Source organism: Eucyclogobius newberryi, unplaced genomic scaffold (genome assembly GCF_026437365.1).
Source record: "Eucyclogobius newberryi isolate DKJ021-1_F unplaced genomic scaffold, fEucNew1.0.hap1 SCAF_7, whole genome shotgun sequence".
Taxonomy (NCBI): Eukaryota; Metazoa; Chordata; class Actinopteri; order Gobiiformes; family Gobiidae; genus Eucyclogobius; species Eucyclogobius newberryi.
In genome coordinates, this window is record NW_027316389.1 from 27,053,836 (window position 1) to 27,125,924 (window position 72,089).

Below are 72,089 nucleotides of genomic sequence, written 5' to 3' on the forward strand. Positions count from 1 at the left end.
AATAAAAAAGAAATTTCATACTGTTTTTCTACTGTGTAGAATTTGGACTAATCTAATCTTCATTTCATATTCACACATGTCAAGAGCTTTCTTTATCATATTATCATTTTTCTTTCCATTCTTTCTTTTCAAACTTGCAGTAAAGCATTAGAGATTTTCCCATGGCTAATTTTAATGCAATCTATTTTTTGAGTAAAAAGAGGTTCATGGAAAGTGCCACATTTGACTGATATGCAATTATGTCCAGTAATTGTGATTGGAGGTCTTACAGCGGCCATATCATCAGCAGAATAAAAGAGTATATATATTGTTCCAAGTGCTTGCTGAAGGTAAAACCAAACAGGGCAAGCTAACACCATGGCACTATGTGTGGGTTTAAATATATGCAGTATTTTCTATTTATGTGCTGATGTCTGATTGTTGAAATGTTTAATGTTGTTACATCACAAACTAATGTAAAATCATTACGGAGCCATACCATTCTCTATATCAGACCTGTACTCCAGTCTATTCTATACCCAAACAAAAGGGCAAAATGACAAGACATGAGACCAACAGCTTTGATCATGTTTTATATGCCCTGTAATTGGGCTAAATTGGATTAAAATAGTTCAGATGACTCCACAGTACCTCAAGTAATGCCATCTTGTACCATGCTGTGTGCTGCTATTATTAGTCGGAATTGAGTGTAAAAGCACAAAGGTATTTTTGAGCCGCGCAGCTTTCTTTCCCGCCGCTGTCCCCCTCCCACATATTTCATTCTGCCTGTGCCAGCAAATCCCTGGTCCCTTCTCTAACACCTCTCCACCGAGCTGCGAAGGTGAAATGATAAGAAAGCGCAAAAGCATACTTACAGAGCTACCTCCAGAAAAGCAATTAAAAACAAGTAACCCGGGCGCCAATCTGTGCTTCTGAATCTAAAAGTGAAAAGGGACTTTGCAACGTTGAACAAAAAGGTGGAGAGCAGTTTTAATCACTGCATATATCAGAATGCAGAACACACTTGTTTGGCTGCATAGTTCCTGTGGTAAATATGTGTTATGGTCATCAATCAAGTTGCTGTTTTGTTAAAAAGTTGAAAATGACAGGAATTGGAGTGATAAAATGGATTACATCTATCTATGTCATCATCAATAAGTGACATCCCATTTTACGTAGAGCTGTGCTTCGCAAACTTTAACATTATTTAAACTGCAGAGGAATCCACGTTCCACCAGTTGTATTCGTACCACAGTTTGGGAACTTAGAGCGAGTCATTTGAAGATAGCGACTGTGGTAACTAGGGATGTCAAGATTATTGTGCTAATCGTTAATGGTGATTATTCAGGTCACAACTCAAATCAACTAAAAAACAATAATCGTGACAATGTTGGAAGCAAAATTAAGTATTTTTAGTTCAATCTATCATCCATAAAATAGACACAAATGTAATATATATATATATATATATATATATATATATATATATGTATATATATATATATATATATATATATATATTTTTTTTTTATTATTATTATTATTATTTTTTTCTATCTGGCTGTTTTTGTCACATTTAATCTATTTTGTCTTTCAGAAAGTTACATTTTGTAAAACCGGTCACAAACTCGAGGAAATGAAAGAAAATTAAATATTTCACTGTTGTTCCCAGTCCTAGTCTCAATAATCGTTAATAATCGTTAAATTGTGATGATTTTCTCACAATAATCGTAACACTAAAAGTTGATATCGTGACATGCCAAAACCAACTGACTTTAAATTCACTGACAGAGGCTGATAAATGTAAATCATCAGATAAAGCTAATAATTTCACAACAAAAATGTGACGCAATGATTTCGACTCGCCGTGACCGTTGTTGTTTCGCGCTTCTACATTGTGTTTACGGTAGACGTGTGTGCGCTCCCTGGTGCTGGTCGGACATTACGGTAGCTGTGCGTTTGTGTGAAAGCTCGTAACGCTGCGATGTGCCTCCAGTCTGTCCCTTCTGCTCTCTGACTGCAACATCAACAAACTCTGGACTAAACCTCTGCGTAAGTTTCTCCAAATTATAAATGTTGTGTTGTTTTTACCTGTCTTTGTTTTTGTTTGTTTTTTCATGCTGCGTTTGGCGCGCGTTAGGGATTATTTTTGTGGAGAGTTGGTCAAAACGTGAACTCTCCGCGAAGACATGTCACCGCACGCGCTTTGAAGAGTCAAAACCTCAGGCGTACTTTGCACGTCTCTTTTCACATCAAAATGACGCGCTAAAGTAAAATCACTCTGAACGTATTTATTTATTTGTTATTCAAGAGAACTTAATTTCTCCCTTTTGTTGTTGTTTTTTTGCTCATCGAACAGTTATTTTTTTACGCATAGTCATTTCATATGTGATGTAAACGTGTTAAACTTACTGTGAATTTATTTGACTAAAGAAAAGCCAGTCACATTTTTAGAAATAGCATCTTTCATAAATGTATATTAAAAAGCTCTTATTTTTGTAATCGTTGCGTATCATGTTTTATCCGCAGCAACAAAAGCTTTTAATTATGTTGTAGACTGTGCACTCCAGTCTAAAATATCCCCCTTCCAGTTATTATTAGTCATAATTAGAAGTACAATAGAGCTGCTGATGAGCATTTGAAATGAATTATGAAATAAGATGTCGCCCATTCTCCATTACAGACTGGAGCTGATAAAAGACTGTAATCAAATATGCTAATGTGAAGTGTATAAATAAATTCCAGTCATTTTTGGGGAGACGGCACTTGTTTCAGAGTTAATAACTTGAGTTTTTGCTGTGTCTTGCCCGAGCTCTCGCTGCCTCACAGAAGGTTTTCAGGTGATTGATATGCACATTTCCAATAAAAAACATGTCAAATTACTGCATTCCTGTTTTGTTACTCGGCCATAAACAACAATAACTAGCTGTTGGCATTTACCCTGGATGTGTTCTCCATTGCCTAGCAGCAGTAACCGTGTCTTTTCCCTCTTATTGCCCGTGATCATGAATTGTGGAGGATGTATTTGGCCAAAGAAACATGGAATTAAACACCCATGTAGATTTCCTATGTGTTTTTGAATACAATGGTTGTGTAGTGGGTAGAGATGAAGGCTTGTCAATTCTTGAAATTGTTGTGTTTTTCGAGAACGGCAAGGCTGAAAGGAGACGAGATGAGATTGTGGAGATGCCAGCTACAAAGGGAAAAGGGAAATGATTTTGAATGTTCAGTGTTCCCCATTAAAAGAGGAGACTATGGTGGTGATTGGTGATACAAATTATATTTATGCTTGTGGTATTTCCATAAACATACAGAAGTAACTATATTTATTCTGTAATGATATTTTTGATCAGGAGAGGTAATAAGTGACATTTATATTCCACAAGTTGTATTGAATAAAAGGGTTAAAATATGGATCACATGCATAGTTTCTGTATAATTCTGTGGGAAAACCCCTAATATTAAAAGAAAGGCAGCAGAGAAAAAGATGAAGATGAAACTGAGCAGGATGGCTGAACAATCCAGGTCATTTTTGTGTCCTTTTGATACATTTTTTTCATAAGGAACCTGTTCAGAATACACAATTTTCAAATCGACATTTGAGAAAGTCTGATCTATAAACGGCTGTAGATATTTTTGAGTGGCTGTACGTGCAGTTGAACCAAATTAGTTTTGCTCCAGACAGTTCAGATGGCTTGTATTTAGAGTTGGGTAATATTTAAAACATGTAGATTGTGTATTTTTTAAATGCAAAAGAGCTCAAATATATGTCTTGTCAATATTTCCCACCCTTAGTATTTTGTAAAAGCAGCTCTTAGGGCAGGGTTTGATGGCAGTCGGAATCTAATTTGAAAGCATTTCATTGTCATGAGAACCAGGAAATGCGCTGTGTGCTTGCTAGTTGTTGATAGCAGTGGTGTGATGACAACACTCTGCTCTGGCAGAGCAAGTGGAGAAAAGCACTTAGAAACTTGTTGCAGGGAATAGTTAGGATGCTAGGAATGCGTTTACAAAGTGAGGAGTAATAACTTTGGACCGTTGTAAACTATTAAAAATGAACTATAGTTATGTTTTTCACGTTTTAAAGACCGTACAAATCTGGTACAGCACCTTTTTAACTACAGCATTGACCATTTTACAGACCTCGAGACCTAAAAACACTTTATCTTCCCTAAGATTTTGCAGTGATTGGCAAATTGCAGCCATTCAAACTCACTGTGACAAACCAAAATCTTGAAGTCAGAATCCAATCAAGCGCGGCCCTTTTTGAATGAGTGCGATAGATATATTGTCGCTGTCAGAACTGTTAGCAAACTCTACCTTTTCAGTTCACAAATGATCGTAGCAAATGGGTCAGATCTGGCCCGCGATGACCTTTTCGATCTTTTCTTTTATTATTATGATTGCTTGCGTCTGTGCGATATTGTCACCCTGCTCCCTTCAAAAACCTCTCTCAGCCTTGGCTTTCTCCTCTTAAAACTGGCAGAACAACATGTGTTTCTTGCGCGTGGACCAGCCGTTTAAGTGTGATTTTCTACTCAAATGCCAGACAAGATGTTGAGTTTAGGAGGTCTCTCAATCGCACTCCAATGGGACTTCACATTGACACATGTAGGCAGTCATGCAACTTGCAGCTCTAGGCGGTCCCACTGGTCCCCCGCACAGCTCTAGGCATGCTGGCTAACCAAAACAGATGGTGACCTCCTTTTTTATGCTTTTTAACCCGTCTCTGATTAATTAGCCGTTCGGAATCAGTACGTAGATGACGCAACATGGTTAAGGGGTATTTATAGTCGTGTGAATTTGCTGACCATTTGCGTTTCCGCTGGAGGAGGAGAGAAATCCTGTGGAGAGTGTATCCACCTACCACTGTGAAATATAGGGGTTAACACATCATGCATTAGACATGAAACAGACAGAAACGGGATGAGAGTCAAGTAAACAACTATACTAAAACATAAAGACAAATCCGTACTATAAAAGGTAAACCAGAACTATCCATAAACTTAATCAGAACTAGAGACAAGAAACTCTGTGTTATCTCGATCAAATCCACAGTAAATGTAAACCATATCAGGATTCATGAGGCTGTAGTACAATTTGAGAAGCAACATCTTGCAACAGACATAATCTTTGTCACATTATGCTGTTGTTTTGTTAGAAATGTTTTTTCTCCTTTTGTTGAAGATGCAAAGTGGGATTATAGGCTTGTGAATCATTTCAGATATTACATTGTAGCTTGTATCAAAATTATGCTGGATTTAGCCTTGCAATAGCAGCGAATTCAGTGTGTATTATTGTCTGTTCTGTCTCTTGAACCACTGAACTAGACTGTTTTTGTTAATTCTTCTTCTAAGGATGGCTTTCTTCCCGTCATATGGAGTTTTAATTTCCTTTTACATTGTGTAAGAGAGGTCAACATGCTGTAATGACTTTAGAACAGTCCGTCTGTGGTTCTGTAGAATAGATTTGGAAATGCTCGTTCCACCATATGTTGTATTTAGACTTTTGTGTTTATTGCGGTCATTTACAACATCCAGGTCTACGATGGCAAAAGTTTGTGTGCGTTCATGTGTATTTTTGTTAAGTAATTTTCCACTGATTCTCAGAGCAGCCCCCATGACATAAATGTTTAATGACCATCTTTGTTTTATGGTAACGTTGCATAACATCTCGTGTTATTGTGTGTTTGATTTGCTTAATGTATCCTCTTTCCACCCCTTCATAAATAACATTGTGAGTTAACAAATCAGCCTCTCCCATGCTCCATGCTTAGGCTTGTCCTTAAATATCATTAAATCTGTGCAAATGTAATGGGAATGTAATGTAATCATTTATACAATTTCACATAAAACTTGTTTGTCTTTTCTGTTTTACAGTTTAACTTTGAGCTGAGGAGAAATAAAGGATTATATCACTCAGCATCTTTGGGATTCTATCAAGAAGGAAATCAACTTCACATCTTCAGAACTCTGTAAGATATTTTTATTTCATGCTATCTTATAAAATGTCAGCAAATTTGAAATGTCAGGAGAATTGTCAGTTAGGTTATTAGGGCCACCACTAACAATTATTTTAGTAGTTGACTAGACTTGTCAGTGGTTATGTTTTTGTCACTTTGCCAAACAATTATTTCAAACTGAAGATACAAAAAATCAATAAAAATAACATAAAATCTTTTGCCTGGTAAAATAATGATTTAATAACGGTGCAATCTTAATGGCAATCCAACAGAAATGTCCTTAAACATGTCATAATAGTTGAGATGTAAGTATCCGACAAATGTGAAATTACTTCAAAATTACCCACAAAAGTGCAGAAATATCACTTTAGACACTATTTTTCAGCATTTGTTGAAATAATATACTGAATAATCCAATTTTGCTCATCTTCAAAACAACATGTACAATGTTATGCTATTTGAGATTTTAGTAGTAGTTGAAATGGCAACAATTTTCTGATGAATCGTTGCAGCTCTATCTGGCACAGAGAGTGTCACAATCACATGTAACATTTGCAGTTCTCAGGTTAGTTGACCTCCGGGTAACCTTTCAGCAGAGGGACTCGTTTAAAAAAAAAGAAGAAAAAGCCCCACCAGAGAGACAGAGATAGAGGCATTATCTCCCAGTAGGTACACCTATTCCCTCTGATCCCAACGGCTCTAAAATCTCATCTGTCCTTTTCTATTTTCACATCATTTTTTAGAATCGCCTTTGACTCGACCTTAGAAGAGTTACTATTGTTCATTCCACTAACCACTTTATAATCTGAACGATGGAAAGTAATAATTACTTTAAATTAAATAATCAATATTTTAATTCATGAGGCTGGGATGCTATAGTTTTTACAAAAATATACTAATCTGACATGTTGATGTAATTTGTGATTTTGAAACAATTGTGATACGACCAGTTAATGTGCTTATGAGTGCAAAGCTTACAGCACCATTATTATGAATAATGATGCTGATCTTCCCACTTGGACGACTCTATTCGAGGTACCTTGTAATTACATATTGCAATATACACTTAATAGAAGTGGGAAGTAAAGACAAATTAAAAATGTTGCAATTGATGTTAGAGACATGTATAATTAGATGATCAAATATACGTAAATATTCACTTTTGTCAGTATTGCACACCACTAAAACCTTTTCACTCTGGCCTACTCATTTAATATAATGAGACGTTTATAACCATAGGAAGCATAGCACCATATTTGTCCTTGTTGGAACATTGACCCTTTAGTGACTTCCTATTGTGATGGAGTCGATAAGGAGTGAGGGAGCTGCTTCTTTCTGCTGGTTCTCTATGGAGTAAATTGGTAAATCCAATCAAAAGTGTTTCTACGGTTGTAAGGGAATTTAATAGGGGTCCTAAACGCCCCACTGTACTACCTCCCAAAAACATCTAACCCCGGATCAACTTAAGCGGATATAAACATTGACTTGATCTTGTGACAAACCATGGGATTTTCAGTGATGGCAACTTCGATGTTTGGGTGACATCCATAGCAAAACTAACCCGGGGGGATGCGCATATTACGCATGAAGGACCTGTTTACAGCAAGAGACAAACAGCCAGCGGCTAGGAGCTGAGAGAAGAGACTGAGTGAGCAGAGAGGAGAGACTGAGTGAGCTGAGAGAAGAGACTGAGTGAGCTGAGAGAAGAGACTGAGTGAGCAGAGAGGAGAGACTGAGTGAGCAGAGAGGAGAGACTGAGTGAGCAGAGAGGAGAGACTGAGTGAGCAGAGAGGAGAGACTGAGTGAGCAGAGAGGAGAGACTGAGTGAGCAGAGAGGAGAGACTGAGTGAGCAGAGAGGAGAGACTGAGTGAGCAGAGAGGAGAGACTGAGTGAGCAGAGAGGAGAGACTGAGTGAGCAGAGAGGAGAGACTGAGTGAGCAGAGAGGAGAGACTGAGTGAGCAGAGAGGAGAGACTGAGTGAGCTGAGAGGAGAGACTGAGTGAGCTGAGAGAAGAGACTGAGTGAGCAGAGAGGAGAGACTGAGTGAGCTGAGAGGAGAGACTGAGTGAGCTGAGAGAAGAGACTGAGTGAGCAGAGAGGAGAGACTGAGTGAGCAGAGAGAAGAGACTGAGTGAGCAGAGAGAAGAGACGGAGTGAGCAGAGAGGAGAGACTGAGTGAGCTGAGAGAAGAGACTGAGTGAGCTGAGAGAAGAGACTGAGTGAGCAGAGAGGAGAGACTGAGTGAGCAGAGAGGAGAGACTGAGTGAGCAGAGAGGAGAGACTGAGTGAGCAGAGAGGAGAGACTGAGTGAGCAGAGAGGAGAGACTGAGTGAGCTGAGAGGAGAGACTGAGTGAGCAGAGAGGAGAGACTGAGTGAGCAGAGAGGAGAGACTGAGTGAGCAGAGAGGAGAGACTGAGTGAGCAGAGAGGAGAGACTGAGTGAGCAGAGAGGAGAGACTGAGTGAGCAGAGAGGAGAGACTGAGTGAGCAGAGAGAAGAGACTGAGTGAGCAGAGAGGAGAGACTGAGTGAGCAGAGAGGAGAGACTGAGTGAGCAGAGAGGAGAGACTGAGTGAGCTGAGAGAAGAGACTGAGTGAGCAGAGAGGAGAGACTGAGTGAGCAGAGAGGAGAGACTGAGTGAGCAGAGAGGAGAGACTGAGTGAGCTGAGAGAAGAGACTGAGTGAGCTGAGAGAAGAGACTGAGTGAGCAGAGAGGAGAGACTGAGTGAGCAGAGATGAGAGACTGAGTGAGCAGAGAGGAGAGACTGAGTGAGCTGAGAGAAGAGACTGAGTGAGCAGAGAAGAGAGACGGAGTGAGCAGAGGGAGGAGAGTTGTGTCAGTTCAATGGCTTCAAGCACAAATCAATGAAAGAGTCACAATCTGACAAGAACACTGCTACGTTAAACAATAAATATATATTGAAATATAGGTAGTTCAGGTTAATTTAGGCGGAGTACAACATTTGGTTATTCTTTTTTCAGCCAGTCAAAGCGCGTCTCAAGTGTGAAAGAACAGGGAAAGTAATTAACACAAAGCACAAACCTGTCACAAGGAGCCACTTATGTTCCACTTACTCCAAATTCATTGGTCCATGCTTTATTCGTTGCCAGTGCTGGTTGATGGCCTAAAATATACAGTCTGAAATAACTATGAAACATAATACATTCGCACTTAACTCAAAATGGACAAGCGCATTTCTGATCAAATTCCAAGACCTTTAACCCTGCGGACTGTGGACTGCGTGGTGACGTTTAGGTCGGCCTGAGGTCGGCCACTTTCACCCCACACACCCGCACCAGAATGCGGGAGAAGTCGCTTCGAGATTACCTATTTTTAGTGGTCTTGGAGCGTCTGTTTTCTGGCTGCCGTGTTCACACTGGGACAATTGCTCCGTTCTCAGAGCAAGAGCTGCTTTACGTCGACCCAACTAGTGGCAGTGTGAAAACGACCTGAGAAGATACAACAGACACAGCAACCGATCCGTTATGGCCACACATTTTTAAACTAAGCAAAAAGGGTTCGACTCCGGGGCTGGACCGGGCCTTTCTGTGTGGGCTTTGCATGTTTCTCCCCGTCTCTGGGTGGGTTTCCTTCTGGGCACTCCGGTTTCCCCCATCATCCCAGAACATGCACAATATGTAAAATCCTCCAGTGAAGGTGATCCTGACCAAGCCGAGCTCAGCTCCTGACAGGTGGCCCCAGCGGCATTGAAGGATGGGTCAAATGCCCAGAATGAATTTCATTCAATTCAGTGAATTTCCTCAACACTAACCTTAATCAGATGCTTACAAGGTGTGCCCATTAAAGCAGGGCACTTTAAATTAGGGTTGTGTTCAAAATCTCGATACGGCGATATATTACCACGGACTCTACTGTATGAGTCACAGTATCGATATTTTTTTTATTTAGCAACATTTGTGGCCCGTAGGATTTAAACGAGGTGGAATAGTACTTTTGATCTGCTGTTTGTGCTGCTCTCTTCTGGGCCGAGGTGAGAAGGAGCTGTGGACCTGGTCAGAAGCTGATCTGTGCAGAAGATGCTGCTGCATCATGTTCAGACCAGGCCAATTGTTTGGCAAGAAACATGCAACATACTAGTAATGTGTTCCATATATTTCTATTTGGATCAGTTGTTTGGATGTATGAAGATATTAGAGCAGAATGGATTCATAAATAAGTGCTTTGTGGATGAACATGAAATTTCATACATTTTCTTATCTAGAGTAAAAAAATGACCCATTTGCTACATTTTTAAGACCCTTTTTTCAGAAATGTATCGGGATACGTATTGTAATGAGGGAATTGTATCGGAATATACAAGTATCGGGATACGTATCGTATCGCGAGGGTCTTGGCAATACCCAGCCCTACTTTAAATACAGTATAATGTATTCAAATAAACCCAGCTTCATTTTGTGCAAAATGATGGACATCTATGGCTTCTTAATGCACACACTCCCACTCATACACCGTTAACACTGCTGCAGACTGGAGGAACTTTGTGTTGTAATGAGAGAACTTTGAGTAGCAGACGTCGTGTTTGACCTCTTTTCCAAAGCTTCTGCAGCTGTTTGACAAAGGTTTTCTTTGTAAAGCCTTTTTGAGTCTGCTGCTCTGTGACTTGACACACATGCTGTTACCAGACTCTTACTCTATCAGTTAGGATTTTAACTAGAAGAACTCGAAACACAACTTTAAAACCAAGTCTCTGACGTTATCTGTATCATGATGTTTTTCAAATGAATTTGCCTATGTTAAAATCAACAACCTCACAAACATATTTTTTGTCATAAATCTCTTGAAGGGGTTTAAACGATTTGGGTTATTTATGCCTATATACTAATTTATAATCAAATTATTATAAAAAATGTATACAGATTCTCACAAGCATTGACATAAATCACACAAAGACAGGTCGTGATCTTTATCAGAACTAGTATAGGACCACATACAAATATTAAGAGAATTACTAAAAATATAGCCTATTGTCTAAAAAGGGAATTTTGAAATGATCATTCTGGTATCGAAATCATTTTGTTAGTATGGTAATAAAGTTTGAAATGTTAGTTTGCAACATCTCAATGCATCACGGCTAGCAGTGACAAGATATTTATTTAGATTTCCTGTAATGTAGTCCATGTCAGCAGAAACCAGCGCCCTCTCAGTGGTTTTCAGCTGCATGAAAAACGCACGTGTTAAAGAGACAACATTTTCTAACCATATTTTTTAACCATTTTGCCAGTCAAAGTTGTATTTAAAGTGATTAATACATCTTTGCGGAAGATATTATATATTTAGATATTACAATATTTGCAATATTAAGAGTTCCTAAAAAGAACTAAAACAGAGGCTAAAGAGGCCAGGAGACGACAAAGGTTTTGCTGATTAGAGGTCTGCCCGTGGAGCTGGACGTCAGCCATCCCGTGTCCTGGAGGGATTGATCTGCCTCTGGCGAAGGTTGAGTCTCATTTGTTTCTGTGTAAACTCAGCTGAGCCCTCATGGCATTTGTGGCGCTCACTGGAAACCTGATTAGCAAGTTGCGTGGGTGAACTTACGGTCTTCTAAGAGGCAACATCATATGTCCAAGTCTGGAAAAGTATGGGAAAAAGGGCCGAGACATTGCTCTTTTGTAGAAACGATCTCGTAGCAAGACGTGTGCTGGAGAATTCTTCCCCTTATTAAACCAACAGATACAATCCTTTTATTCACCACTTTTCTATCAACTACGTGTTCTGTCTTTGAGCTTCAGACTGCAGTGAAGTCTATGTCCTGCATGTGAACTTTGTAACCGTCAAGCCTTGATTAAGGGCTGTGTTTTTAGGTTGAAAGGGCGTATCCCTGTGTCAGAGGCCTAAACAGCATGTAAACACACAGGCTTAGTCAGAGATTGAGGGAATTATGAAAGTCTGATGTTATTAAAAATGCCATATGCTGTGATTCACAGGAGGCTTGAATTAGATAAACAACCTCTATTTAGGCCACACTGCAGGATCTGCTCCGGGTGCTGTGGGCTATTGTGAAGAGGGAGTAAGTCCTAAAAAAAAAAACACTGGAAAATACCTTCAATCTTCTAATGACCTGCTGAGACAGGCTAAGATTTCAAATTCAACTGCGTATGGATTTTCTGTGTGTATATTATTTGCTGTCTGTCTGTTTGATACTGTAAACGGAGCAATAGAGTCTGAATAGTAACAAGAGCAGTATGTGCTTTTGGCCGCTGTGTGAAGAGGTTTTTGTGGGAAGTGCCTTGCTTACTGATGAGGCACATCGATTTGAGCGCTTCTGTCATTGTATCAGCAATGTCTGACACCAACATGACAGTTTTAAGGGACAGGAAGGCAGGCTTTGCCTTAATGCTGTTATTTCTTCTAGCTTTAGCCCACTGAACCTTTATTTAAATTATGGTGTGTGTACAGTGAGGTGTTCATGTGGGTGCATTTATTACCTCTGTTCTTTCTGGAATAATCATCAATAGAAGACGCACTCTCTCAAATATGTTCACAAGGTGTACTATATGTTACCTCACAGGTATAAATGACACGTTGTTGTGTATTTAAGGGTTTCTTTTTGACCTTTACCGTGTAATTAATTCCACTTGAAAAGATCCCTGGTGACGCAGATCGAGCTCAAATCGGTTGTCAGAGCAGGGCTGCCTAGCAACCAGGTGTCTCAGAGGAGGAGGTCTAAGGAGGCACCAAGTTACAGCCATCAAATACCAATACATAGTTTAAGACTATTTTGGGCAATATTAAAGGTGCCATATCATGCTTTTTTTCACGTTTCGTAGTCTATCCTAAGTGTATATTTCATAATAATAAGGGTTGTGCAACACCCATAACATAATAGTTAAGAAATATCACAGCAGAAATAGCAATGTAAGAAGGTTAAAAGCTCTGAAAAGTCGATTTTGCATGTTATGGGACCTTTAAAACATGACATTTCTTGGGGTTTTATATTATTTCTGCCATTTTGTTGTTTCATAATATTCAAAATATTTTAGTGGGACAAATGTGCATTTGAACTACACATTTTTATGGCTTAATAGAATTATACTTGCCATTCTTGGTTACAGGGGATTTTCATTTTAATACATGTTCTATCTGTGTAGGTTTCCTTAGTAACATCCACACTCCACTTTTAGAAAATGAAACTGATAATAAACACAGTCCATTTTTTTGTTTTTATCACCAGAATCACACAAGAAAAATGCATTTTTCACCAGGAACTAGAATTGGGCTTTGTGTTAGCAACAACCCGGTAACGTATCTGTGATCTGACTATTTATAAACTGCCATCACAAGCTTACAAGCTCACCGTTAATGTTAATAATGTTTTACGGTACATTATTCATTCTCTATACATGGTTGTGATAAGTTACTATTGTTGCCAGCTCCATTGACTTCTCCAAACACCCACATTCATACAATGTGGGTGAAGTGTCTTGCCTAAGGACACTATGGTAGTTTGCTCTAGAGCCACAGCCGTCCCACTGTGGTGGTCCCCCATCCAAGTAATAACCAGGCCTAGCCTTCAGAGGTCAGAGATCAGGCATTGACGAGCAGGTTGCACCTATGAGGTAACTAGGTCAACTAATAAAAAAATGTGTTCAACTGATTAATGGACTAAGCTATCAAAGACAGAAACCTTTAAATCGTGTCAGGGAATGGAATTAACATTAAAAAAATATTTTTGATCTTTGATCTCATTAACTTTATTTCACACTCTGTCATGTTCAGCCTCAGTTTTTCCAGAGTCATTACTTCATTTTTCTTCATTACGCCTCATAAAGTCAACACAATCTAATTTTGTATTGATGCAGGTCGGAGACAGCCTGCATCTTTGACATATTACAAACCACAGTGGCACAAAGTGAGCTGAAAGGATGAATGGCTTACTTTTCCTTGCGGCAGGAAACAAACTGAAACGACACTTACACCCCCTCTGTGACATCATAGTTATTACTGATCATCACACATCATTACCACAAATTATACAGCCGCCTACTGTATGTCACACCTCACTTGAACTTCTGATACACAACCAGTATGTTCACTCATTTTAGTATTTACATATTCAGAAATGGCAGGAAAAGCAGATACTGAATGATTTTACTTTACAGTGTTTGATCGAGCTGAACAAGAATTGTTTTGATACCAAATGTATGATTTTTATTATTACAATTTATGATATTAATTCTGTGTGATAAATTATTGCTGTGGCCTTAATTTGTAGTTTTATGTATTAAAATAAATCCTAACAGCTCTTTCAGCATAAGCATTATGGCCATACATTTGTACAAAAAAAATATATTTATGACAACCTATGATTGTCTGTGTTCCTGTGGGATGGGCCTGCTGATGGGAGGGGCATTGTTCTCGCTAATCACATTTGGCCTTCTCGCCTCTGTTTTAGACGCTGATGTTTTAGCTCTACGGAGAAGACCAGTCACTGCAGCTGTGTTGTCACCAATTGTCCGTCCAGCTTGAACTCATGTCTCTTTAGATTCTTCAGAGCACCCTCGCCACGTAAAGCTGGTCTCCCAAGTGGAAAAAAAACTACAAACAGTCCCCCCTTAGCCCCTAGTACTTTGTTTTCTTTCTAGATCTGAACAAAATCGGTGTTTATAAGTGCATCTATAGTTTTGTGCAATTCGTCAAATTAGAATGGATTTGTGATTAAATAATTTCAAGTCAGTCAAACAATCAATGATCAGTTTGGAGGATTTTATTCTGCAGCCAATCCTGTGGCAATAAAAGCGTGTGGTTTGGAGGACTAAATACTGTATTTTCCAGACTATACGTGGCACCTTTTTTCATAGTTTTGGCCAGGGTGCGACTTATACTTATATTTATGCTTATACTTATACTCCGGAGCGACTTATATGTGATATTATTTGTTATTTTCACACTTGCAACCGCATTTCATTTACCGATTTATATATGTTTTTTATTCTTCTCTATTATGCATTTTTTGGCTGGTGCGACTTATACTCCGGTGCGACTTATAGTGCGGAAAATACGGTAAGTAGTATTTTTGATGTGTTAAACGGTGCAGGTATTGGAAAGCATTTGTGTTATTTATTTTAAAATGCAAATCCAATTATAACAATCCATATTTTATTTGATTAAAACATTGAACCAAATCAATTTTGTCTCAATACAAGGACAACAATTATAATTATTTAACCATATCGCTCAGCCCTTTTACCATTTCCTTATGTTGCATACAGTATAATAATAAATCTGATCTATTGTGTAGCCCTAGTGCCTCTTCGCTAGTTCTTTCATTGACATTGCACATTGTCTTCCTCAGCCTCCCTGTGCCCGGCTTGAGCCCTAAGTAACAGATGGTAGAATCAACCACCTGTCGTTCAAACACTTTCAAATTGCCCAGTGGCTCAATGGCTTTTTAAGATGCCCACAAGCCACCACTGTTGACCGCGCTTGTTATCTTTGCTGATGTGTGCTGTGAGTATACAGTATAAGCTGTTTTCATTCGTGACAACCTATTTTTAGTGAAAACGAAGGGCGCCTGGGCTAAAGTGAAACGCCAGTAGGGTGTCAGCAGACAGACTCAGCTGGATCCCGATACTGTGGATTCCGTCATTATCCATCGTGCCCACAGGGGAGTACTGAAGCAAAAGAACTAACCGGCCATTGTAGACTCAGATGTTGTTCTAAGGCTTAAAGCTGCGCCAAAGAGTCAACAGATAACCAGACAAAAATATTCTAGAAAGAAACGCGCACATATGGCACATATTTATTAAACATTTTTCAATGTTACTTTCCTAAACGTAGACAATACAGACTTAATAATTGTCATTTAACATAAGAAAAAGTAACATTCCATTTTAAACCAAATGCTTTTACAGGGACAGGATTGGCTTGGTTAAAAAGTCCAAAGCTATTATAAATTACATTTTAATTACTGGTAATCGTACAGCCCTACTGACAAAGCAGTACAAAATTCACTGACTTTCAAAAAAAAATAAAGTCACCACCTGATTTCACTAAGCAAGTATAGGAGCTTCCTAACAAAACAAACGCATAGGCAAAACCAGAAAGAAGCAAATTGTTTTCTTGAACCTTAGAATTCAGGAGGGGGGGCAGAACATTAAAGTTATGGCATACAAAGTCCCAAATAAAAGTCTAATTTTGTCCAGTTCCTATTCAATGTGTCCATTTTCAGATTGTGTCCATGTGTGACACGGTAGTGGAAAACAACCATGTGGAAAGACAAATCCCGTGGTCATGTAAAATATGTCAGTGTATTTGAGAAGGGTCAAATCATTGGCATCAAGCAGAGAAAACATGTAAGAAGAAGCAGAAACTGATCTACTACAGATCTCAACCCCAGTGAGAGTGTTTGGAGAAGGCTTGAAGAAGTGACTTACTCGGACTCGACGTCAGTATGAAATGGGTTCAAATCAACAACTTCTGATTAGGAAGCAGACACGCTTCACTTCCTGCTCCACGGTTGTCCAAATAATCAATGGCTTCGGATATAAAGCCCATGCCATACTACTATAAACTATAAAGTCGCATATGTCACATCCAAAAGACAACAAATATTGCATTAAATGGATAAAGATCTATTTCAAATGCAATACTTCACCCTGTTTGTGCTGACACACTTCAATGGTTAGATGCTCTCGAATTTGCCGTAGTCACTGCTGAGATTGCGCATCCTTTTGAATGTAATTGCCAGCCTCAAGAGACTTTAAGTAACAGTAAAGCACATGTTATATAACCGAGTTGCTGAATTCCCCGCTGCTGGCTGTCTTGTGATGTAATAAGTGCGCATTAGACGGGGGGGGGGGGGGGGACTCCAAAGCCACGGCCATTACAACTCTGCTGTCCTCAGACCCTTCACCAGTTTTAATCTCGTACTTGGCACTGTAATCTATGAACGGAGACCGGGTTCCCTTCTTGCCTTAACTTTTTGGTGCTACAGTTTTAAAGGGGTGTATCTGCTTGTCTCCATAGAGATGCTATTGCTTTGCCTGGAATGTTCCCCAGTATGATATTAATAAACATAACTATTTATTTAATTACGGGTGTTTTTAGGGCTAAACAATACTGTGTGTTTTTTTTTTTTTTTTTTTTTTTTTTTTTACTGTGACTCAGGCTTTTAGATAGAGGGCCGTCTTCCCGTATTTTGGACGGGGTATTTATGACATGTGGACGGGCATTTTCGAGTGCAAGGACGGGGGCATTTTTATTAATACATTATGGAAAAGGGAATATTATCATTAAATCGGGCCGGGAAGCGTTTGACAATAGTCCGCCATGGTCCGCGCCATGACAGTTTACTGTTTACAAGTGAAAATTTGCATGCTGCGCGCTGATTGGTCGACAAAGTTTGTGTGCTTGGATCTGATTGGCTGCCGAGAGTATGGAAAGTCAATATGATACGAGAGGCGTGTGGGCTCCCCTCTAGATTGCCGTGTAGGCGCCTCCGCGTTAAAAGCGCCGCTTTATTATGTAAAAGCATCGGAAAAAAGGTCGTGATACACATACATTTTTTAAGCCCCTGGACAAAATTATTTGGACGGGGTGTTTTCAAATCCTATCTAAAAGCCTGCTGTGACTTGTATTGTCGAACCACAGATTAGACCTGTAACTGGGCCTTGTGTCCTCTGTTTAATGCTGTACTGTGCAACATACGTATATGTTATATAAAATATACGCAGAGCACCTTTTAAGAGATCCTTATTTGCTCTATTTTGAACAATGGTTTATTTCTTTGATCAGCGGTTGACAATCTCATTTTCTTGCTATGACTGAAAGACATTTTTAATTTAGCACGAGCACCGTAGCGTGAATCGTTACCTTTCATGACTAGAAGATAAATGTTTGTTTTCAACTTGCACAGTGTGAAACGTGTTTGTGTTTAAATACTGATTTCTTTCCTAATAATGTTTACTGTTTAGTGATGAGCATAGGGAGCGATGACATGACATCCAAATGCAACTGGGTCAGTCCCACTGTGGTGATGTTTGTTTGCGTTTTTAAGTTTCTTTGTCTCGATGAAGCGCTACAGATCTCTTTGGAAGTGGAAGACTGTGCTGCTATGCAACCGTTTTCAGGCCCTGATCGTTCCCATTAGGGCTGCACAATTTTGGAAAACATTTAATTGAGATTTTTTTATTTTTTTTTAAATATTGCCATTTTCAAATACGGATCCAGCTCAATATTTTAAACCCATAGAGGAATATTATTAATATTTTAGATAAAACAGAATTATACAGGAATCCCTTACAATTCAGACCACATTTCCCCTAAAGAATATTGTTGTTTATTCCCTAAATAATTGCATTTTGATGTTTATGTCAATTCTGTTTGTGGCTACTCGAGCAGCATTATGCCTTGTTCAGACGTGGAGCAACTGCAACACTGGTGTTGGAGCAGTTTTCTTGTGGGACAATTGCTGAGTTTGCGCAATCTCTAATCATTTATATTGAAACAAATTCTGTGCTGGGCTGCAATGTCCGAGTGCTCCCATTAGGATGACTCAGGAGCTCCGCGGCACCTCCTCAGTGCTCCAGGGCTGCTCTCAATTACTTTTGATGTTTTGGCATTCTTGCCTCCTCCGCACCACAGTTGCTCTGCGTGAAGTCTGAGCAATTTGAACATTTTATTGTCAAAGTTTAAGTGTGATATCCACTGGACCACTATCAGTGGTCTGTAGGGAGCCTCCATATATTAGTAACTTATGTTTGTTTAAGTCAGACAAATAAATACTGCAGCTCTTAATTCATGCTGAGGGCATTTTTTCTAAAATTCATGACCTAAGCTCCAATTCAAACTGAAGCTGTCCCTGAACCCTTTGGAGTACAATTAATGGCAGGAGTCTTTGTGAAGGTGAGGTAGTTTTGTGTTCCGATGTCTGATTTACTCAACAAGCTCTGCACAGAGGAAAATCATATTTTAAATTCTGCCTAGATTTTCTGTTAAATATGTGACAAGGTTAGTGTCTGGAGGATGTATGCATGTATGTGTATGCTGGATTTTGACCACTTATGTTTAAAAGCTGAAGGCAAATGCATAAGTGGGCAAGGCAAAGAAAGAGTCCAATGTCCCACTCCTTATTAGCCAGAGTGAATTAATTTCATAATAGCGCACAAAGCTAGAAAAGTAATGTTGAGGAAGTACTAGCCTGAGACCAGACCATCAAGAATGAAGAAACCCTTTTTTCTTGGGTCGGTTCTAAAAAATAATAATTGTGTGTTCAAATAAATGCTCTTGCCATAGGCACTATAGAGTAGAGTAAGTCCACAAAGGAGCCTTGTTTTATTTATTTTATTTTACCTTCATTTCACCAGGCAGAACATTAAAAACGAATTATTGTTCATGGTGTTATCCTGGGTCTGGATCCTGTGCTTCATCCACCAATTCATTCAAATGGATTTACCTGCACTTGTTGTGATGTTATCACCATGTGCTAGGGCTGGGCCATATGGGGAAAACACAGAATTTCATTTCATTTTCTTTTTATCATATTGGATGATCTCTATTTTCTATACTATTTTATTTGGTCTTTCCAGAAACAAAGTAACATGGCTTTTAGGAAGTATTTATGTGTATTCTGGTGAATTTAAGATGTACTATTTTAGCATGTCATGGCCCATTCACTTGGTTACATGAATTGGTTTTATTTTTGGTGCCCTCCCAGCCCCTGACTTTGGCTGCACCACTTGCACATCTTCTGCTGTGGACTGAGAGGCTTCAACCTCGAGATAACATTTAGACAGCAAACTCTGCTAAAAACATATGTTGTAGGTGGCCTGAATTTATTATGTTTGTAAAATTAGTTTGACTTTGCGGCCTGCACTGCTGTGCAGGTGTCGGCTGCCTTAACATCAGCTTGCACTTTCATTCATTCACTCTTTCCTGTCTTCCTCTGCGAATATGAGGCAGATTGCCCTCAAATAAACAGCATTTTGTAGATTGACACCAGCAGAACAAGGCTGTGCAGTCAGCTTTCCCCAGTGGCCCTGATACGCCCTCATATCTGTTTGATCTGAGTCTACGCCAGAAGAGAGAAACAAGTAAAAGGAGGGACGACACCTTGAAGGAACGCTCTGAAAAGTGACTGCGGGGAAACGAGTGCAGGTCTCTAAACTGAGAGAAAGCACAAGTGCCTCAAGGGTAATGACTGTTATGTATCAGTGATGACTATACGCAAATCCAGCCTCACGTCTGGTGGGTATACGCTGTATACCTGAGTATCACATAGACTACACCACGGGTCATGACTCAACGCTGACTGAATGATTTTGGAAAATGATCCAATTCAGCTTTGAATCACATTGTGGTTGCTATTTATGTTGTGATCAAAGTATATTTTTTAAACATGTCAAAGAGCATTCAAAGGAGAACTGCTGAAATAATACACAGATCTAATTTTTTAACTTCAGGGTTAGCACCATTGGGTTTCGCCAATTTGAAACTGTGAATTATATTCATTGGTTATTAACTGTGCTGCATTAATATTTAATAAATCTGGTGCGCTCGTTCAGTGGTTAGAACTGTAAGATACATTCAAGGGAACTCAAGAATGTGGTCCTCCTTTGACAGAGAAGAGAAGACAAGAGGATGTTTTTGTGAATTTTTTACCTGCTATTATACAGAGACTCACTTTGCTTATAATAATTTACTATTTGACATGTTTTCCCCACTCTCTCTTAGACCGCCAGGACCTGACAATGCCACTAGAAGCCCTAATTAGTGTTTGGTATTTGCTTGGGTTTTCCCCTGTGATAAGAGTCTGTAACTTTGTATGTTCAGGTCTTAAGTTCTCTCTTCTAAAAAGCCTTGTTGTTCCCAAAGCAAGGAAAAATCCATATACCATTACATTAGCCTGTGTGGATAGTAATAGTTTGGTCAGTCAGTCGTAGTGAGTGAGCTGGCAAAGGAGAGGGACTTTCATTGACTATGGATAAGCATTTAACTGTATAGATTGTCGAAGAGAGGTGTTGTTTATTACCTTCTCCTGGTTTCTAAACATACTACAGACAGGGGGATTATTGGAGATCTATGATACGTTATTTATAGAATAGAGGGGGAGATGAGACGTCTTATTTTCAGTAACACATTTGTTCACAGTTGCACATCAACAGCCAAGCAGCGTTTGGATCACACATGATTAAAAATAATGTAGGCCTTTTCTTTTGCATCTTCTCGATTCACGAGCACATGTTTTATCGCAGAACACAAGAAGCATTGACAGTGTGTAGTGTTGTTGCTAGCTCCCCGTGTTGCAGTCAGATCATTAGTTTTTTTTAGCTTTGGGAAACTTGCCTTCAGGTAGAACAACCTGTGCTCACCCACACTATTGGACGCACTTAGATTTTCTGTTTACCACACATGCAGAGATGTAAAAACATTGGCAGGGAGCTAAGATATCTTGTGAGAGCGACGTTTCTTTAGTGTGATGAAAAACACTTCCAGACGATTTTTACCACATTCTATCACATGGTAAAATGGCTATTATTTTTGTCGTCTAAAAAAGCATTTACACCAGTTTTGACACCACAAGAATAATAGAGGATCAAGCCTTTTCCTTATTGAAAAAGAATTTAGTGATAATGTTAGTATCAACAACACTAGCACATGATTTGTTATCCAGTAAAATGGGATGGTTTATTCATTGTTTTGCTGAAATTTGATTTTGATTTTTCAACCTGACATCCAACAACAAAGCAGGGTGTACTTTTTGTGCTGGTCCCAAAGTGACGTAGAGGAGGTTGCTTTGGTAAAGGCAAAAGCCAAAATCAAAGATTATTTCCTTGTTACATCAGGTCTTGCATCTTAAAATGGTCCATTTTTCATATTCAACTTCCTATTATTCCTGTCTTACTTTAGTGAATGTCCCAATGTTTATTTTATTTTATTTTTTTTCCTGATAATATTGGCCTGTTACCCTGAAGAGAAACACCACAGTGACCCCTTGGCTCCCGGCCTAGACTGGTCATCAAAAGTGCTCTATTGGTGGTTGCTAGGTAACTGCATCTGCATCACTCTGGCAAGTCAAGACGCTCTATTGGGAAGATACAAAGGGGAGCCATGCAAGGGTATGTGAGGATGTGGGATACACAATACAGTACAGTTAAATGACCCATTCAGGTGCGTCTCATTATTGCTTCTGCACATTGGAGCCAGACAATATTTACACCGATGTTTATTACCTAAGCTGTGCAACTGCTAGGAGGCCAAATGCTTTACAATTATGGGACCATTCCTGCCACGAGCAGTGTTGTTACACGTTGTTTTATGAGCCTTCTGAATAGAGAATAGGTATTGATTTTTTCTTTCTCTATTAGTGCCTTTAAAGCAAACGGAACTAAAACATCTCATATCTTATCCAAAGTGTGTTCTTTGTACTGATACAATGTAGGCCCTATAGAATGGGTAAGTCTTGTCAGTAGACTGTCTACATTGATGTGTGGGAGTACAAGTGGGATATTTGACAGCAGGAGCCTGAATACATGGCTGTGCAGCATTCAATGCTATGAAAAACTATGTGGGAAAACATGTTCATATGAGATGTTCATTATTATGACAACCACCACTAAAACGATAATTACTGTATTAATTTATTGTTCAATATATGAACGCTGAAATAATATTGGGGGGGGCAATTTTAATTGTTTACAGATTCTTTGCTTTTATGGAGAACCTTTTACGTTGTCTTACTATTACTTACTACAATTCCCTGCTATGAATCAAACAATAATAATAATAATAATAATAATAATAATAATAATAATAATGATAATATTATTATTATTATTATTATTATTATTATTATTATTATTATTATTATTATTATTATTATTATTATTATTATTATTATTATTATTATTATTATTATTATTATTATTATTATTATTATTATTATTATTATTATTATTATTATTATTATTATTATTATTATAATAGTTGTTTTGCCTTTCAGACATGGTCAATGATTATTTCAAACCTTTGGGTTGAACAAATTAGAATTATGCAACCAAACATGGGACACAGCTAAATTATGGTAGATTCTACTATAAATACTTAGTTTCATTGACCCTCCACTGTCGGAGGTGTTGGGACTAATGTTCATGACTGAGTGGGCGTTTGCAGCTACACAGAGACTACAAAATACCATCCAGATGATTGAAAAGGTCACCAAGTAATCAGCCAGCTGGGCTTGTACTCCGACCTGTATTTCCCCCTGAACTGCACCACCATTTCTGCCTTTACAGGATGTATATTTTCAGATGGGACGTAGCACTCTAAGCCATAGCTTTCCTTCAGGAGTATATTTCTGTACTGTTATCATCCTCACCAGATCAGCTCAATAATTGTTCTTGTATGACACTTCAGATTCACCCCCTGGAAAAACATCAAGTTTCTCACACCGTATATATTTGTATTTACAGTTTGTTTGTGCAGCAGTGCGTAGCCTTCACTGCCGGGTCAATGATGATGGCTTACTCTTCATTTTGTCGTTACTTGTTCTTTTGAATCCACAGGCACTATTCATTAACGCTGATCAATAGGAAGACACAGGGCAACCATTTTCATCAACAAGTGACCGCAAGCAACCTTACACTGCAGCCAAACCTGCTCCGGTTGTGTCCGTACATTTTTCCCATTACTCACTATTGAGACGTGGCACTTGTAAGGAAGTGTTATGAAGTAAATCTTATAAATTAAATGTATACCGATTCGCAATGTTATCTTGCCTCACACACTTTTTATACAAGGTGGTCTATGTAATTTGTCTGGTGGAGGGCCTTATTCTGTATCCTATGTTTGACTGGATTTACACTTGATTTGAAACTTAACACAAACTGGTCTGGTCTTAAACCTTGTTCTGGGGTAAATTCTTTGGTCACAAATCTTTTAATTTGTCATCTGATTGGAGGCTTTAGCCTAGCTTCCAATAGGGCTTCAATCCAAACAGGAAATCAATAATCCCTTCCGTGACCCCATAGTCAACCTCACGTAAAGATTTCATCAAGATCCAGCCATCACTTTCCTTTGCGTTCCTGACAAACAAACCAACATCATCAGTGAAAGTGGAGCCTTCAGTTCTTGGATGAGGTAAAGAAAATCTATAAAGTAGAGATGGTGAACTGGCACATAAAGTTGAAGGACACAAGTATGAGTTACCAAGGTTAGGACAGACTGCAGTGTAAACAATACTCTGAGAAGTCAACACACGATTATTTCTATCGTAACCGGATCAATTTGTGCAACGCAGTAGACCATCAGTCACCTGGACCATCACTCTATTCAGGTCAAGGCTGCATTGGGCATGGCATTGTGGGAAAGACAATAATGCGGGTCAGATCTGATACATTGGTGCAGTGGATGGTCACCTGTTGGTCTTAACCTCGGCTGACCTCTGGGACTGGTGGGTGAACTTTTAGCTTCAATAACACAGGATCTTTTGTGCATTTATTGGACTTAGTTTGTAATAATATTGCATTGGAATCTGCAGTTTTGTATAGAAAAACTACTGGTAAGTAAAAGCTGCAATACTGACAGACTTTACGCTCCCACTAGAGTCTGTATGTCTGATTGTCTGCCTAAAGACACTAGTTGAATGATTGCACAATCTGTCAAGAGCAGTGTGCAGCTGTCTCCTGTGAACTTGTGAAGTTCGCATCTGAAAATCTCTGTGCAGCTAGTGCAACTACAGATGGATAATCCATTGAAATTTAGATAATAATGTGAATGTTGTCAAAATTTGAATATCAAGAACCGTAATTTCCGGGCTATAGAGTGCTCCTGAATAAAAGCCACAGCAACACAATTTACAAAGAAAAAGGAACTTGTACATATACAGGGCCGCACCTGTCAATAAGCCGGTAATAAGGTGCCCACGTTGTAAAATGAGATATTCATTCATAATTATAGTACACATTAGTGATGCACCAGTCTCTTCACCACTGATGCAGGGTCTCGTGGCGCACTCGAGGTTCCGCTGCGCTGCCGGTCTAATTAGACTAATTTCTCAATGAATATGAGTTGGATTGCAATAAAACACACTGCATTTTAAAATTTAGCATACAGAGAACACAACCCTACTGTCCCCTCTGTCCTTGATGACTCTGTGTGAGCTGATTTACCTGTCTGTGTCTTCACATCTGGTTCATCTGCGACTGAGCATGTGCTTAGCCAGTGAGTGTTACGTTGTAACATGAGATATTCAAACAGAAATATGTTCCATGGCAGTGATGCAGGATTGTCTTTTGACCTTCGAATCAGGTCGGGCCAAGAAAGTCTCTTTTCAATGCAGCAGGTTCTAAACTGCTTACCGCCATACATCACATTTTTTATGTGCTGCAGGGTTCAAATTGCGGCTTAAAGTTCAAAATACGGTATATAGTTTCTAGTAAAGAATGCTACAGAAAGATGGGGAGAAAAATCATCTGACGATCATTCTTGTTGGCATACTCGGCCAGCTAGCTACAACCAAGTTTTTTTTTATTGCTTAATCTAGGGATATTCTTTTGATTTGAACGGATTAGTTGTTTAGAATGTGAAAGGCCTGTGGATATGAGTTCCTCTGGGTGAAATGTTGTATGCATTTTATTAGTGATGCCGCTTGAGCACATCCTGATGGAGTATGTTTACCGACAAATTGGGTCCATCATAAAAAAATTACATGTTTGCTGTGTCTTTTCTATCTAATTATTGATCTAGGATCCTAAAACCTCTCCTTTCAGAGCATGGCATGATTTGAAGTCTTTGTCATAGTCCAGTTAACAACGATTTTCCTAATTGGTTTATGATTATCTCAATAAATCAATTATTTGCAATTAATTGATTCAATTGTTTAGTATTATTCGTCCATAAAGCCCTGTGAGGCAACTGCTTATTTTAAGATTTAAAAATACATTTAATTGACACCTTGTCTTTTTGGCAGTCCTAGGTAAGATTTAAAAAAAAGTCTTAAGCTTGACTGCGTCTGTCTGACAGTTTAAAATTCTTTAACACCGTGCAGTATTTCCCATGTCAATCCGGTGATAAAAGTACCTTTTGCAACACGTAGCCCTAGATACGGCGGCGCTGTCAGTCTGTGCGCTCTCTCATCTGTTGGTGCTCATCTCGTGTTGTTTTAGGTGCGTGCACAATGGCATCCAAACCTCACCCTCCTCTGATGAAGAAGCACAGTCAGACGGACCTGATCAGCCGCCTCAAAAGTCGAAAGGTCCTGGGAGTCGGAGGAGAGGACGACGATGGGGAGGTGCATCGATCAAAGGTTTGGACTCTCAAATAAATCAGCCAATGTTTCCTGTAATCCTGCTTATGAAATGTGGGTGGAGTACATGTTGGGCAGTGTTCTATTTAGTTGCAAGACTGATTAACTGACAGAAGAATTAAGAAACGGCAATTTAGATTCAGTTAACCGAACAAGAGATTTTATAGAACTTAGGACCGGTACGTAGAATAACTGTTTTAGCCAGGAGGTTGTGGGATGGCTCCTTGGACGGAGACAAATTAAATGTCTTGAAAAGAAAAACATAACTCATGACTGCTTTATAAATGAATTATGTAAAGGCCAAAATGTAGTTTATGAACAAAATAAAGCACTGTGCATTATCTGTACTTCACATCTTTGTTAAATATTATGTAAGGTGGATTATTAGGCCCGAGCGCCACAAGCTGGCGAGAGGCCTATTAATCTCGTAAGGCCGTGCGAAGCACGGCTGCGAAAGTGCGCACTTAGTGCGCACGAAATCGAGCGCGAAGCGCTCGCCCACTTCCAAACACTCACTAACGCACTCCTCCACTCATGCACGCCCCGTGCATACTAATTAGTTGTAGGAAAATGGAACATTACCGTTGTAAACGGGCGAAGCCCGTGCAAAAGTTCGCACTAAACGAGCACTTTACATTGGGATGACGACCGCGAAGCGGTCGTCATCCCCATATAAAGCACTCATTTGCGCTAAGTAGCTCACGAATACGTTCCCCATCTCTTGCATGTTCCGTGCATATAAGCATGTAATGCAAAAATTGAACATTATTACTGTATAGAGGGCCAAAAACACAAAGTGGGCGGAGCCCACTCAAAATTATCGAAAGTACCCGTCAGTGACCAGGGACCCACACCATGAGGTAGGAAAGCGCGAGCGCTTTCCGAAAATGTATAGTTTATGATATTTGAAAAATGGGAAACATTGTTTTCGCATCGGAATATTATTCTTTCTTTCTTTCTTTCTTTCTTCTTCTCGGGACCAACCCCCCTATTTTTCACCCAGTGAACATTGACGAAAAGTCACAAAAATTTGCACACCTCTAAAAATCGTGCCTCTCTACATTCTGGCTATTTCCCTTTTCTAAAATAAAAAAAATTGGCGCGTCAGCGCCACCAAATGTACCAAAAATGCATTGAGAGATGGGAAATGACCCAAAAAAAATCTGATCGTAGAATCATGAAATTTGGCGCAGAGGTAGATGGTGACAAGAGAAGTAAAAAATATTATTACGGCAACGCCGTCCCCCGAACCAAATGTCGGCCATATTGCTTCAAAAATGGCTAAACATGACTTCGGAGTCTTTCCAAACGTCGTACTTTTACGAACTCCTCCCAGGGCGTTGGCCCTAAAAAGCTGAAATTTGGTGAAAATGCTACTGAGGAGTGGGACATCAAAAGTTATCCAAATTACATTGATACCTCTCACGGTCTCTGTGCGGCGAAGCCGCAAACTGTAACAAAAATTTCAGAAATCTCCCATATTTAAAATTTCTGCCGTTTGCGCAGATAAAGTCCGAATTGCGTCAAATTAGAATCAGTTGTTAAACTCTTTGCCCTAAACCTACTTGAAGTGAAATAAATTCATTTGGCGCCACAGCGCCCCCTACAGATTTTATATGGAGGTTAAATGTTTAGTTTTGCGAAATTATATGAAATTTGACACACAACTCAATTTTAGCATCCCCATCAAAAAAGTCAATGAGACCCATGTCATAATTGTTATGGCGTTGCCGTAACGATGACCGAAACCTCCCATGTTATTCCAATGGGGCCAGAACATGTTTACACTTTAGACTTTCACAAACTCCTCCCAGGGCGTCAGCCCTATTAACCTGAAATTTGGTGAGACTCATCTTCAGGACCATCAAAAGTTATCCACATTTTCATTCAAAGAGTCACGGTGTCTGTGCGGCAAAGCCGCACATTTTGCCAAGAATTCAAAATAAAATTGCTTTTTGATGGTAAAACAAAGGGGAGAACATGTGACAGCGTCACAGATTCAGCAGTAGGCGTGATAAAAGGACAATTGGGGCGCCTTAGCGCCCCCTCCTCTTGCGGCGTGGCGAGGGCCGATCATTGCCGCTTGCGGCTATATTTATTATTATTATTGATGATGATGATAATGATGATAATAATGATAATGATGATGATAATAATGATAATGATGATGATAATGATAATAATAATAATAATAATAATAATAATAATAATAATAATAATAATAATAATAATAATAATAATAATAATAATAATAATAATAATAATAATAATAATGTATTATTAACTAATATGGTATCAAAAATGTTATGTCTAATTTATTTAGTTTTTATCTCTACAATCTTCAGATGCTATTGTGGTAATCCATCAAATGTCTGTGTAATTATATTAAAACAAAACATAAATGGATTCAAGATGTTCAAGGTTGCATTGCAAAGTTCAGTCCTTTATTTTTAGTAAGCTCTTTGTGCAGCTTTTTTTTTTTTACAGGCAATTGTACCATAACTCCAAAACGATAAGCATGATATTAAAACACTTTTTTCATGGCCGATCCAGAGAACCCGATGGCCGATAAACTCTTAAACCCAAATTATATCATTTGAATTTACAACAAACCCGTCCACTAACTTGATAAGGGAGCAGTGTAGTCCCATTTCACATTAAAGTGTTAGGACCAATAGCTGTTGAGATAAAAAGTGCAAATATCGGCCAACCTTTAATTGGAAGTGTTGGAATGAAACACTTGATCTGTTGGCTTACGGCACGATTACTATTATAATAACTGCTATTCATTGCACAACGGCACAGCTCCCGGTCTTTACAGTCTGCATTACGGATATTGCACAAACACCACTGTACAAGGAGCAGCTCTAAACTAATACAACCTAGGCCATTATCATTCTGTCTGTTCTTCAGTGACACCCCGATGCAGAGGGATTCATTAGCCCAAAAAGTGATATAGATTTTGTCCTAAAGCAACAATGGACTGTTAATTGGCTCATTACCCAGACACTGTGGTGTTTTCTGCTTATGCATGGCTGAATCCAGATCACCTAATCCCTTGAGCGCCTCCTGTTTCACTGGGATATGACTGGCTTCCCGGGCTCCTCTGTTGCCGCTTGCATCTTGTATATTAAATTCCTGTCTAGTAATGCTTCAGTTAATTTTGTGTATAAAGGATTGTTCCGAAACACGATACCAATCTATCCCTGCAGCGGCCTCTAACTTTGTAACAGAGAAAGTCAATCCTCCGCTTGACTGCAGTGTGTCCTATTTCACAGTATTTTTTTTTTAGATATTGTTTTCGAATGTGCATAGATGGAGCACATTGTTCTACACTGAAATATTAATCAGACAAGTGAGAGAAAGGAGCCGAAAAGAAGGCTGAAGACTTACACTGGAGGCTTATGTTTTATGATGAGAAGACAACTCCCTTTTCTACCCCTGGACTTTGTTTGCTATTAGAACTGGAAACGTTTAAAAAACATTCCATCAAATATCCAGAAAGGGATAGGTTCGTGGATTATGTGACTATTATGCTATGGAGGACCCTGAGTGCCACTTTAAATAGGATAAAGCCGTTTTCTGTTGTTGTTTTGTTGTTGTTTTGTTGTTGGTTTTTTTAATGTTTTTAATAAAAAACTAAGATAATTCAAGTTTCTGATTCGATTCCCGGGCCAGACCAACATCACATGATCTTTCTGGGTGGAGTCTGCATGTCCTCCCCGTGTTACCGTGCATTTGTTAACCCTGTGACGAGCTGGCCCCTGTTCTGAGTGTACCCCGCCTAAGGCCCAAAGTCACTGGGACAGGCTCCAGTCGCCCGTGACCCCTAATGGGAACAGGCGGTAGAAAGTGAATTAATTCAAGTTTTATCTCATTTCACGTGGCACTCTGGGTCCTCCATATTCATGCTGAAGGTTTATTTTAGAAGGATATTGTTACAAGTGTATGCATAATTGCCACTGTTCAAAAACAAATTTCTATTGTGCTTGGTTGCCAAAGATTTACTCTAGCCACAACGTTCCTTTTTAAATTAACAAATATAAATTTGGTGTGCATCCAGACAGGGTCAAACTATCCTGGCTTTCTCCAAGTGCTTTTAGCCTTACTGTCAAAATCTCTCCTTGGGCTCAGTTACAAACTGACCCTGATGCAAGAATCGCTGACTCCAAATATGAATCGTTCACTTATTTTTTCTCAATAAGCCATTCTCGAGCTGCTGCAGTCTGGCACGGTTCGTGTTGGGAAAAGCCCTTGTGGGATTAAAACCGTTAGAGTTTGCAATTTGGAAAGAATTGAGGTTGAACAGTTAGCGCTGTCCCTGTGGTCCCTGTAAACAGAGGAAGGATGTGCTGTGACGGTGTCTTCCTGCCCATTCGACTGCTCAGAGATAAGGCAGCTTTCAGCACAAATACTTGAGTGCAGAGTGCTTTTCTATTTTGCGCTACATTGTATATGAGAATGTGTCAAGGAGAAACCAGCCCTCTACCAGTCCTTTTCTTTAACTAAAGTGAGCTTTGCTGTCAAGTTGCCAGTTTTGTTTATAGGTCTGTAGAGCAAATAACAATGTGTGATTGTGTGAAGCCAGGATCTAAAACAAGTCATAACCTGTACAGGTGTTTTAGAAGGTCAGAAGGAAAGTACAGAAAAATACAATGTGCAATAACTGAGCTTCATCTGATGATAGTGAGGAGATTTGTGTTAATTTGTTACCTTAAAGCTGGCTGCACTAAAGGATTTTAAAATCTTTCGCAATTTAAAGATGTGACAAACAGTGGGCAGATCACAGACCTATGGAAAGGGACTCAGCGATTGTTTGTCTCGCTCTCGTAAGAAGGATGGCAACAGCACAGAATGTTTTCAGGAAAGATTTACCACAAGCGAACGCCTGCAAAGCTGTGACGTGATCGAATTGGGAGTCTAATAAGAACAAATGTGCGAAGACACGAGGCGAGTGGCGTCTGCTGCTTTTACATCTACTCTTATTTACAGAGAAACGGAATGAAAAAGAACAGACATGTGTGCATTAAATCTTGCTTGTAAACGCCAAATAACCGGTTTATGGGAAAATGAAAGCACAAACCGCATGTTGGTGTCTTCAGCTATTTCTACAGATGAAGAGGCAATGGGTGCAATGGGTGCTAGGCACATTCTGGCTGTTCTGATTGGCTGTGGTGAATTTGTAATAAATATGAATCATGTCGGAACCTTACGATTTCCGCTTTTGGTGCTTCGACCTGACAAAATGTTGGCACCAGAATCGTATTGCCCCCACAGACATGAGGCGAGTCACGCCTCCCCGACCTAATGGAGGGATAAATAGGGCTGAAAATGTTGCTAAATATTGTCAATCAAGTAGTGTACTGCGTAGCCGGCCTCAGTATGATTGTATGAGTATAGCCAAACGGCATATGTGCAGGATAGTAGTCATCTCATCGAACATACGGGAAATAAAATTTTACCGGTGTCTTGCTGGAGGACGATGTAATGTAATATGTAATGCTTCCAGCTGGGGTCAAAACTACCCAAGTGTTACAAGACAGTTGTACCTCTGTGCTTCCTAGCTTCCTAGCTTCCTAGTCTCCTAGCTTCCTAGCTTATATATCCTTGTATTTTTATTACAACAAATTTCTGTTAATCATTTACTTTTAATTCTATATTTTTCTTAGCTTCATCAGTTTTTTGTGCCTGATTTTGTCTTATCCAGTTCCGACTTACACTAAATTAGAGATTTGAAAATTGATAATTCTGTGCCTGATTGAGTTGTAAAGTCTTAGATTAGCCCTGGTTTCGTAATTGGTTAAAAAAGTTTTTAGACCATAACATTACCATCATGTATTTAGTTTCTTGCAATAATTTACTATCTTTCTATTTTGCAATGAACACCAGTTTTGAACTATAAATTCAAAATGTATTTATTTTCTCTGTTGTAAAACCAAGCATGTCTGGTCATTGGTATAATTTGATTCTGTCATTTCACGCGGTTATGCGGGTCTCGTGTTATGAAATAGTGTTCTGCATTTGTCAGATGACAGGTTGGAATTATACTATTTTGCTGCCTGGTGGATTCATTTCCTTTCCATTTGTCATGTTTGAGTTATTTTACTCCATAGAGCTCACAAGAGTCACACTGCAGTGCATATGATTATGCATCTACTGTATTTACATACTTAAATTGTGTCAGTCATCATTTTTCATTTTTTTTTTTTTTCTTCCCTCACTCTCTTTAAAAATCTTTCCATCTGGCTCTTTCACTGTAATGTCACTGTAGGAAGTGTCATTCACCTGGTCATGTGATCACTTCTAGCTTCAACTCATTCACGTTTGCACACTTCTTTAGGGAAAGATTTTCATTTGAAAAATCTAATTTATACAGAAATGATAATATAATTTTTTTATCCTTTTAAAATGGACTTCACAGTCATTTTCATTAGGTATGCATTGAGCTTGAGGTGAAGGTACAAATCCCTTGAGGGAAATTCATTCTCTGCGCTTAACCCATATTTCAATGTCACTGGAACATTTGTGTGATAATTGGCAATTTGCTGCATGTCCTTCCCCAGTTTCATTCCCATTTCACGCTTTGCTGTACTGGCAAATAAAGCCTTTAGGGCCAAAAATAATTTATAAAAGATAACATATGAAAGCCTAAACAGTCTGTCGGATAAATTAGAAATAGAATTGTATGAAAATATTGTTTTTTCATTCTTCTATTGAAAACACATGAAATTGTTAAAACAAATGTTGTGCAGTGTTTTGTCAGGTTTTGTCAGGTTTTGTCATGCATCAGGAATGGTAAAATGCCAGGCCTCAGAAGGTGCCAGATATTGATCGCTGTAATATTGAACAAGAATAGGTTTGTCTCCATTGACAAACAAATATGGCAGGGCTTTGTCATGCAGAACTGTGTTACATTTGACAGTCTGCTCTTTGTAAATACGGCTAGCCAGAAATGAGTCATCTTGTTTGACTTTGTAGTTTTATATACTTTTGGTTTATTTTTAGTTTCACTGGTTGCAAGTCTCTTTCTGCAGCTACAAAAGTCTTGAAAAGACCTCATTGATGTTGTCTCCAGTCAGCTGTGTGTGTGATTTAAAAGATGTCATAAATTTTCATCTTAAATACAAATACACAAACCAGGACTACTCAAAGAAGTAGATTGGACCTTTTATATTAATCGTTTTTGTTTGCGGTTTTGTTAATGGCAAAGCTTGAACACCAACATCCATCCATCCATCGATTTTCTACCGCTTGGTCCCTTTCGGGGTCGCGGGTGACTGGAGCCTATCCCAGTGACTTCGGGCCTTAGGCGGGGTACATCCTGGACAGTGGCCAACACAGAGACATAGACATTACAGACAGTTCACGCTCACATTCATTCACTAGGGCCAATTTAGAGTCACCAATCTTACCTATCTTTGGACGGTGGGAGGAGCCAGAGAACCCGGAGAGAACCCATGGCAACACGGGGAGGACATGCAAACTCCACCCAGAGAGATCATGTGATGTTGGTCTGGTCCGGGAATCGAACCCATGATCTCCTTCTTGGGAGGCAAGAGCGCTAACCGCCTTTGCCACCGTGCACCCTACACCATTACTTGCATAATAATAACATACGGTACAGACTAAAGAACAACTGCAAAACAACATTCATATTACACATTTTGTTATTATTGAATAGTACTTTCCTCTATGTGATTCACCTCCTGTTGTTACCCGTTCATTCAGCCCTTTATTCCATAAACTTGTTAATACTGGATTCTCTGCTGTGCCTGAAATGTTTGAAATGTTTGAAATCCGCAATACCATCTTAATTGACCTGCTCCTCTCCAACACGCCCGTTTAGCCCGCTGCTTTTCCAATGAGCTGCCCTTCATTCACTTTGTGCAGGGAACATTACACCTCTGTCGAGAGCACTTTATTCTAGGTTATGTGCTGCTGTTCTGTTAACTGCCATTCTAAATCACTATTCATTCGCCTCTGTCATTCACAGATCAGTCAGATGCTTGGGAACGAGACCAAGTTCGCAGTGCGGGAGCCTATTGGGCTGAGGTGAGAACATCTAACAGCTCATAATGAACAGACTGGCTGAGGTCATCTGTGTAGCACTTTCCAGTCCAGATCAACATCTTTCGAACGAGGAGGGATGTGTGGCAGGAAAGACCTTGTAATGTGTGTGTCTTCCTCACAGGGCGTGGATCCTTATCTCGGCTGTGGGCTTCACGGTTATGGCCCTGATGGTGAGTACTGCATCCTGTCCATCTGCTCTTCAAAACGCCAGGGTTTTTTCGTGAATGTTAATAATACAGTATATATTTATGAACGTATGTATGTAAGATTTCATGCTCATCGGAGAATCCAGTATAAAACGTTGTTGTTAAGGGTGCACGGTATTGGAAAAGTTTGGTATGGCTGTTAATTACTGATTATTGTGATATTTTAACAATAAAGTCATTTTGTTGTGGTTTTGATATTAAAATGTGCATGTTTTAATTTTCTAGTCAAACTCTCAAAACAAAGCTTAACATTGATAATCAAGGCTCATTTTGGACATTAGGAAAATAACAAATCAATCAGACACATTTCATTTTAGTTTGTTGATACTTTGCTGTTGTAGGTTTAGGAAAGAGCTCTGCCTGTCTTTTCCCCCACATGTGATGTAAACATGATCATTTCAAATATTTCCAGACACGGCTAAAACCTGCTTGTGTTGGTGTCCTAAATTATGGCAGAAAATCTCATGATTGTTGTTAAAGAATACATAGTATATTTTGTTCAGTTAGAGATAATCTTATGCTATACATGGATCATTATTTTATATTTTATTTATTGTAAACTGTAATATTGATCTAAACAAGTACAGGTGCTACATGCACTACTGTAGGTCATACAGAATAAATACATTCTTAAATAAACCCCAGGAAAACAAGACCTTGGAACGAAGATTAGACTTCATGTTTATTGTATTTTATTTATTTTTGTGTTTCATTTTAGCCATTTTATTTCTGGTTTACTTTGATTTGAATAAAAGTAATTATGTTTCTGATAATGCATAATTATCAGTGCATATCCAAATGCATTTCTTTAATCTTTGTTTTAGAAACCGTTCTTGTGTTCATTATTCCAGATGAAAACTAAAATGTCTTGCTCTAAAACTTGAGAAAGTTGAATGGCCAATTATACCAGTTCACACTGTAATAGTGTGAGCAATGAATCAAAATGGCAAATATAGATACAATCCTCCCTTTGTAATCTTTACTACCAAAAAGCTGAATATGCCCAGTGTTTAGGCCACACGGACCCTCACTGATAAACAGGAAGACTTTGTCTGAGCTGATGTATTTTGTATGACCATTTTTGGGGTTCTCAGAGAAGACAGGAGGCTGCTGTTTTTGATTGGACAGAGTTGTTTTGTTGTTGCACACAGGCCCTGGTGTTTCCCAACCAGCTCTATGAACTAGTGTTTGAAGAGGAGCTGTCCACGACCAGCCTCGCTGTGCGGCTGTACGGAGGAGCGCTGCTCAGTGAGTCTTCATGTCTTTATTCTGCAGTAATCTTGTTACTGTCAGAGTCAAGTAAAGCTTCGATACACACATACCAGTGTTTCTGACAACATCAAGCTACAGTATTTCCTTAAATGGGCTGACAAGAAAAAATAGATCTTGGATGAAATCCATTTTCTCAGACTGAGACAATGGCACAAGTCCACTTATTAACTTGTCTACACTTTTGACACTTTGGAATAGGGTTTGGTGATATTGAGCATCCCAATAACATTGTCAGACAATATTATGTCAAACAAAATGTATGTATTTTATATATTAGTTGAGGTTTGATTATCAAATAAGTGTGAAATATAAAATGAATCACAACATGCAACATGCCATTTTTAATCGGCTATGTATAGTAAACTATGTTATAAACTAAATATACTCAATGTTGAAAATGTGCATCTCTTCAAAACAACATTCATGATAATATCTAACTTTCGATAATTTCCCACTCTATTTAAGTAAGTGTAGAATCTGTTGATGAAGTGAGTAAAATTGGTTGTAAACTGTATTACCGTTTCTTTACACACTTTTAGTCATGTTAGAAATGCTTTAATTTGTAGTGCTTTGACAAATGTACAGATTAGGAGTGCCTCTTCAACTTCTGATCATTAATTACACAGTTCTTTCTAGTTGTCTAATAACGTCCTCTTACTCATTCATTTGGCTCCGTGTCAAATCACATTTCTCCAGAATGTCCCTCCAGGCTACAAATACAAGTTTTATTACATGATTCGGTCGCCTGACATGACCGCTCACTCCGAGGGCACGCATACAAAGAATCCTCTCATGTAGTTCTCCTTTTCATCAGTGTAAATCCCTCGGGACCACAGCAGCAGATTGTATGACACTGTACAGATCACGCTCGAGTTTGTGTGGGCTGATATTACTCTACATTATAATTTCTTCCGCTTACTTAATGAATTAAATAGAGGTTTTCTTCCCCTCTACCCAGAATAGAGCAGGATAGCAGTGTTCATAAATAGGTAGTCTCTGTACTTGGGTAATTAAGGCTCTTGTGCTTTGCTCCCCGCTTGCAACGAAATTGTGGTAGAAAATGCAAGCGTTCATTTAATGGCTTTGGTTTAAGACTGGGCTGTCCGTCAAAGCGGTGAGTCAGTCCCCTGGATGGTGATTACAGAGTTGGTGAAAGGCGCAGTGAAGCGGCTTTATATTATGGCTCTGAGAGGCAGGTTGCCACTTGATGGACGAGAGCGCACAGGAAATAAGTACAAGGACGTATAGAAGTATAGAAGTATTGTCTTGTATTCAAACTTTTACTAAGACTATGATAATCCAAGTGAAATGTATTAAACAAAACATTGATTATAGATTGTGAAAGGCAACAAATACTATATACGTGCTTCTCCTAACCAACTGACTCTGTTCAATAATGTTCCCAGACTGAATGCTGCGATTAGAAACGTTATACTTTCAGATGTGCCTTGAGGACTCTCGTAATTAAACAATAAATGTTTAATAATGCAAGGACAGAACAGTGACACATCTCTCCTTCAGGGGAAGGATTCTTATTTTTTTGAACCCTTTTTAAAATTCGGAATGGAATGTTTAGAAAGTAAAAATGAAATCATTATTATATTGAATGGTGTTAATAACTGGTTTATAACGATGACCAAAAGTGTAATGTTATATTCAGACGTACCAATTCAAAGTCTAGTGATGACAAAATGTAAAAGTCTTATGCTAATTCTGATCAAGCTGAAGGTCATACTAATACTCTTCAGAAAAGGTTATTGGATCAATACTTCTAGTCTTCTAATCCGTCTAGTTTCGATGTTTTTGTATTGATTAGTATTTGATTTTTGATACTTCGATAAGCCTAGAAGGCAATCTGCCATTTAACCTAATCTTTACAAGCTAGTTGGTGTCTGTGTCTGTATATTTACCAAGGCATAAAGGACTTTTCGTTTGTTTTATCTACTATGAATAAGCTTGTAACATCAATACAGTTGGGAGGCAGAGTGCTCGTCTTCTGATCTGAAGGTCGGCGGTTCAATTCCTGCTCTCCACTTAATGTAAAGCGCTTGAGTGCCTTGAAGGTAGAAAAGCGCTATATAAATGTCACCATTAACAATTTCCCCATTGTAGAGCAAGAAAGAAATGACTGTTGTTTTGTTTTTATTTGTAATGCCATCAAGGCTGAGGAGATTATGAATGACAAAAGGTGAGGGTTTACAGGACATCCTGCATGGAGCACAAATGTGACTGAGCAGGTCAAAAGTCTTATCGGCGCCCTGATATCGCTGCCCATCGGTTTCCACAGCAGTGGGAAATAGCCGCGTAATACAGCCAAATGAACTGGAAAATAGCAGGGGATTTGTGAGTGCAGGCTTTTATCGCAATCAATGCCACAAAAGCATTCAACACAATCAATAGGCCAATTATCACTGAGTACATAGGATTGCACACTGCAGATTAAACTACATGAAGCTGGTTCTCATGGTTGTTGTTTTTTTGTCAGACCTGGAGGAGTCGTCCTCGCGGAGTTCCATGTTTTGTTTTCCTTCCCATGCCCCTAAACTAAACTTCCTTTTTTCTTACCTCATTTCAGGCTTATCCCTCATCATGTGGAACGGCCTCTACACTGCTGAGAAAATCGTCATCCAGTGGACCCTGCTCAGTGAAGCTTGCTACTTCGCTGTCCAATTTTTAGGTGACATGGCTTCTTAGTGGCATTATTTATCTAGGCACACTTCATTCTTAATTACATTTAATTATGTTGCTCTAGAAATACAGTGAACTCAAAGTGGATTTTCTGTTAAAGTTCTATGGGAATGGAGTGCCATCTTGTGGTGACAGGCCAATCTTACAGAGAGACTATTCAATTTGGCAGCTGTAGGGAATAACTTTTATTGTTTTTGTATTAACCTTCAGTTCATTTGAAAATGTGTTAATACTGCCACTCAGCCAGCTTTTGATAGTGTTAAGAGTTATACAAAAACACTTCTGACCATTTGGTTTTTTACGTGTGCCTTAAATTTTTTGTGTTTGACTATCGTGACTAGCAGACTATCAAAACATGTTTTTATTTTGATAATCATAGTTGTTATCAGCACTTTACAGACTGAAAATGGTGCATTATTAAATCAAATTGTTAAAAAATAATTCACCTCTTCAGATTATCCTCAATTATACAACTTATTTGTTAACACTCTCCTTCTTGAATCCACATTTTAACCTTTTATAAATGTTTGGATCATCTCAATGTACAATAGAAATAATCGTTTGACTAATCGAAAAAAATAATCGCTGACTTTTCAACTAGTAACTTTAAAACACTTTAAAGTTGCTGCCCTAAACAACAATGCAAAGAGGTATTAGTGTTGTCTCTTCACCTTTCCGTTGGCTAAACCCTTTAAACCTCTGCTCTTCTCAGTGACCTCTGTGACCCTGATCGAGTTGGGCATCTTACCAAACGCTGCCATGCTGCTGCTCCTCAGCCGGGCGCTCTTCCTGGCCGTGACCATGTCCTTCTACTACCACCTCGGCCGCCGGGTAAAGAAGATCTGATCGAACTTCCAGGAAAAGCGATGGAAGACTGTCTGAGCACAGACCACAAACACTAGATCAAGAAGGTTTGGATTGTGTTTTGATTTGGACTGAGGAGCATTACTTTGGCCGTGTAACGCTCTATTGACGGGACCTAAAACCTGATCCAACCCTCAGCGTTCAGGACAAAAGAACTGCTCTGAGCCGTGAGGTCAAAGCGTGTCGCACACATTCCTCCTTTGTGCAGTTTTAAGTGCTGTTATCATCGAACATGTCGTTAAAATACGTGTGCCATTTCTGATAGTAAGTAGAGAGTAAACTGATTTTCAATAGCTTTTATCATTCAAAGATCACATTATTACCATTGTTTAAATAATGCTCATCTTAGTATTCCTTGGATATGACGCTGAGCACTATGTAGTTTCCTTTTTGCATCTGCACACGGCAAATGCAATGGAAGCAACTTTTACCCACTGCACGTTAAACAAAGAGGCCAGTTTAAAAGTTATTCTGCTACAATAAAAGACCTTCAATATAGAGTTTTATGAAGGAAAGGTTTTTTATCAGTGATCATAAGGTTTGTTTTGTACAATGTATAACTCTATTCTAGTCATTATTTTTAAAGTTATGGTTAAGAATGCACAGTTTTGATTTAGAGGAGTGCTGTAGTACCAGGGGCTAAAAAACGGTTAGCTTAAAGTGAATAGACGACCTTTTCGTAATCTCAGTGTCACACGCATTTACACTTAGAGCAGACGCAAACTGGATCCTGTTTAGAAATGTAGCACATGTTTTCGTATGTCATAGCTTTAGGCTCGCCTTAAAAACGAATCCACGGACCAGTCACCAACACTGCATTCAAGTTTGTGTACATATGTAAATAAATGTGTTGACCATCATGTTGTAAAGCGTTGTCGTGAACCAAACAGGGAAACTTCAGTATTAGTTAAGTTTCAGAACTCAATCTTTCTCTTTGTGTAAGTGGATTCTTGTGTTTCTGACGCATGCAATGTTATCAGCAAAGCAAACTAAAAAGTAGCGTTTCAATTGTGTTAGCGTACCATCATCAAGCAGGAATCTGTCCAGTTTGGTGATTTTTGTACTACAATTGATGAAATTGACAGGAAAATAAATCTATACATGGATTTGGTACAACTTTATACATATTGTAACATGTTCTACCTCCCACTTTGCATCATTGCTTTTAGTTTGACCGTCAGCATCTTAAAGGTGCACGATGTAACTTCGAGTGTCCGCCACCTGCTTCTCTCCATGGAGGTGATATTGGTTGGCCTAGAATATCCCCCAATACAACATTAAACAAATCAGTTTCCATGGAGACGAGCAGGCAATGCCACTAGGTCAAGTTACTGGTCCGATCTGTGGAGAGGCGACCCAAAATATCGTAAGAATGCATGTTTGTCAATTTTTTTTCAAATTTTAAACAACTATAAATGATAAATGGGTAGATTAGTTTGATGGCGATCATTCGGAACATTCCAGGCAAAGCAAAAACATCTCAAACAAAGTTGCATGATGTACTTTAAAGTTCTATAGAGTACTTTAAAGTTCTATTGAGTACTTTTAACGCGAAATAACAACTTGAAAAAAGAAAGTAGGTTGAACATCCTCCTTTTAAAGGTGGCCCTGCTCAATCTTAATCACCATATAGTGCCCTGCCCAAGAAGGGAGTAGTCCTGAGGTCGGGCTGATTGTGGGTTCCTATACTGTCCTGGGCTACAGCAGATGGGACTCTTAACATGGGTGCGCTCCGAGTTAAGATGGGGCACATGAAACATGGGTGAGGTCTCAAAAACATAGTCATTATCCTTTTTACAGTGTTTAATTACATTCAAGTGATACTTCATACTGACTGTGAGCCCAACGCTGTGCTCCGACTTGCATAGTAATTACTGAGGTCATGAAAAATGTCCTTATGTTTCTGTCAATACTTGGTCTCCAATCATCAGCCACGTGAACTGTTCAAAGCAGCAAGGTTATTTTAGGAGAGGGCCCGAGGTCGACCAGTGGCACTCTGACGCGAATGGTAAATATTGCTTTGCGACTTGTGTGTTCAAATGTTGACCAATGGTAAATGGAGGTATTTATTCTTTGTTAAATATCTATGTTAATTTGTTCTGTTGTTCATAGAAAAGCAGGTAAACTACTTCAAGTTGTAGCACTGTGTGTTGTGTATATATGTGCAATATTGTACCTCAAAGATGACTTGTGATTTCCACTATTTAGTAAAATAAAGGACACTATTGTTTAATAAGGCTTCACTGTTAGCTGCTTTTTCATAATGATTTCATTGCAATTTCAGAGATATGAAGAAGTATGGGTTAAAAACAATCATTCTTAATCTGTAGTTGCATCTACAGTATATTTCAGTAAACCTGGCATTGACGTCCCCAGCAGCATTTTAAACGATGCAAAAATAAACAAATAAAAACTGATGGAACATACACATTTGCTTATGGCTGAAAACCATGATCCAAGATTGAGAGTCACTTAATCTTTTCAACAATGACATGTATACTTCTTACGCAATATTAGGTCTGACTATGAGGAAATGTAAATTATCTTTTTTGACATGTTTCGACTGCAAGCTGCCAGCCTTCCTCAGAAGTGTCATCATCTTTGCGGGTGGGGGATTTTCTCTTATACCTCAAGAAGTCCCTTTACAGCTTCTGACTCAGTGTTAAATACACAAAAAGAACATGTTTGTACCTAAGTAACTAGTTGTTTAGTGCAATGTTTTTCTGTTTGTCTTGTGTGGCAAACATGTCACAACACGATCATAATGCAATCCTTTTCCTGTGCATTTTAAAGCTGTTTACCTGCAGTGCATGTGTGCTTGCATGTGTGATCCACATTCTTCCGTTCCTCTCTCAAACACACTTGAGCTGAAGGGGGTGAAAAGAGAGATTGTGTGCGTCAGAAAACACATGTGGTCAGTGCAGTTTATAAGCAACAAGTCGCCTGTGATGCCTGTGTATACATTCCCCTCATATTTCCAAGTATACCGAGTTGAAGCATGGTTTATACGTAGTGTCAAACATCACTACCCCACATGTGTAGTCCTGGTTTAGTCCTGCTTGTTTTAAGACCTGTTCTGCATACATTGTATTTATTTATTTATTTAGCTTCAGATCTGGTTTGGTCTTGTGGTTCTGAACAGTTTTCACACCAGACCTGCCACAATTTAAAGCTTTTCGAGAAGGCTACTATCTGATATAAAACAGTTCTAGACATATAACAAGACTTGGCTAAATGAGTCTAAACTATAAACGGAAATATTCTCGACATGAACCAACCCAAAGACACAACGTGAATAAAAGCATTTTATTGTGTGCATTTTTCATATTGGCTTGAAAGAAAACACGTAAAACTCTCTTGAACTTATTTCCAACATTTTGAGCAGATTACATTAAAATCCAAAGGCTGTTTACAATAAAGCACATTTCACAATTCTTGAAAAAAAAACTACATAGCTATAGGTTGAAAAGTCAATCATGCCAAAGTGTGTTGTTTTCTATAATCTACGCCTTTTTATGAACTAGTCTAGTTCAGAAAAATGTATAATATAATAATAATTACATTGATAACCACACAAGTTAAGTCACTGGTCTATTCCGGTCAGGAGAGGGTTAAACTCCGCTCTGCCACACGAGGGGGCGTGAGGAGGGGCGTTCCCATTCACTACGTACGCACGCGCCACGCACGCACTACGCAGCCACGCACTGAGGCAAAGCGCGTCTCTTTCTCGCGCCACTACTTCGCGAACTGCCGATCTCACACGACCGGGACTCGGACCGTCAACTCCTCCAAACACCACTAAAGTCAGCACGTGAGTAACTTGTCTGTTCTTTAGCCAAAATTAGCCGCAACATTAGCTTAACCGCGTGTTGTTTAGACGCGGGCTAAAAGTTTGTGATCCAAGTTTATGACGCACAACTGGAGAGGACGTATCACTTGTTAGTTTTCTAAAAAAAGCGTGTAAAGAAAGACATAACGTATAATTCTCTATGTAAGTAATGCTAAATTATTCACTTTGTTCTGAAATTTATTATGTCAAGTTACAGATAAGATAACATTTGAGGTTAATCATGTGTTTTATGTGTTTTGGTACTGAAGTAACAGCCTATTTACTTCACTTTAGTTGTGATCACAAAACATGACTTGTCTTTGTCTTGGTGTATTTATTATTATTCAGACCTAATGTTATTTTCTAGCTGTAAAAGCACATTTCCAACCAGAGCTACTGCATTATAGGCTAGAGATGCAGGATCAAAGTTTAAAGGCACTGTTATTTGAGTTACTAGATGCATCATTCATCTTGTTCAGGAATGAATGATGCATAATTATGCATACAACCAGCTTTAATCACCCTTATGACCTCATATGTAACACCAGGGCCACCAGTGTTGTGTGGGAAGATTCCTTCAGCTGCACACTTTGCTGAATGTAGACTAAACACTGACTTGTTTATAGACGTCTAGGACATACTTAACAATTAGTGCTTAAATGTAGGTTTTGTCCTTGTCCTTGCCATTCAAAGCTTAACTTAAGCCAATTTCTGTTTCTCTGACAACATGTTATGACGTTTTTCCCTCTTATCTGAGTCTTCACGGCCGTCCGTGAACCTGAATTGCTGCTTAACTCTCCCGAAATGCCACTGTGGACGTTAAAACCATATCCTGTGTGTGCAGATGGATCGACCTCAGCGATACAGATGTTTAAGGGGGATTTGGGTCTCGTATTAAGGGCTTTGGCTGGTTTGTTGGGTGATGGTTGAGGTGGGACGTGGAAAATTGACTTAAAATCTGACAACAGAGGTTCTCAAGCTGTGGGATGAGTACTAGTGATGGTGTTCTCTACTCAGAAATCATGTGGTTGATGAGACTTGAATTAAGGCATAGTTTAGTGTTGGGCTGAACTCTTTAGTCCTACTTTAGTGCTGGTTCTGTCACTGTCACGTTTACATCATAGTTCTCTGTTGTATTTCCTTGTTTGGTGACTTGAACTACTGTCTTGACCTATTGAAACAGATTTGTAACCTCATGGGGCTATTACTGGTAAAATAAGGGTTTATCATTAGGGACGGTCCAATAGGGTGATATTTTCTGTAAGATGTTAACATTCATAGCCACGCTCACAAATGTAAGTGAAGTTACAAAATTAACTTTTCACTTCTGTAAAAATATGAGAAATGTCTTCATCTGGGATATTAAAGAATGTGTTGCATAATATTGTGTCTGCATACAGCCATATTTTTAGCCTAATTACTGTTCTATTTCCATTTTTATTCATTCGTCTGTTCAAAAAGACAAATCTGATGCACTGAGAAAGAACTGTTGATGGTGTTACATGTTAAATATCGGATTCATACCAATATCTGGGAAAACTCTTTGATATCACAAAAATATACAATCATTTTGTCAAAAGGCCATATTCTTTCAGTCCTGGTTCATGTTTGTTTATCTCATCACCAGACCAATAGTTCCTGTTTTATTACTTATAATCTTGTGTTATACCAAGTTATTAATTGATTTAGTTTGTTTGTTGTTAGTTGTTATGTTTAAAATGGTCTAAAATAAAGTTTGTCATGTTATATTGCTTCACTACATCATTTATGACAATAATATACACCAGTCTTATCTTAACAAAAGATAAATGGAGCATTAGCAGCTCCACACTCTGCGGCTCACTCTGGCCATCTGCGGCTCCTGCTGTGTCCATAATCATAATCTTTTTCCCAAATACTGTGTTGAAACGCAAACAAAAACTTAAACGCATCCGGAAAGTGTTTTTTTTTTTTTTTAAGTCAAACCAGAAGTAGTGACCCAATTTGTGGGGTGAGTTTTCTGAAGTAAACTTGGTTGGGAAAGTTACATTTGACTCAACATGTACTTTTCTCTGAGCATCTTGCAGCTGTAGCCTTATTGTACTGTGCAGAGTTAGGTTTTGTTCAGCGTTCAAGTCTTTTGAATTGACTTTAAAACATTTACAGTGTTCGTAGCGCTTTCTATTTGCAAAGATAATTCTATAGCCACTTTAAGAGCTGTTTGATGTGGTAACCTTTCATTGGTTGTATATAATTTAGTCGTTCTATTGTGTGTGAACCACTGCAATATGTCTTGTTCATAGTTAACGAACAACAGTTATAACTAATCCCTTTTTAATCCAGAGTGGTTCACCATAGATATAAAGAGCATAGGGCTTTATTCAGGGATTATTGTCCGCTTGGGGTTGTTTAACAAAGGCTTCACGTCATATTTCAACTATTTTGGTTACAATTTGACAGAAGTGTAGCTACAAACTCTTAACTAACAAAACAACAACACTAATTCGAGGCATCCAGGCGACACCTTTTGGCAGTTTCTTTCTGACTAACAAGAACTGCAAGCGAGATTAAAGCCCATATGGCGTTATTGTACCTACGTTCTTATTTGCAAGTGAAATTGGGCTCGACGGCAATTACTGTTTTATGGAGTCTGCTTTAGTCACAGTTGAGATGTGTTTGCTCTTATTTAACGTAGATATTTTGATTTGGCTCAGTTCTACATGAGTGTTTTTACTGCACACCACAAAACCACTTCTCATAAGCTCTTCACTACCTCAAAGCATTGTAAGCAGAGTCGTGAGATGCATCGAAAAATGGTTTATATTGATGTGGTTGTTTTGGAGATATGCAAAATGGGAATATCGAGTGTATTGTCGAGTCAAAACGATTCAAAATGACCTCAAAAGAATACAAAGATGTTCAGCTTTATCTCCTAAACAATTGTATACATGATATTTCTGCCCTTTTGTCGTTAATGTTATAGTTCATTTCTGATGTGTTGTTAAAATATCATCTGAATATTGTGATGGAGATAATGTTAGATAGTAATTTTTGTCAATATCGCATCCCTAAATGTGAATACACTGTAAAGCTGAGTAATACTAAAAAAGTTCTGTTTTGACTAAATACAAATACAAAACAACTTCTTTATATATCTTTTATTTGTACTTTTTAAACAAACACCCTGTGTTTGATTTACCAAGAGACTACCATAGTAATAATTTGGTTTTACATAATTACGTGTGTATTTTTGACCTCCATAACTGCATGCTTTTAAAATAGGATTCAAAAGCGTTGTACATGATCATACTCAGCCCTCTCATCTTGTACACAGGGAGTTGTCTTAAGCAGATATTTTCAGCAATAACCACAATGGCTGTGTATATTTCCAGCACAGGCAGCGTAGGAAAAAGCTTGGTTCGCTGTGGTAAATATTATCTTTGGCTTCGGAGCGCACTGGGTTAAGTCAAAGCCGTTTTTTTGGTGAGGTTTTCTTCCCTGCAGCAGTTTGTGTGTGTGGCATCGGCCCCGGCTGCACTACAGGTGTTTCTCAGAGGAAAATGTTAGTCAGAGGAAAGTCAGGCTGTGTGTGTCGTCATGTTCTCTTATACATGTGCGAGAAACATAATTATACTGTCCGTGACTCTCAGGCTTATCATACAACAACACCGTAATGTCTAGAAAAAGATCTGTCTACATGTCTGATGATATTAAGTTCAGTTCTATTGATGAAAAACATATAACGGCAATAACATCTCCACCGAGACGAGCAAGAAAGTGACATAATGCACCTTTAATTATTATGTTTGGTCGCTCCATGTGACAAGACACTTTCTGACATTATAATCTTTGGTAATGACATAATGTTGAACATAACAAATAAAACAAAAACAGTATTTGTTGATGCTAAACACTTTTTTGGCACTTGCTCCATTCTTCTTCCACTCTATTTTGTCTACTACATGACTACGACTACATGATAAAACTCTTGATGGAATAACAAAATAATATAAGCTGTTATTTATGAGAAAAGAGCTGTGGTTACATGCACACTTTGATTAGTATCAAATAGGGATGTCAACATTATTTTGTTAATCGATCATCTCGATTCTTTAGGTCACAACGAGCAAAAAACATAATAATCGTGACGTAGTTTCAGTTCAATCTTTATTTAAAAAAAAAAAAAAGGAGCCCTGAATGTCAAAGGCTTTGATATCTGGCTGTTTATGTTAAACTACATGATATAAATGTGTTATTAACTTTACTTTATCATTCAAGTATGATTTCATAAGGCTGGTCACAAACTAGAGAATCAATTAGACAATTTGAAAGAAACATTTTAAAATTTGGTCTTTGTGACAATAATCGTGAATAATCGTTGAATTATTCTGTTGTAGTTAAAAGGTTGTTCAAATGAAATGTAAACGGCAACATAATTTCAACGTAATCACATCAGATTTGTCTATTTTCTATTCCAACCATTTTAAAGGTCCAGAAATAAGATAACACTCATTTTGGTGTGCAGGTGAACATAGCCACTGTGGAGGAAAATCACACCTTTTCTTTCCATTCGAGTAACGATCTCACACTGAACCCTCTTGGTTGCCATGTTCACCACACCTCCATCTCAGCCTGTGCCCGTGGTCTTTGTGGTGGTCCTTTCTCTCCACTGCGTCTTCTCCACAGGGCGGCTCCTCATCACAAAACGAAATGAGTTGACACTGTAGTCACAAAGATGTCCGTATAGTCTTTAATGTGCCTATTATGTATGAATGGGCCTGTTGTCTCGTAAAAGGGGTATTTAAAGCACGTTGAGATGGTTACGAGTGAGAAACATGCGGCTTACAGCTTTGAAGATGTTTTTAATTGTGGACCCAACTGTGCAGAAGTCGTAGTTTCCTTGTTCAAGCTGACTGACTCATTCAAGGCCTGCCGTCTTCTTGTTTTGTCTTGCATATGTGGTTATCTTAAATCTTACTATACATTTCCTCCAAACGTGGGTGAGCATTTGCATAGTAAGCCTTGGATAAAGTTGGATACATTTAACATCCGCTTATCTCGCGTTGACGTTTCCTCTGTGTAAATGTTGTGATCTAAGAACTGTTTGTCCTGATTTCTTCCAGAACCGGCATCATGGGAAAAGGATGCATCACTGTCACCAAGTACTTTCTATTCCTCTTCAACCTCCTCTTTTTTGTAAGTATTCAAAGCTCTTTCTTATATTGACAACCCCGATAGCAAGCCAGTGCAGTTAGTTGGAGCTAAATTGTGATTCAATGATGATATAAATGGGTTATTGTGGCGACTGGACTGACGTTCAAAAAAAGGTAAATAACATTCAGATTTAATTCCAAATGGGACCTTTTTGACAGATTTTTGGCCCAAATGGGACTATTACGCAGGATATGTGTGTGAGTTAATGTCATTGCATTCTTCTTGTCATGTGTTACTTGTACTTTTATTTAGTTTACCTCTTTTTTTTTGCACTCTCGTGTCGTGTCCATGTCCTGTGCTTAAAATTGAGAAACAAAAAACAATCATAATTATAATGAAATCTAAATTAGGGCTAAAAAAAAATGGCGATTCAGAAATCCTCAAAAATCCTTTAAATATTATTGTCATTAAGAAGCAAGACAGACTTTTAATCAGACCATTCAAGACAAAATAAAGAGTTTTTTTTTTCCTTCCATGGCAAAACTCGCTGACAAATAATTGGCTGTAGACTAATCTCGATTTAAAACGCTCATCATTGACCATTTCAAACAACTGAATCTCAATTTGATGAATCGCATAATCCTGATTTCAATTATGACACAGATAAAGGTGATTATGTTTTATAATTGAACATTGCGACTACCAGAGTTTATCGGTCGGTTACATTTGCAGTAACTGTATATGGGCCCGTTTATCACCTTGGCAACAGAAGGAAGTGAGTGACCTCGTGTTGGTGCCACTGAACAGCAGCAGATGTTTTGTGTTTGCGGCCTCCTCTCTCACAACATAAAGTCAGAGGTGAATCAGATCCCAGACTCCTAAAGACGGCGCTGGGATGTCCGGAGCGTTTGACTGAGTCTGTAAACCTGCGCAGGGCTTTGAAGTGCTCTCTCCAGCGGTGGCTAATAGGAAGCGTGTGCGTTCTTGTGGACACTTTACACTGCGGAGGCTCGAGGAGGCAGGAAGTGGTGGGCTAATGATGACTGCCGGTGGCTGAGCAGGTCTTAAGCCAGGTCTTAATTATTGTTGTAGGAGGAGGCTCTGTGTCCAAGCTCAAGCGCAGTCTCTCATCTGCTCTGAGCACCATTAGAGATCTCCACAGCCTCCAACAAGAGCCTTTTAATCACACGGCTCCAGATCTGCCCTTCTGAACGTGTTTAGAAAGAGAGGAATGTATTGTGTCCGCTCATGTAGTTTATCTTGCAAATGTTTGTTTACATGGAATGCTTAATATTCCCTTGGGCTTTGAGATGAGCAAACAAATCATATCATTTTCTTTGAACTTAGATTTACAGTTTACATGTTGTCATGCGATTCATGTGCAGTGTAAATGAATCAGACTATTATCTGTGACTTCTGAGAGTTGACACAACACTGTGATCAGAATAAGAACAGGTTTATTGCCATTGTTAGGGAACAAAATTCACAGGAGAGGAACTTGCTTTGGTGATTTGGTGCAACATACAACAATGAACAATAATACTGCAAGATGTATCAAATAAGGCATGTATTAAAGAAAAAAATATTTAAATTGACTAAAGATAAAAATAGATCTAGTACGGACACAAAATGTACAGGTACATTTACAGAAGTAGTGCAGAAGTGAACGGTGCAATGAAAGGTTGTTGATTAAATAATATTTAACGTGGCAGGTGTTTAGAAGTGTTCAGCAGCAGAGGGAAAGAGCGGCTCATATAGTCCATGTCCAGGGTGGGAAGGGTCAGCTGTGATCCGACCTGCTCGTCCCAGAGCCCTGGAGACGTACAGGTCCTGCAGAGAAGGAAGTCTGCAGCCGGATACTTTTAATATTATCAGAAGATTCATTATGCTATTTTGTAAAAACGCAACATAAGATTAAAACAGCTTTATGTTTGTTTCACTGTCTGTTATAAAACATACTCACCAATACCGTTGAATTTGAAGCTCAATTGCATGATCAAATATTGCAACGTTTTCCTTTGATTGTAGGAAAGTAACTGTATTCTGAATACAACCAAATGAAAGAGTAACTACCAGAATACAGTTACTTACAATTAGTATTTACGGTGTATTCCCATTGGCCAAGGACAGTTACTCTCTCACACATTGATACAAACAAGGTGGATTAAGTGTACAGGAGCGTTATGCAATAATGAAAGTGGAAATTGAAGTGCAAACCTTCATCTTAGTGGAGATCTTAGCTTCTGCCATCACATTTACTCCACATATTTGTTCTCCCTTCGACATTCTTTGCTGATTCTTGTGAAATTTGTGAGTTCATCTTGGCCTGCTCAGGGGTTTTCTCTGAAGCACATCTGCCTGGGACCAGTGCTGCATCTGTGCTGCACATTCCCTTTTAAATAACACATGTTTACATGTAACAATAACCTCTGCCCCTGACAAATGCACTCAATGGCATCACAGGCAGCTTACAAAATGTTTCAAGAATAATCAATACATATTTAATAATTTAAACATTTATATATGTGCCCACTGGTCAATATTACATATTTTTGACCAATTTTCCATACATTGTACATTGTAATTTGTGCTGACTGATTATGTCATCCCATTCTTGTAACTATGTTTACTGTACAACTGTTCTTACCATGTTCTTTTTTATTTTCTTGTGCACATTGTTTTGGAGGAGACAGTTTGACACAGGCAAAAGCAAGTTGCACAACTCAATGTACACAAATGCACTTCAGAGAGATATATTTTTAATTTAATTTAAAAAGTATGACAATTTTATCCCAGAATAAGAATGATCCCAGAATGAAATCTGCAAATCTTTAATGAATCCCAGATGTGACCCAGAATACCTCCCTTTGGACCAGTTACAAGCCCATGTGTCCTCCGGACCCTTTACCCATTCATGTCTCATATCTCACATCTCATTCTCTCTTTACAGATCTTCGGGGCGCTCATCATGGGCTTCGGCTTGTGGGTGCTTTTCGATAACCAGAGCTTCATTGCCGTCTTACGTAAGTCTTTATATTGCAGTAACTTTGATTTAGACGTGTCCCAGATGGAGCTGTGCAGATGCAGCTCAGCCGTTCTCACAGTTCAGCTTCTGCAACTTTCTTCTGTTATTTGGGAACTTGACATGGAAACCAAATATGTGTTTGCACTATGTCCTATACATCTTTTCGTTTCAGAAAGAGTATAACTTTGTATGAAAAGACAAGTAAAAAATTAAATCAAATGTTCAGATTGTCCTCAGTAAAACTTTGTCTGTAAAAGTCAAAGTCAGTTCAGTTTATGAGAAAGGAAATAGAGATTGGCAAGATCTGTGGAAGAGTTTGTACCGTTGCAGTGGAATGCATCCCACTGAGCCAAGACCCTTGTAACAACCAAAAGCAGGTCACAGAAAATGGTGCATTTAGTGAAAACACTACAGGCTGCAAACTATTGACACTTTCTGCTGCATTTATGAAGACATGATTTAGACGTTTGTAAGAAGTTGAACCACTTTGGCTTTGCACGCGTCATGTTGCAGCTCCGAGGTTCACCGCACCAACTGGACGGTTTCTATTTGAATATGAGGCCAATTGTTATCATCGAAAGACCATTTTGCTCCTTGTGGTTCGTAGAATATGTCTGTCGATCAAAAATCTTCCCTGCCACGCCCCTGATCCGTCTGCATCAGTTTAAAATCTAGCTTGTGTAGCGCATCACAAACTCGCTATGGAGAGCGAGACCACAACTGAGTCCTAGTTTGAATGGATGAAAAACTAAGACAGACTATGCCTACTACAGGCTCACTGTTTGTTGCAAAAGGAACAGTGCAGAGTATTATGTCATTCAATCCAAACTGTGTGGTCAGGCTGGTGGTGCCCCTCGAGCGCTTGATGCGTTATGTGCATAATGATAAATACATATTTAACTAGCTACAATCAACTGTGAATATTGCAAATATATGACACATTTAGTACAGTTAATATCTATAGCAATTAGGGCTGTAAAAACTATTTATACACTGAATCAATATTGAAACTAAAACAGTATTGTATCTAGGAACTCATGTGGGCAAAGATCAATACATAAAACATAAAAGGTCAAAGTTGGCCATTTCCTGGATAGTTTTCGAATGGTTTTGACTCTTGATCTGCATCAGAACTAATATTAGACAATGGTAATAATAAAGAAGACTTATTTTATTTATCATTGCGTGTTGAAATTGGTATCAAGTTTTGAGCTTTATCGTAGGTATCAAAATTGAGTCAAACATTTTAGTATTTAGTGACAACATAAGTAGAAATATTGTATGTGATTCCTTTTCCTTCTTTGAGCAATACATTGTTATTGCCCTTTCTTTGTCCAAAACTAAAAAGTAAGTGATTAATATTGTAAGTTATTATGCTTTTATTTCAACAAGTAAACACCGTAGTTAGGTTCCAGCCAAAATAATTAACTTGCTATTGACAGTTTTATTCATTCTACTTTATTATTCTTTTCTGCTTCACTAGATTTATTTGTCTGAGGAGAGGACAGATTCACACTCAGCATTAAATTACGGTGTGTGTATTGGAAAGTTTCACCTTCACACATGTCTCTGCACATCTATGTAAAATACTGCAAAGAGAAAGTGGAAGTATAAAGAGGTATAAGAGTTATCAGCTTGAGCAGATAGTACAGTAGTGCACAAAGGGCATTTGTTAAAGACTGATAGTTGATGGAAATCTGCCAAGGGGATAAACTTAGTATCTTGGTCCGAAGTATCTCAAAATGTCAGATTCCTTAATTAAAAGGACCAGTAATGATTTGGTATTATAAAGCGCATGGTAGATACAAGTTTCCTACGGCTCACCAAACTTTTGTCTTCTTTTAACTGAGCGTACAAGATACATGGTTATATAGTTGAATGAAAAGCAGTTTGAGTCTTTCTAAAAAGTGCAGCGAACCAAGATGGAAACTCTGCGCCGCAATAAATCTTTGTGAAGGCTCCGTGTGCGTGTCCCAGATGGAGCTGTGCAGATGCAGCTCAGCCGTTCTCACAGTTCAGACTTCTGCAACTTTCTTCTGTTATTGGGGAACTTGACATGGAAACCAAATATGTGTTTGCACTATGTCCTATACATCTTTTGATGCATGTGCCTGTACGTTTCAGGAAGAATGAAACTTAAGTCCCAAGTAAAACTGAAAGCCATATCTTACATGTAAAGTTATGGTATGTAACATGCCCTCTTGCTGTTTTAAAAAGGAACTACGAGCACAATTGAACATAAATATAAGTGTTGCTTACATAAAAATAATGCTACTATCAATGAACTCTTGGGGGCAGATGTCTTCTCTTAGCTATACGAACTAAAAACAACTTCAAACATGGCCTATCAATCTAAACTGAAGGACCCAGTCATATTTTTATCCCCAAAAGTGTCACTGGAAGGTCGAGCGTGGGCTGTGCGTCTTATCTGCAGCTGCTATTGACAGTACAGTATTTATCTTCCTTCCCGTTTCTATTGTTGGGAAAATGGAGCTGTTCTTCTGGTGATAGCTGAACCCCGATACCCCGAGGACAACAGCGTCTATCTCGGGCTCCATGACCTCCCTCCAATGCATTTTTCATGTGTGACTGAGCCACGGGCAGCTCAGATATGAAAGAAAGAAAGGAAACAGTCAATCTAAATGCTGCTTGTTTTATTGATCCTGCGCAGTTGTCACATTTTCAGATTATAAACAAGATTTTTACAGTTTTTCCTTGTTAATGTTTAATGAAGCCGTTTGTCTCCAGAAGCACACAAAGCACAATGGATGATTGTGTTCCAGTTTAAGTAAAGGCAGCCAATATTTGTTCAAACAAAAGAAACACTTAAGCAAGTTATATTTATGATGTGAAATTTAAATAAATAAATACATTTCTTCACAATTACTACTATAATACCAGTATCAGTGAACTAAATTACTTCCTTCTTTGCCACCAAGAAAATGGAAAAGTTTCTAAAAGACATCCATTACTGTGCATTGTTACAGGATAATTCTAGGGATGGAATCCTTCAATGTATCATTCTGTTGCTCGCCAAAACACGACCTTCCTTTTGTTTAAACAAAGTAAGCTTTCAAAACGTCTGCGTTCACTTCAGTTTGGAAGGACTGCAGATTAGTTTCCAAAGCTCTGACCAAGACGAGGCTTTTTTGCCCACGCAGTTCACTTCTATGTGAGGCCATACAATAGTATTACTACAATCACTACTTCACCCACAGTAACGCTGACACAAAGTTACTATTTTACAGTTTAGACAGACTCCATGATCTCAAGTTTAAACTATGTTGAGCACCTAACTAACTTTTCTGGTGAAGGTTTCTTCGCTCCTGCAGATTGTCCACAGTGTGTGTGAATTTTAACTTGCACAAAATCCCTTTAAAAACCTGTAGTCTGGACCGTGAGCAGGGTCGCCTCTCCACAGATCTGACCTGTAACTTCACTTGGTGGTGCCACCTGCTTGTCTTCATCACAATATGTTTAATGCCAAACTGTGGAACATTCTACATAGAAATGTATTGTATAATATTAGTACATGTAATAATATTACATTTACTATTATTATACAATACATTTCTATTATATCTATATCTAATATATAGATATATATATAGATATAGATATAGATTATATATCTATATCTATCTATCTATATATATCTATATATATCTATATATATATATATATATATATATATATATATAAATTTGGTTTTGAGATATACAAGTTGTAACAATGAGAAAGTGACTTGTTGCCTGGCGTGCATGATAATGAGCTTTTATTTGTATCTTAAATCAATATAATCCTAATATTTACATGGCCCGTCTGTGCACAAGACTAATCTGTGTCTCGTCCATGTTTATAGCCAAAAAGTCGCCACTCCTCCCACACCAGCTTTCTTCAAGAGCTCCATAATTGTTGGCTCTTTAAATGGAAAGCCTTGGAAACGAGCAAGGAAACTATTTTGGCGCAAAGGCCTAAATGGAGAACTGCCATGTTACAGGACAGAAGTGCACAGTATCAGAGCCACTTTTACTGAGGCATCTGGTCTCACGAGTCAAGTCGGGGCCAGTGCGGCCACAACGCTCACCTCTACAATATGACTGCTTTGGTTTTGCTCTGCAGTTTTCATTTGATTACATCTCTCAGCTTCAGGGAGAATTTCCCACAGTTAACAAGTACATGGCATCAAGTGTCATTCCGTTTACAGCAAGTTCTCACGGCAAAGTAGAGCTCATATATCAACATTATGTGAGATTTTGATCTTTGTTAAATTCTGCACATAATGATTTATAACTGACGCAGTACATTTAGTACTGCAATATACATCTGCATTACTGATACTGATAATGTGAAAGATTAATATACAAAAATTATTATACATCCAGCAAATATGCACCAAAACACCAATAACCTCATTTTTGGGAGTATTAGTCTATAGTATGTGTATTTTAAGAGTCATGCATTTTGTAAATGTCACACCTGCTTTTCAGGTGTTCCATGACCTTTACCTCAGGAATGTGTTTGTTAAAGGTACAATATATATGAATAAAAATGGCTAAAATGTTCCACAGTATAGCATTCAAATTAATGATCTCACATTTATGCAATTGCATTTGTAATACTTTTGTATTGCTCCTTGAAAAAACAGCATTCTTGTAAATGTTCACAACTCCACAGATATATGACACTTGGCACTTGCTTGTCTCCATGAGATCAACAACAACAAGCAAAAGCAATAACATTTCCATGGAGACAAGCTGGAGGCGGACCCTCCACCCTGCAGTCATGTCTTAACCTGTGTGTGCTTTGTGCTGTTGGTCTGTATTATTTGTACTGTGTGTCTCATTGGACTTCGAATGAAAACCAGCTTTGAGCTAAAGCTGGTGTATTTACATCTTTAGCTTAATACATGATGTCCTATTCAAATAAATAAACTAAACTAAACACCAAAAAGTTCATATAGTACCTTTTAAATTAGATAAAATACAGATGAATAAGCCTGAGTTCCAGTTTAATATGTAATTATGACTCTGATTACCAAAGATTGATTATTAGAGACTTCCCAGAAGCATCTTCCTGCTGTAATGATAAGATCTCATTAGTGGTTATGTAGGAGTAGTTTTCTGCAGACTTTTAGGTTAAGACGTGTGGACATTGTATGGAAGTGCTGAGCTGCTGAAAGACTGTTTTCTTTTCTTTGGGAGAGAAACACTGCTTCCTGTGATAAGTGTGACTATGTGAAGGACCCAAGTCACCAGCAGTGTACTACACCTCTTACAACAACAAAGCACATTTCAGACTAAAAATGCATGCCTTTTAGACAGATTTAAAATGTGCATGTGAATAATACAAACATTTGTGAGCAACACTTACGTTTCCTGATCCTTCATTAATTAAAACCCTTTATTACCATAAAACTGGTCAAAGTAAAGGAAATTATCAATGAAGATTCAAAGTAATACCAAGGTATACCATATTTGTTACATTTTACTATGCCTCTTGAGAAACCTGTTGGTGGTGTTGCCAACGACACATCTCCAGATCTACACATTTTGTTTTATATTGTGGACTTATGAATCAAAATAGCAAATCTATAAACCTGGCTGAGTTAGGCTATTTATCATTTATGTGTTTTTCAATTAATCATAATATAATGCATCAAGATAATTGTGATTTATTGTTTGAATTATGCAAGTTTTTCTAGTGGAGGATCAGAAACGCCAAACCATTTGGATAGATAATAACAACGCCTGTAATTGAATAAATGGAAGATAGATTTATGCATTTATACGTGTTATACTGGCAAAGCAAACCTATTTCCATGAAACGAGCATGTGAGAGCTTGTATAGAGCACTTTTAACAACCCAATATTTTCTACTTGAAAAAAAAAAAAGCTTTTCTCCAAAATGGCAGCCAGTGTTATCTGATGGATGTAGATCACACAGCATTTGGATCAGTGCTGTTGAGTTGGAGGCCTTTCAGTTACTTCATTTCAGGCTTTATCTGCAGACTGGGCCCCGAGTGTGTGGAGTGCAGCCAAAACAGATCACACTCACACACTGGTGTATGTGTTCTGATGAAACTCTTTTTATGGCTTAAGATAAAGGTGCACTATTGAACTTTTCTTGTATAATGTCCGCTACCTGCTTATGGAGATGTTGTCTGGAATGTTCCACAGTATGGCATTCAATCATGTTGTGTTTCATTGGCCAAAAACACATCCTTTCTGTAGGTGGGCTCTCATTTCCACAGAGCTGACCTGTAAAAGATACATAGCTCATCTATAATATATATATATTTTTAAAGCCCTAGAAGGGAAAATCAAAAGGAAAAGAGGTTTTGTTTTAAATTATGTGATTGTTGTCGTTGTGTGCAGAGGAATCGTCCAACACAGTGACAGTGGCGTCCTATATCTTTATCGGAGTGGGCTCCTTGTCTATGGCCATGGGATTTTTCGGCTGCATCGGGGCCATTTACGAAATCCGCTGCCTCTTGGGTCTGGTAAGAAATACTTTCATGCAGAGTCTTGTCCTTAGATCCTGAATGAGCGTAATAAAGATAAGAAAAACTAACAAATTAATTAAAAGTATAAGTAAGTATTAAGTATTATGAACGTCAATTTAACATGAAACTACTACTTGAAAGACATCGTGCCAAAAGCCAGTGTACTTTTTAAGATGGCATTTCCCCTCGCTCTGGTTGGGGGCGGGTGAGGTGTGGAGGGGGGAGTGTGATGGGGCTGTGACCTCTGGAGTGTTAAACCTTAAACTGAGGAGACACTCTGACCTACTTCATACAGTGACAATGACCAGCTGGCAGTGGCTCCCCCATCGAGGCGCACTACACAACACTTAAACAGGTCATACAGGACAATGGCACACAATCTTATTTCAAGACTTCAACGGATTATGGTTAAGATGTGTCTTTAAAGAGCGATTAACAAGGACAAAGATTTCTCTTTTCTTGTTGTTTTGGGTTTGAATGAATGTTTGGACGAGGCTGGACTAAACGTACAATCCAAATAGAAACAATAAAATGCTTTAAGGTTATCTAAAAACATATGTTATTCACAATAAACCTAAAATAATATATTAGAGTTCTTTTTCCATTTTTCTGGTGTAAAAAACGCACAGTGACAAAAATAGCTTATTCTGCTTTATGAATAATTGGCTTGAGTTATAATATTTATGTTTTGTGATATAATTGTGACTAAATAAACATTCCATTTGTAATTTGAACGGATATCAACATGCTGTTTCTTTTTATTTAGTAGTCGTTATGTCAAAGTACAAGATGCAGTATATTGCCTCTTCATATGGATTGATTGTACATATTGTGTTGTATTCGCAGTACTTCACTTGCCTGCTGCTCATCCTCATCGCTCAAGTCACAGCTGGAGTTCTTATCTACTTCCAGCGGGATCGGGTAAGACAACTGTTCGACTTGATTTACTTTTTATTCACTGTGCGGCTAAAGCTGTTCCAGGTTCATTGCAAAGTTGGGAACTTGAGAAAACAAGGAAGCTGTGAGAAAGGGGCCGGTGTAAAGACAGGATGTCGGTGACTTGTAAAATGTGGCAATAGTTTAGATTAGGGTCAGATAAAGGAGGTGGACTCATATTCTTTGTTCTGACTTCTCACTCCTCTGTAATGTGGGCATTTTGTGGGCTATATTCTGCTATTTCTATCACTTGCAGACGGCTATATTGGTATTTTTAGCTTGTCCTCATGTAAGCAAGTAAATTACAACGTTGCAAGCCATAATATGGTGTTTAGTGGTCCACTGCCTCCTACTGGCAGGATCATGTCATCATCAGTGGCAGTACTGGAATTAATTGTACAAAATGGAAAATATTTATTTAATCAGACAAATGTGAAATGTCTGTTAAATTAATCAACATTTGCAGTATTATTAATAATGATAATAATAATAAATATAGCCGCAAGCGGCAATGATCGGCCCTCGCCACGCCGCCGCCACACCGCCGCCACACCGCAAGAGGAGGGGGCGCTAACGCGCCCCAATTGTCCTTTTATTACGCCTACTGCTGAATCTGTGACGCTGTCACATCTTCTCCCCTTTGTTTTACCATCAAAAAGCTATTTTATTTTGAATTCTTGGCAAAATTGTGTGTCAAATTTCATATAATTTCGCAAAACTAAACATTTAACCTCCATATAAAATCTGTAGGGGGCGCTGTGGCGCCAAATGAATTTATTTCACTTCAAGTAGGTTTAGGGCAAAGAGTTTAACAACTGATTCTAATTTGACGCAATTCGGACTTTATCCGCGCAAACGGCAGAAATTTTAAATATGGGAGATTTCTGAAATTCTAGCTACAGTTTGCGGCTTCGCCGCACAGAGACCGTGACAGGTATCAATGTAATTTGGATAACTTTTGATGTCCCACTCCTCAGTAGCATTTTTACCAAATTTCAGCTTTTTAGGGCTAACGCCCTGAGAGGAGTTCGTAAAAGTACGACGTTTGGAAAAACTCCGAAGTCATGTTTAGCCATTTTTGAAGCAATATGGCCGACATTTGGTTGGGCGGACGGCGTTGCCGTAATAATATTTTTTACTTCTCTTGTCACCATCTACCTCTGCGCCAAATTTCATGATTCTACGATCAGATTTTTTTTGGGTCATTTCCCATCTCTCAATGCATTTTTGGTACATTTGGGGGCGCTGACGCGCCAATTATTTTTATTTTAGAAAAGGGAAATAGCCAGAATGTAGAGAGGCACGATTTTTAGAGGTGTGCAAATTTTTGTGACTTTTCGTCAATGTTCACTGGGTGAAAAATAGGGGGGTTGGTAAGAAGAAGAAGAAGAAGAAGAAGAAGAAGAAGAAGAAGAAGAAGAAGAAGAAGAAGAAGAAGAAGAAGAAGAAGAAGAAGAAGAAGAAGAAGAAGAAGAAGAAGAAGAAGAAGAAGAAGAAGAAGAAGAAGAAGAAGAAGAAGAAGAAGAAGAAGAAGAAGAAGAAGAAGAAGAAGAAGAAGAAGAAGAAGAAGAAGAAGAAGAAGAAGAAGAAGAAGAAGAAGAAGAAGAAGAAGAAGAAGAAGAAGAAGAAGAAGAAGAAGAAGAAGAAGAAGAAGAAGAAGAAGAAGAAGAAGAAGAAGAAGAAGAAGAAGAAGAAGAAGAAGAAGAAGAAGAAGAAGAAGAAGAAGAAGAAGAAGAAGAAGAAGAAGAAGAAGAAGAAGAAGAAGAAGAAGAAGAAGAAGAAGAAGAAGAAGAAGAAGAAGAAGAAGAAGAAGAAGAAGAAGAAGAAGAAGAAGAAGAAGAAGAAGAAGAAGAAGAAGAAGAAGAAGAAGAAGAAGAAGAAGAAGAAGAAGAAACAATGTTTCCCATTTTTCAAATATCATAAACTATACATTTCCTACCTCATGGTGTGGGTCCCTGGTCACTGACGGGTACCTTCGTTAATTTTGAGTGGGCTCCGCCCACTTTGTGTTTTTGGCCCTCTATACAGTAATAATGTTCAATTTTTGCATTACATGCTTATATGCACGGAACATGCAAGAGATGGGGAACGTATTCGTGAGCTACTTAGCGCAAATGAGTGCTTTACATTGAGATGACGACCGCTTCGCGGTCGTCATCTCAATGTAAAGTGCTCGTTTAGTGCGCACTTTTGCACGGGCTTCGCCCGTTTACAACGGTAATGTTCCATTTTCCTACTATTAATTAGTATGCACGGGGCGTGCATGAGTGAAGGAGTGCGTTAGTGAGTGTTTGGAAGTGGGCGAGCGCTTCGCGCTCGATTTCGTGCGCACTACGTGCGCACTTTTGCAGCCGTGCTTCGCACGGCCTTACAAGATTAATAGGCCTCTCGCCAGCTTGTGGCGCTCGGGCCTAATAATCAAGAAAATATCACCTTATCATTATACCCTTATTTGAAATTTTGTAACATAACATTTATCTCTTTTTTACTAGAAACTATGAACTTGAAATAAAAATGTTTAATACCTTCAAAACAACATCAACAATATTATCAACATTTGTAAATATTGCCGTCCTCTAATTTCAGTCGCTTTTTTCAAAAAGTTAGTACATTCAAAGTAGTAAAATACAGATTTTTATGAACCACAATTCATGTTTAATTCAAACATGAATATACGTTCTTGAAATATTTCACAGCGAGACAATCTAATCATATTTGTCTTTGTCAAGTTGTCTTTGGCCTGGCATTTTGATTTAAAGAGAAGCAATTAAATATGAACACAAACAAATGATGTGCAAACAACAGACAATGCATTTGAGTGAATGAGAATAGTTTAATGAAGAAAGAGAGTTTATTAAATTGAACAAAACCAATCATATTTCAACCCGAACTGTACACAAAGACTACAATTCAAGCACTAATGACTTTAAGCTGGCGTGATCCCTGTGTTTGCTCTGTGGGGAGAGCTGTGCTGAAACAAGCCCTCGTCTCCGCCCTGGACCGGTTTCATTTATGTTCATCCACCCATCCAAAAAAGAGACTCTCCTTTGATAAACCATGAGTCCTCTCTCTTACTTTTAGCTGTTCGCCCTGCAGCGCATTTGAGAACTTGTTCATATGTAGCTTTAGCGCTGCTCCCTGTGTTTAAAGCTAACCACGAGGCCGGGGCGGTGCTCTTTCCCAGAATAGGGTGAGGCCGCAGCTCCCGAGACGCTTCCATTGCCACCGGGTTTTACACATAAACAGTCACGGTCGGTCTTAGCCGTGTTTGAGCGGCGTTGTAAGCCAGCGGGAGACGCCACAGACGCCACCGGAGCAGTCGGGCTATGAATTAAAGTCACACGTGTTGCCTGGCATTTATAAAGAGTTTGGTGTTGTGCAAAACTGTGCTCACGAGTGTTATAGTTAAGCACTGCACTATTGGCATGGACGGATCAGAAATGTTCAGCAAGGGCCAAGGACAAAACGGTTCATTTTGCTCTAAGTTTGTAAAGATCTTGCAGTGTTAGAGAAGCTTTTTATACTGACACTTTCTTTCTTTACTTTTAGTATTCTTCAGGGCTGAAACAAGTTAATATATTTATCGCAACTAATGAATTATTGAGATTGTGATACATCAGTAAGACTATGAGAACATGAGCATTGAGTGTTTGTATTGGGAAAACTAACTATCATTTTCAGGGGCTTTTTGCAAACATGAATACATTTTTGTTGTGTCAGCAGCTTACAATTTCTTTTTTCCTGTTTTTTGAGAGAAGAGGTTTATGACAAAGCAAGACTTACACCAAAATGACATAAGGAAAAACCTGTTTTGTCTGTGAATATCCTCCATCGAGACAACATCGCTTCAGCTTCATCTGGGCCAAAAGTCATACAGATGTCATATTCACAGGCCTCTCTCAATCCAAACAACTAATTGATTCATCGAAAGAATAATCGATTAGCAAAATAACTGTTTGTTGCAACCCTAGTAATATTATTACTACAATTATTCATTCATTCAAGTTTTTATCGTTCAATAGCATTTACTACAGAAGATCTAAGACACTTAAAATCCTTCATATTAATTACAACCAGAATCTCAAAGTGCAACATGTTTAGTCTGTGTTTTATGGTTATGGTGAGTTCATGTATTATTCTACAGGGGAAATAACATCTGAGCCTTTTCGCTGTCTTTAGGCTAAAGTGAAAGTTGAAAACAGACTGTAACTGTCTCTATTATTAATCTAATGACGTGTTTTGTGTTGACAGTTGAAATTCGAGATGTCCAGCATCATCAAAGGCATGATCGTCCACTATACGGGTCAGAACAGGACCACGGAGCACACCTGGGACTATATCCAGAGATCGGTGAGTTCAGCCCACAGCACAGCTCAAAATTTACCCGGAGGATCTGAGTAAGGATGATCAAATACAAAATAAACCAAACTTGTGCCTGATGTCAAAACTCCGAGTCAGGTCACAACAACAGATGCTGCTCTTCGTTGTAATCATAAGAGACAACTATTACTTTGTTTACATTGGAGTCCTTCAGTAATTATGTAGTACTATAGTCCTTGTATTAGGCTGTTACATATAATCTCTGCTAATCAAATAACTTGTCTATAAATAGTCTCCAAAACATGCCATGAGCTGAAAAAAGAGGTTTTATAACTCAGACTGACCTAATGTTGACTATTTTGTCCGTAAATACACTCCACCAGGACGTCCTCAAGCGGCAGAAATTCAGCTTCATCTGTTTAAATTGTGTACAAATTCCATATTTACGAGCCTTTCACTTTCTAAACAACTAATCAATTAATTAAAAGAATAATTGCTAGATCAATCGCTTTTCAAAATGGTCGTTAGTTGCAGCCCACTTTGGAGTAAATTGCATATTTGATTTTGAATAATGTTCTAGCATAAGTTGAATAGGCCACATGTTTTGTTTTTATATTGACAGTGACAAAGGTTCTATAGACAAAGGAAGTGTAATAATCTAAGCCTATTTGTTTTCCATTTTGGCTGTATTTACCAGCGCTTACAAACGACAGTAGATTTGTCATGCTTTCTGTTTAATGATAATTCTGTGTTTGATGTCGGTTCAGATGAAGTGCTGTGGATGGACCGGTCCGGGGAACTGGTCTGAGAACCTGGTGATAAAGAACAGCAGTCAGAACCTGTACCCCTGCTCCTGTCGAAACGAGACGCTGCCCGGGACAAACGTCAGGGACGTGGGTCTGTGTGAACACCTCTCCACTGACCTGCCCATCTATGAAACGGTACCTGCACAATTATGCTTCTCCTTTCACATCTTAAGACTGTTTGAAGAATGAAAACGTTGTCTGCTGCATTTTTACAGTTACAATAGAAGTTGATGAAAATAACACTTGGTTAGATATGCCACCATATCACGATTGTTGCGAGAAGAAACATCACAATTGTACAATGTATTCATAATTGTTGCCCCCATGACATGAAAACCAGTGAAATCTTTAATTTGTTTTTTAAAAAATATTATTGTATTTATTCTTTTTAAAAAAAAATATTATTTCATTTCATTCATTTCATTCATTTCATTCATTTCATTCATTTCATTCATTTCATTCATTTCATTTAATCCTTTTTTACGTACAAACAGCCAGATAAAAAATACTTTCCTGGTAATTTGAAAAAACACAAACAAAATAATAATAACAAAAATCAAATCAAAATATATCCATCCATCCATTTTCTACCGCTTGTTCCCTTTTGGGGTCGCGGGTGACTGGAGCCTATCCCAGTGACTTCGGGCCTTAGGCGGAGTACACCCTGGACACTGGCCAACTCATCGCAGGGCTGACACAGAGACATAGACATTACAGACAGTTCACTCTCATATACATTCACTAGGGCCAATTTAGAGTTACCAATTTTTGCCTAACACATGCATGTCTTTGGACGGTGGGAGGAGCCGGAGAACCCGGAGAGAACCCACGGTAACACGAGGAGGACATGCAGACTCCACTCAAATACTCAAAATATATATCGTCTTGAAATGAAACAATGCCATTTTCTTTCTTTGAACTGATGTAAGTCCAGACCAAAACCCTCCTGCCTTCAGCGCTCGCCTGCACCGCTCAGATTAAACCCGCACCCTTTTCCCTGTTACCTCGTTGGGACTGGGCCACGTTGGGCGGTACCAGCTCATTGTGCCAGTGGGTCAGCAGTTAATCAGTTCTCCGCATACCACCAGCTGGGGCGTGTGTTTGTGCGCCGTGATTTGTTCAAACAGAAGGAAGGCTCGACGCCGCTGTTGTTTGGGCTGAAACTCTCCCGCTCCCTTTGCTCCCTTCAACCCCGCTAAGCTTTGTTATTCTTCCATCATTCATCTCGCTCCAAAGCCAACAGTGGTGTTTGGGAAAGACTGTGTTCATGTCCGCTCAGGGTCACGTCCACATCATTCCCCTGCACAAAACGACTTACACCTATCGGGCATTACACTACAACTACTTTTACTTAATGAAAAAATCCTTGTGAATTTCTGACTTGTCAACAATAAAAAAAATCTGAATGTAATTGTTTAATCAAAATGTCAAAACATAATTGACTATTTATGTTTATCATCAAAAATACACTTTATTCATAAATATCTATAAACCTCTAATACTAATACTAATCTAAAAGCCTTCCATTGCCATTTTTCAACCTTCATTTGATTTGTTTGCGACAGCCCTTTACAAGAGTGCACATTTCAGAACATATTTGCAGTGGTCTAAACTTCAACTTAAGCAAATACAGTAGGTACAAGCCTCCCACAGGATGACTACAACATGATATTTAAACCCAACTGATGCAGTGAGTGGGTTCTCATTTATGAAACAACCATGTGGAAAGACAAATCCCGTGGTCATGGAAAATACGTCAGTATAGTGTTGAGAAGGGTCAAATCATTGCTGCCATCGAGCAGAGCAAACATCTAAGGAGTAGAAACTAAAGTACTACAGATCTGAGTGTTTGGGACGAGCTGGAGAACTTTGTGCAGTGGTCACTCTCTCATCATCAATACAAGATCTGTGTGAGGAATAATTATACACTGGATGGAAATAAACCTTTTGACATTTCAGAAGCTTATAGAAACTATGCCAGAGAATTTGTGCTGTAATCAAAGCTAAAGCCAGTCCCACGAAATATTAGAGCGTGTGAGCGTTTGATTCCGTGGCAACACTTCCCATAAACTGCTTTTTGACCACGGATCTGGAAAACCCCATGAGCCGTGGCTGGTTCACCCATCGCAATCTGATCCTGCACCTCAACCCTTGTCAAAGTCACTCAAATATTGTCAATTTTTTCCCGCTAATGGAATCTCTGGTGCCGCAGTGAAAACAATGTTACTCCCTTCAGTATAACGCTCTCATAATTCCCTGTTGGTGTGTCTATTCTCCACTCACGTTCTCGCTCTTGTTCCAGGGCTGCATGACCAGTGTGGAGAAGTGGCTGCTGGAAAACTGTGGAGTTATTCTGGGAATCTGTGTCGGCGTTGGGGTTGTGGAGGTGACTAGTCTAACACACGTTTGACCTTAGGCTCACTCTGTGCTGTACAAAGCATGCTAATGTTGTAATAAGACTGTAAATGTAACTGTAAATCCATCACAGTATTCAGCAGTTGTGATGCTTGAACTTCTTTGCATACGACTTTCTATGAATTTACAGGTGCACTAACTTAAACTTTAGTGGTGTGTGGGGGTCTTTCATGTTACACAGTTTGGCTTTACACATACCTAGACTGGGTTTGTTAAAGATATTCCTTTTATAAGATATTCCTTTATTGTCCCACATGGGGAAATTTCATTGGTGCAACGCAGGTAGATACAGAGGTAGATACAGAAGAACAGATCACTTATAGGAAGTCTGAAAAACACTTTCAGTAGAAGATCTCCTATAAATAAATAAAAACTCCCATAGACAAATAAATAAATAAATACCATTGCATGTGATCCCGACGGTAATTGCACATGAATATGTGTCACGACAGCACATAGATTGCACATGAATTTCACAGTAATTGCACATACGACAGAATTGCACATCAGTATTAGGTTAGGTCAGTATTGCGCCGGGATAACGTGACGATCTCCGGGTAAGACGACTGTTCTCCGCAGTTTCATGAGTTCCTCCTTTGTGTAAACGCGGTACGGCGCCGGCCGGGGGGCGGGGCCGGGGGCGGGGCCGGGGGGCGGGGCCGGGGGGCGGGGCCGGAGCCGGGGGACTCAGAGCCAAGACACATCGCAACGACACGACGAAAACACTCAATCCAGCCGAATAAAGTCAAAACAAGTTAATTTAAATTACAGGTGTATATGCTGCTATAAATATATATGTGGTTGGGAGGGGGGTTCACCTCTCCACAGAATTGACCTGAAACTTAGCCTCGTTTCCATGGAGTTTGATGCGTTTGTGTCATACTGTGGATTCTGGGCGAACCAATAACCACTCCATGGAGACGAGAAGTTACACAGTGCACCACGTTTTTTAATAACGTAATCATCATTTGATAAAGCAAACTAATATTGTGTTGTTATCATGTTGCTTTTGACTAATATGAAAATGATTGTGATCAAAAGGTGGGAATGTAATCGAAATGAGAGTATGCAAAGTCCTTTGATTGTTTTTAATTCATGTGTATGGCTGCAGCGATTAATTGTGATAATTGTGACATTGTTCATTATTAAGATAAATGTATTTGTATTTTGTTTACCATCACTTTTATTTATAGATTATACAGACTTTAAAGCACACGCCAAAAGATGTTTCACATTTATTTGTAGCTGTTCTCCATCCAGAAACCTTCAGTCAACATATTTCAATCTTTATTTGGTTGGTCATTTAAAATATCAATGTGCAATAGAAAATAATCATTAGTTTCAGTCCTATTAATGTATGTAACTTATTAGAATACGATTACCACGAGTCAAACCGTCCTAACAAATCCATATCTTTGTGTCTCGCAGCTTTTGGGGATGATCCTCTCCATGTGTCTGTGTAAAAGCGTGGTGCAGGAGGATTACACCAAAGTCCCAAAGTACTGATCCTGAGTCCGGCCGCCTGTGTCTTCTCCCTCTCTCCCCTCTGTCTCTCCCACTTTGTCCACTCAAATTGAGACAGCTGTCGTCAGTATCAGAGTTCCGAGCGCCTTTTACAGCTGCGCCGATTCCTCACGCGTTGGACACACTTGCTGGACGCACGTTCTCAACTTACAACATTTGTATATAGTTTTGTCATGAAAGAACGATTGTTTAACTTCAAGCCTGAGAATTTGTAATATTTTATAAGAAGCTAATAAGAAGTTTAAGAATAAGACATGTTTATGAGTGAAAAGATCTTTTGTGTTGCTTGATGGAGCTGAATGATGCACTTGACATTGTGTGGTAGAGATGGCACTTTCATTACATTTGGCTCTTCTGGGAGACTGGAGGAGCTGAAAAGATTGGTCTCACCCTAAAACTGCAGAGATAGTGTCCCCGAGGTGCTGAGAATAAGCTCTTGAGTTAATCCGGGCCAGTGGTTGTAATAGCCCTGTTATAACCGTGTTTACAGCTAACTCCGCCCCTTCTCCCTCCTGCCACCGGACAGTCATGTATTTAAATGTATTCTGTCGTTTCCAGTAGTTTTGAGTTCAGCATGACGAACGTGAGTGAGTGTGATGGTGGCTTGAGTGAAGAATTCATTTATTTGAACTTGTTTGATAAATGTTTTATTTAGTTTGTTTTTTTTATACACAGAATGGTTTTGGTCAGTTGTCATGGCGCGTCCAGGTCTGATTTGGGAAAGAGAGTTTTGTTTCATGTTCATGAATGACTGAATAGGTATGCACAGCAATTTGTCAGCTCAAAAAGACAGGGTTAAGTCACTTATTCATTGTGTACACCTATTGTATAATAATTTGTATCCAGAAAACATATTCAAAGAAAACATTTCCAATTTCAGCTATGCTGTTACCACAGCTGAAATATTATTTAATGAAAATATTCATACTAACAAATGTGTTGAAAACACTGTTAAAACATTTCCTTTTTCAAATTACTTAGATTAAAAAACATGAAGGTTTATTTTATTGTGTTATTATTATTGGATGTTGTATTTGATCTGCTCACTTGTTAAAAACATGACTGTGCATTTCTTTTTTTATTGAATAAATAAATAAATATGTATTTTAAATTCCAAATAGTTTCTTGATTTTTTTTTAAATTTTGAAATAATACAATATTACAACATTGGTTTACCTCACACATTTAGCCATTACTGCAGCCACACTGTAGGCTGCGTTTAGAGACAACTGTATGTGATCCAATCAGCTTTTTCAGATTTAAAAAATAATCAGCTTTTTCATCAGTCAAAGTCTTTTCATACCACGCCGAATCTATAATTTAAATAATCAAAGTGAAATATAACTTGAGCAGAGGTTTGACTCCCGTTTGTTCAGATCAGGTGTAAATCCACAGATGTCCACTAGAGGCCGGTACAGACTCAACAATGGCATCGGGACAAGGACCACTGACAGGTGAGGAAGTCAAGCGTGAGTCTTATGCTCAAAAAAGGTCAAATTAAAAACGTCTGCGCATTTGTTTTCAACTCGAGCTAAGATATATTATTATCTGTCACTCTACTGAAGATTTCCTAGTGAATATAACGTGTTTCCTCAGTTATCCCTTGAATCCTAAATCGTGCGGACCTGTGGCTCCTTGTTTTTAAAGTCATCAGCACTTTAAAACCAAACTTGAAAGCTTAAAAGAGCAGCAATGTATTCTGTAGTGGAGTAACACAGCTTAACAGAGATATATCTTTGCTCTTGTGACTTTCTTCAGTCAATGTGAATGTTTTTCTTACATGAATGTAGTCCATCCACTGACTGAAGAGAGATGGAGCTTCCCTAAATATTGTTGGAGGCGTGAAAAGGCTTGTATTGAAGGAAGCATGGATTGAAAAGGCTAAAACTCCTACTCTATTATGCCAGATGCCCTCCCTGACGCACTCCTTTTCATGTATCTGGGTTTGGGGCAGGTAAAGGGCATGGGAACCACAGGGTACTTGGAATGTTTTTTTTTTTTTTAAACAGTGCTTGCATAGAAAATGTTCTTTGTTGTGAAGTTTGCATCCTTAAAAAGTTTGGATGATCAGTGAAATTAAAACAAGAAAGTATAATCTTAATTACTCTGTGTAAGACAAAGTTTATGGGGTGCTCGGGATTACTGAGGAACCACGTTAGAGGTTTTTGCACTTGACTTTACCAAGAACTAAGTCACTATTTACCCCAATCCATATTTAGTCCTATTGCTCTCATTCATGTTGCAACTGTGGCTGAAAGTGGCTCTTAACTGATTATGAAATTAGAACATTTAAATATTGAATTAAGTTAGGTTTCAAATCATATTTTTCCTTCATCCTACTCCTTTTGAGCACTGTAAACCTGCACATGAAACTGTGATGCACAAAAAAGCTCTAACAAACAATGAAATTAAATGAATGAATTTTAGTTACAACTTAATCTTTAACCAAATTGATTATCTTGTCGATCAAAAGTGTGTCTAAGTCAGAAAATTAATGATAGATATTCCCCAGTAAAGATAATGTGGTGAATGTATGCGTGTTACCAATGAAGTTTCTGGTCCTTCTGAAAAGTTCTTGTTCCTGAGCAGGAGCCAAAATATTCCCCAAAGTGTGGCCAAAGTCCCTAGTTCCTACTCTGGGAATGTGCAGCAAAAAAGGTGCGAAAAACCCCTATGGGAAATTCATCCTTTGCATTTGACCCATCTGTCCTTGTATCAAGAGAAGCTATGACAAGTGTGAGAACCTTGGTATTATGTTTTAGAACAAAAACTAGTTTACAGACAGTCACGCTGGGGTTTTCTACACCAGGAGTTGACGTTTTGGCTCCATCTACTGGCTGCATAGGGAATTACACAAGGTGAGATAAACAATTCCAGCTCGCTTCTGACATGCTAATGCAGCCACACAGTTGTAATGATCGTGATTTGATGGCAGAAATATTCAGAACGAGTCTGGCGAGGAAATATGAACTTAAAAAGCCATATGTCATAGGTAGAAAATGACATCACACATCAGGGAGATTCAGAATGGAGTGTTTTTGATGCTCAGAGGGAGGGGACATTCTCAACAGGATCCATCAAACTAGTGTAAATGAAGCTCAATACAACTTCAGCCATGTTTTTTTTTAATAGAAAAGCAACAAAAAAAAGTCTAGTCTGCATAATATTTAACTAGTTGTTCTTCTCCAGTGCGCAGAGTCAGGACACTGGTAAGCACGCATCTCATTGTATTGCATGAGCAGTAGTGTAAATGCAAATGTGCGGACGGGCTCTATTAATGTACTCCCACAAAGACACTGTCCCCGGGGAAGCGTCTCTCAAATCAGCATATGCTTTTAAATCTCCCCGGGTTGTTCCGTCCCGATACGCGCCACGTGGACGCGACATCTTCATTATTCATGCTTTTATTTCATTTAGGTGCACTGGGATCATCCTCTGTACCACTGCCGAGCCCCGGGACGCCCTGACTGACGGGTAATGTGGAAAGAAAACATAGGAAGTGCTGGGTTTGTCGTTGGAGATGTGTTTGTGTGCGAGGGTAATGGTTCCAGCAGCACTGTGGCTTCAGAACCGCCTATTTTTCCACTGAAAGTCATGCATCTGTGAAGTCTTCTCTCTTGTGACCGTGGAGGATATTTTTCTATAAATTAGTAACTGCCTGTCTGCTTTAAGCCACTCAAAGCATGAACTATAGAATGAAGATGTCGTATTCAAGTACTTGGATTTGATTGAATTGCTTTATGCTGTAAGATATCTACACCATTTACATAATTAGAGAAGTTGGTTGAGCCTATAGATTGCTGTGGGGACATTAGATTTAATGAAGCGTTTAAAGGCAAAAGAAAAGACTAATAATAATAAGCGGCAGTAAATGGAACAGTAGAGTTTATAATGATGTTAGCGGTGAAGTCAGTCACACAGAAAGGACTTTAGTTTTTCATGAATAAACTTGACATTGACTCAAAATGTTCTTTTCAAGTATTTTTTGTAGAGCTGGTCAATGTGGCAAAAAATGAATCATGTTATCTTCATTTTCACTGTAATATTTTCTCTTGGAACACAAAATACAAATGGCTTTCTGTATTGACTTCTTGAACATAAACAAGACAGACTTTTAATCAATGCCATTTAACTCAAAAATAGCCCTTCAAAGTTTAAACTCTAAAACCCTTAAACAAATATTTTTCCTGACAGACATGACTGAATATCAATGTTGATTCAGTTATGACCGGCATGTGCGCTTAACCCTCTTGCATTGCTAAACCTTTGATTTTTTTCTTTCTTTTGAAC

The 72,089-nt window shown here is 38.6% G+C and overlaps 2 protein-coding genes across 4 annotated transcripts; both read left to right on the top strand.

The window, feature by feature from the left end:
• The first annotated feature begins 1,945 nt into the window (after nt 1-1,945).
• On the top strand, nt 1,946-39,821 carry tp53i11b (tumor protein p53 inducible protein 11b). 3 transcript variants are annotated; one of them, XM_072434618.1, is made up of 7 exons: nt 1,946-2,031; nt 26,067-26,206; nt 34,200-34,258; nt 34,398-34,446; nt 35,634-35,730; nt 38,330-38,431; nt 39,155-39,821. In XM_072434618.1, the coding sequence occupies exons 2-7, from the start codon at nt 26,078-26,080 to the stop codon at nt 39,286-39,288; spliced, it is 570 nt and encodes a 189-aa protein (XP_072290719.1). In that variant the 5' UTR covers nt 1,946-2,031; nt 26,067-26,077; the 3' UTR covers nt 39,289-39,821. The 3 variants fall into 3 exon arrangements, with proteins under 3 accessions (XP_072290719.1, XP_072290717.1, XP_072290718.1); XM_072434616.1 differs by lacking the exon at nt 1,946-2,031 and adding an exon at nt 5,864-5,953; XM_072434617.1 differs by lacking the exon at nt 1,946-2,031 and adding an exon at nt 6,487-6,606.
• Nucleotides 39,822-48,199: 8,378 nt separating this feature from the next.
• Nucleotides 48,200-67,998, top strand: cd82b (CD82 molecule b). The gene is made up of 8 exons (XM_072434615.1): nt 48,200-48,310; nt 51,219-51,291; nt 57,671-57,795; nt 58,645-58,719; nt 62,986-63,084; nt 63,822-63,995; nt 66,163-66,246; nt 67,704-67,998. Exons 1-8 carry the CDS (start codon nt 48,248-48,250, stop codon nt 67,779-67,781), a joined length of 771 nt encoding a protein of 256 aa, XP_072290716.1. The 5' UTR covers nt 48,200-48,247; the 3' UTR covers nt 67,782-67,998.
• The last annotated feature ends 4,091 nt before the right edge of the window (nt 67,999-72,089 follow it).

What these genes read in the sequence shown, in the direction of transcription:
- tp53i11b (XM_072434618.1), top strand. Translation starts at nt 26,078, where the DNA reads ATGGCATCCAAACCTCACCCTCCTCTGATGAAGAAGCACAGTCAGACG. An exon ending in CGGGAGCCTATTGGGCTGAG is followed by an intron (nt 34,259 to 34,397) that starts GTGAGAACATCT and finishes TCTTCCTCACAG; the next exon opens with GGCGTGGATCCTTATCTCGG. An exon ending in GTACGGAGGAGCGCTGCTCA is followed by an intron (nt 35,731 to 38,329) that starts GTGAGTCTTCAT and finishes ACCTCATTTCAG; the next exon opens with GCTTATCCCTCATCATGTGG.
- cd82b (XM_072434615.1), top strand. Translation starts at nt 48,248, where the DNA reads ATGGGAAAAGGATGCATCACTGTCACCAAGTACTTTCTATTCCTCTTC. An exon ending in TCTTCAACCTCCTCTTTTTT is followed by an intron (nt 48,311 to 51,218) that starts GTAAGTATTCAA and finishes CTCTCTTTACAG; the next exon opens with ATCTTCGGGGCGCTCATCAT. An exon ending in GAGCTTCATTGCCGTCTTAC is followed by an intron (nt 51,292 to 57,670) that starts GTAAGTCTTTAT and finishes CGTTGTGTGCAG; the next exon opens with AGGAATCGTCCAACACAGTG.